The 72,089-nt window shown below is 43.6% G+C and overlaps 1 long non-coding RNA gene across 1 annotated transcript; it reads right to left on the bottom strand.

Moving 5' to 3' along the window:
* Positions 1-19,306: 19,306 nt before the first annotated feature.
* LOC133374472 (uncharacterized) lies at positions 19,307-24,567 on the bottom strand. The gene is made up of 2 exons (XR_009759900.1): positions 24,484-24,567; positions 19,307-19,727 (listed from the first exon to the last, which is right to left on the bottom strand). It is a non-coding gene; the product is annotated as an uncharacterized LOC133374472 (long non-coding RNA).
* Positions 24,568-72,089: the final 47,522 nt, after the last annotated feature.

Below are 72,089 nucleotides of genomic sequence, written 5' to 3' on the forward strand. Positions count from 1 at the left end.
CAATCAGGGCTAAGTGCATAAAGAGTCATAGATGATAATATCACTGCTTCAAATCATAGAACATCTGGAGCCACCAGGCTGCTGAACTATCAGTAGGGAAAGGGCCGCAGCTCAGTGGCAGAGCATCTGCCTTGCATGCAGAAAGTTGCATTAGAGAGACCCCTGCCTGAAACCCTGCTGGGGAGCTGCTGCCTGCCAGTCAATGTTGGCAGTACTGAGCCTGATGTTCCTAACTGAAGTTGAGAATATTTTCCTGGCAGTGAAATAATGTTGATTAGGAACTGGGAGGGGGGAGGAATGTTCAGTTCATTTTAATGTGAGTCTATCTGACTTGCATTTCCTAAATGAATACATCAGGGCAAGCCTGGTGTCAGTAGGTGGCCAGGTTGGGCATTGGCTGAGGGCCCCTATGGATGACAGGGACCCCTACGGCTGGAGCTGAGTGGGTGTAGCTCCTACTCTATGATCTGCATTAGAAGTGGGTTGTGCAGCATGCGTCTTGTGCCCTAATGCTGGTGCAGATTACAGAGCAGGAGTCACCGTCCCAGGCAACACCTCCTCTGCCAGCATGGGCTGGTTCCTATGTTGCCGCATCAGTATGCTGTGCACACACACCATCATCCAAGATGATGGCATGGGCATCAGCATACCCCCTCTGCCATCTTGGGTGATGGTAAGCATGTGTGCACTACAAGCTAATGCACTGGTGCCTCTTTAAGATGGCTGCAGTGGTGCTGCCATGCTGCTAGGGATGTGTGAGAACTTCAATTCAATTCACATTTCAAACAGAATTTATCAAATTTGTACTTTCCGAAACAATATGAGAACCAAAACACAGCCATCCTTCGAAATTCACATTTATTGAAATTTTGGGATGCAATTTGCCAACTAAACAACGTTTAAAAAAATGTATATATTAGAGGAAAGGGTGCATACAAATTATGAATGAAAATAGCATGCAAAAAGGCATTAAATGATTAGAAATGGCTTGCAAAAATATGCACCTTTGTCAAAATTGCCTACAAAGATGTGTTTATTTGGATAAATTTGCGTTAAAATGGTGGAGAATTTTCATGAGAATTTTTTTTAAAAAAAATGCATATTGGTGCAGAAATGTAGACAACTGAATTTAACATTAGAAAAGTGAGAGAACCAAAATTGACAGATCATTCCATCCCTACATTCTGCTGCCACCTTCGAAGGCTGACTGCAGTCTGGTGCCAGCCCTGCATCAGGAATGGGAAACCTCAGGAGTCAAACGTGGCCCTTGAGGCCTCTCTCTGGCCATTGGGCGTCTGTCTAGCCCACAGCCCCTCCTTAACCACACACCACTTGCTCTCTCTGTTTTGCACCTCCTCGAGTGCTTTTGGCTAGCTGGAATGTGACCTTGAATGCTGATTATGCTTTTTGCTCAGCTTGACTGAGGATACAGAGGGACGTGAGTGTGTGTGTAGAAACTAGCCTAGTGTACAAAAAGGTGAGGGGAGATTATATTTGTTGAACTGCCCACTTCTGCCTCTGGGTGGCTCAGGACTGGCATGGGGCCCTTTGAAGGCTGCCCAGAAGGGAATGTGGCCTTGAGACTGAAAATGGTTCCCATCCCCTGCAATATATAAACCAAAATGCAGCCATCCTTCCAAATGTGCACTTTCCCAAATTTTGTGATGCTGTTTTATCTTTTTGTTAAAAAAAAAAATGAAGCACACAAACATGTGTACGTTTTATTTGTTTTACTTTTAAACCATCCTTCATCAATTAGAGATCACAATGATTTGGGGATTAGTTTTCCCAACATTACAGGAAGTATGTGTAACAATGTGTACGTGAAAAGAACATTAAAATGTATGTGAAAAAATTACTTGCGGAAAAAAAATCCTTGCTAAAGCAAGAGACTTTTCTCAGTGTTGGGATTGTGGGAAGGCAATTCCAACTGAGTTGGGGTTTGCATATTTGAAGGGAGATAGGAGACATCCAGGTTACTAGGCTGTACCTGTCCCCTTCTGCTGATCTTTCCTGTAAACTGATACCATTTAGGGATGCTGACCTCACTTTCTGGCTCCTCCTTCCTCCTTTATCTTTTGAGGAAAGAAGACATATTTGTTTTGTCTTTCTCCTGCAAGCATGAGGTCTTTGCACCTCTGACATAGCTAGTTACTTAGAGCTAGAAGCACTGTACTATCAAGTATGTACTGTATGTCCTTAAATGAATGAGCTTTTCTTATTTTACCAGCCTCAGTGATTGTATGCAGAGTAAAAGTCTGCTTCTAGAGGTGATGTCACACAATTACTCACAATTCTGCTGTGCTGCCTGCTCTTAAGCTCACTCTGCTAACAGGTCATTGCTCCCAGCAACTAACAGGCTGTGGAAACCTAGCAACTAAACAGATTGTGGGTACTAACAGCCAGCTGGTGATCACCCAAAAGCTGTTACTTATGTAGGATCACCAAAGGCTTAGAAAGGAGAAATGAAGAAAAGCTAGAGATTAAGGAACTCTGAAGTTCCATTGGCCATATTTGCTGGAGCTGATGGGAGCTGTAGTTCAGCAACATCTGGAAGGCCAAAGGTTCCCCACTCTTGCTATATATGATCACAAAGGTCATATTTTCTGATTTCTTGTTGGATCTCTACTATAGTAGATCTTCCCCAAGCAGAAGCCTGGCAACATCTTCATGGTACCATTCCCTGTTATTACAGCTTTTGGGGTTTTATCCAGCTAAGTTTTACATTGAAAACATTGGACCGAACTTTGTTGTATCCATTCATTTCAATGGCTTTATTCTGAGTATGACCAACTTTGGATTCAACGCTGTGTGCTTATGACTGGGTTCATTTTTAAGACCTTTATTTTGCAACGAATCCAATGATGTTTTGACACTGGGATGCAGAAACCTCTTTCCATTATCCAAAGTGAACAAAAGTGATGGCAAAGCATCTGTAAATCCCTGTTGGAAGATTGTGCTATGGTTCGCTTTTGAAAATTCAGAAGATTTTGACATGATACTGACCCAGTGGAGGCCCCTCATTAAGGGCAGGTGGGACACTGTCCACCCTAAAGCCCTAACCCTATAGCCCAGTCCCTTCTCTGTTCCTTACATTCATATTCAATACAGTACCTCACATTTAGAGACACTCTGGAGTTGTTTCTGTCCATCTTTTGTTCTGGCCAATCATCTCTGGATAGCACAGCCAATCACAAATCACTGCTATAGTCCCACCCTGTCTGAGCCAATCAGATACATGCATTTGAAAATTAAGTTACTTCCCCCTCCTTTTGCAAGCACTACTTTAAAGCAGCAGCAACCACAGTCTTTTTTTTCTTTTCTGTGACTAGCCACCCTACCAGTCTTTGAAATCAGCAATGTTTAGCTGGCATGGGGGTGAGGGTAGAAGCTGATTTCTTCATCGGCCAGACTGGGCCCTATTTATTATAGAGGGGAGATGGGAAAAGAGATTCCTGGAGGCAAACAGCCTCTAAAAATGTTTGGCTGGCATTATAAAGGGCCAGACTGGACTTTTTTATTGTCAGGTTGGGGGAAAGGGAAGATCTTTTGTGGCAAACTGACCCCCAAATTGTTTGGCGTGTGTGTGTTGTGAAGAATCTGGTTTCTTCATAGCCCGAAATTATTATGAATTAAAAGTGCATTTGGATGAACTTGAACTAAACTATTTTGTCCCTTTTTAAAAATGAACTTTCCAAGCACTGATGATTAGTAACACAATCCTCTTCATCTTATTCAGAAGCAAGTAAACCTCCACTGTGTTCTGTGGGGCTTACTCCTTAGAGCAAGCATAGGACAAAAGTGCCTTCTGAATATGAGTTTCCAGAAACTCATTCACTTTGTGCCTGTGTATTTATAAACAGGATTGACAGAGCATTACTGAAAGAGCAGAGATCTAGCTTTCTGTTCACTGTTGATGTGGTATGACCTAACTGTGTGCACACTTACGAGAGCACGCATAGGACTACAGTTAAGCCGCCCGACTAGATCAGCCACACAGGGCCTTCTCTCAGTTCCACCAACGAAAACAGCTAGGTTGGTAGGGACTAGAGAGAGGGCATTCTCAGTGGCGGCCCCCACTCTCTGGAACTCCCTCCCATTCGATCTCCGCCATGCCCCTTCCCTGGATACATTTCGCCGAGCCTTAAAAACCTGGCTCTTTGGACAGGCCTTCGGGATCCCTGGGGTGGGCTAATTTTTCTATGATTGTTTTAAATTGTTTATTGATTGCCCTACATTGTTCTATACTGCTGCTATTTAAAATGGTTATGGTTGACTGCATTGTATTTTATTCTGTATTTATATTGTATTTTATAAATTTCAATGTGTACGTCGCCTAGAGTGGCTTCGGCCAGATAGGCGACACAAAAATTAAATTTTACTTTACTTTACTTTACTTACAGTTCTGTGATAAATATTACTAAAAGTGCAATGTTTAAGTGTCCACTATTTCTTTGCAAAGGAGGAGGATAGGGAAAGAACCAGAACTGGTGGAGGCCACACAACTTTTCTCCCATCTGAGAAGCTATATCACAGCAGCGACTCCTTCTGTTCCAAAGTAAGACACTTTGTTTAATTGGATGCTATTTGTAAAACTGGAGTGCTTAATTGTCCACAGTATGTTCGCAAGAAAGGAGGATGGGGGAAAAACAGAATTTGGCCATGGCCTCATTGCCCATGCCCCCAAAGCAGCCCCCTTAGTCTAGTGGGCACCAGCTGCCACTGTATTGACCTTTTCATCCCAATGATAAAAAAGCAGGGTGTACATCTTAGCACTTGTGTGCATTCAGATCATTTTTTAAAAAAGCAAAAATGTTGATATATCTTACAGAGAACATCTTGAAGATTAGACCTTTAAGATTCTGCTATGAAAATTCTGACATAGCCATCCTTACTTGGAACCAATGACCTAGAGAGGGGGTGGGCTCTCCAACACTGGAGTCATTGGAGAGACAGCTAGACAGCCACTGTCAGGGATGCTTCAAGTCAGATTCCTGAAATGAGCAGGAGGTTGGACTCAATGGCCTTGTGGGACCCTCCCAACTCTACTGTGATTTAGTTGCAATTTCTTTCTTATTGTAAGAACTTAAGTCTTATGGGTTGTATCCAACTAAGTTTTCCTCAGAGTGAGCAGATCCATTGAAATGAATAACTTATATCTATTATTTTCAATGGGTTTACTTTGAGTAAAACTAGAACTGAGGAGAACTATTAACCCTTAAGCATGGGTATGGTAGCTCTGGCCCTCCAGATGATGTTGGACTCCCACCTCCCATTAGCCCCAGCCAGCATTTTGAAGGATGGCCGTGTTTTGGTTCTCATATTGTTTCAGAAAGTGCGAATTTGATAAATTCTGCTTGAAATGCAAACTGAATCAAAGTTCTCACTCATCCCTACCAATGGTCAGGAGTTATGAGAGTTCTAGTTCAACCATAGCTAGAAGGCCACAACTTCTCCATCCCCACTCTACTAATTGCCATCTTAGATCCAGCTATGCTTGTTTTAGCAACCTTCCACAGGAATAGTGAGGAACTCTGATTTTAGCTAAGAATGTCCAACTTCAAGTGGGAGATATGAGACAGAGAGGGAGAAAATGTGATTGTGCATGTGCACACGTGGAACTAAAAGGAATTTGCTTCCCTCACTGTGCTTTTGTGGGGAAGTATTTTATTATGAAAATGGTATACACTGTAAAGATGTCTCTGGGAAAAAAACACGACAACGTTTCAGAAGGATGAGGGTAGGAGCGAAGGAATTATGAAAAAACAGCTTCATGCTTGTGTTCCTCCACCCACACCAAAAGAAACAGAAACTAAGTCCAACCTGATCTAACAGGAGTGGATAAAAGTTTCTACATTTCTTTTCAAAGGACAAATGGAGAAATTAGGAGGTCACAAGGACCTTTTTTTGTTGTATTCCAACTAAGTTCTACAGAGTAAACCCACTGAAATTAATGAACCTAAGTTAGTTGTGTCTTTTAACTTTGGTAGGTCTACTCTAAGTAGGGCCGGCCTTGGCATCACAGCAAAGGATCCACAAGAGTGATCAGTAAAAGCATTTTTCATTTAGTAACCCAGTAACCCAAGGCTGCCAGGACTTGACTTGGGGTGAGGTTAGCGAGAAATGCCCACAGCAGAAGACAGGGAAAAGAAATGGTGGTATAGCCAACCAATGAAGATGGCAAAATGATAACAGATGACAATGAAAAGGCAGAAGTGCTCAATTCCTACTTTGGCTCAGTCTTCTCCCAAAAAAGGGTCTATGACCCTCCTGGGAAATGTGAAGTTGAAGGGGCAGGATTGCAGCTTGAGATTGATAGACAAATGGTCAAGGAATACCTAATCATAGAATCATAGAATCATAGAGTTGGAAGGGGCCTTGTAGGCCATCGAGTCCAACTCCCTGCTCACAGCAGGAAATCCACAGCTAGAGCATCTCCCGCAGATAGCTGTCCAGCCTCTGCTTGAAGACATCCAGCGAAGGGGATCCCACCACCTCCCTAGACAGTCGGTTCCATTGCCGAACTGCCCTTACTGTCAAGAAGTTCCTTCTAATGTCCAATTTGAATTTACGCTCCTGCAACTTAAAACCATTAGACCTAGTCCTACCCTCTGGGGCAGCAGAGAACAAATCTGTACCCTCCTCTATGTGACAGCCCTTCAGGTACTTAAAGAGTGCAATCATGTTGTGAGCAATAAACAATCAATGCTTTTCTGCTGGTATTTACCTTGCTGCTTGTGTAAACCAACTTTGCCTGTTAAACTGGTTTTGCAGGTCATAAAATGGTGCTGGGCAAGGAGACAGCGCCCGAAGGGGAAAAGGGTGGAAAAGTACAAAACAAGCTTTATATGGAAAAATTTGTGAATGAGGAAGTGGGCTGGCTAAATAGATAATGTATGCATGATGTATGTGGTGCCAAGGGTATAAAGCCTGGCTGCGTCCAGGGAGTGGCAGACTCGGCCTAGTTCGTTTCTCCACTTGCAAGTGTTTCAATAAAACTTGGTTTTGCTTTTAAGTCGTTTTGTCGTTCCTTGAGTAATATTGGAACACGGTACTTGGGAGCGAACTCTCGCCTATCAATAAAAGTAATATTGTGGGCATTTATTACAATTGGCGACCACGAAGGAACAGGTCTTTGTGTGCCGCGGCATTCCGGGGCAGCCCCCGAATGGAAAGAGCACTCCGGACCCTGTTGAGGTCCGTTCCAGGAGGGAAGTGGTTGTGCCGGGGCGCCGGGGCTGGCGCCGAGCCTCTCCATAGAAATCAAAACGAGCAAAACCAGGTTTTCGGGAAGGGTAAGTCACCTGCAAGGGCTGAAGATACTGTGTGAAAGAGTGTGAGTGGATGTGCGCATGAGACGGGACGTATCCTAACGGTTATCCCGAAGCGAGTGTGGACCGGCCAGTAGTGCGGTTCCCACGTCCTCGCGAGAGGCTGGGCCACGACAGCAGGGAAGCGAAAGTCGTCTGTTACATTGTCTGTCTTGTGTGAGGTCGGGAGGAGAAGGGATTGAGAATATCACCTGTACACCGACCAGTGAAAAGGGAAGTAAAAACACAGACAGGCGGGGTGGTCACCTGTAGGGTCGGATTTTGTCTCAGACACCAGTACCTACATAATGGGTCAGGGTGCATCAAAGGCGACTGGCAAAGGGACGCCCCTTAGAACCAAACGCAAAGGGCGACAGCAACTGGCAGTTGGATCCAAAACGCCGTTAGAATGTGTCTTGGGGAATTTTTTACGGTTTAAAATTTCTGTCATTTCCTCCGGAGGTCCGGTACCAACCCCGGAGAAATTGGAACAGTTCTGTATGGTTGATTGGGTGGGGTTGGGAATTTCTTGGCCACCGGGTGGAACATGGAATCAAAGGAAAGTTAATCGCCTTGTCTCCACTCTGTACGATGCCTTACCGGAAATGGCCGATTCCTGGCATTATGCAGAGGGCTGGCAGGCAATCAGTCATCAACTCCCCGAAGAATGTGCGCTGGAAACGGCCGGGGCTCAATGTAAAGGGGAGGCTACAAGAAAGCCAGTCATAAATGACACAGAGGATTTTCAGATCCAGGGAATGGTCGGTAGGCTTCCACCTCCTCAGAATGGGGGTGGTGCAGTGGGTCACCCAGTGGTTCCGGTGGACCCTCCTCCGACTATTCCCCCCCTTAATCCACCCCCTTATTTGGTCCCGCCAAACCCGACGGCACCCCCTAGTCCATATGATGATTTACATCGTACTTTAGAAGAGATTGCAACATGTCAGCGGAATCGGGATCGGGAGACTGAAAAGATGCTAAATTTATATAGAATATTGGCAGAGCAAAAGAAAAATTCCTTGCCAGAAGAAACGGCGGAAAAGCGCTGTGAGTTGTTTGAATCATTGAGGCAGCCCGATGGCCCTATGCAACTAAGGTGTGGCAAACAACTTCCAGAACACCCATTTGCCCCAGTGGAAAGTGACCGGGTGGGTCCCCGAAGGTACAGGTCCGGCTCTGTGTCAGATCTGCCGACTTTCCTGGTGCCCATGCGAGAAGTATTGGACGCAAATGCTCAGATTGCTTTTGTGCATGCCCCCTTTTGAAGTCTGATTTGTTTAATTGGAAAAATCAGATGCCAGGGTTAAGAGAAGATCCGGACAAGCATTACCAAATGTGGGATTCCATTTTTGCAAACCATCATCCCACATGGCGGGATATCCAAACTCTGTTGAATATGTTATTAACCCAGGAGGAGAAAAGTTTAGTGTTGTCCCAGGCAAGAACGGACGCGTTACAGACCCAGCGGGCCGGGGCAAACGCTGCCAATTTGGCCCCGGACGTAGTACTCCCTACGGGGGATCCGGATTGGCTTCCAATACCGGGAGTGCCACACCCACAGTTGAATAATTATAAATGACTGATTTTACATGGAATCAAGAATGCGATTCCAAAACCCATGAATATGTCTAAATTGTACCAAGTACAACAGGAGGCCAAAGAAACCCCCTCAGTGTTTTTGGAAAGGTTAACCGCCACCATGCGAAAGTACACCACCCTTGACCCTGATGCCCCTGAGAACCAGCGTTTACTCGTCACCTTGTTTATTGGACAGAGTTGTGCTGATATTAGACGGAAGTTACAGAAGGTGGAAGGTGTGATGAGTATGGGCATGGGGCAGATTGTGGAGATACAATACAAAGTTTATGTGAACAGAGATGAGCAAGCGAAAAAGGAAGAAGGAAAAGCGATGAAAAAGCAGTATGGGATGATGGCAGCCGCCATAGCGGAGGGAGTGAACCAGGCCACGCAGGGAGGCACTCGAAATTGTTTTTCTTCAGACAAGCCCATGGGAGCTAGACCTCACCTGGCCTAGGATCAATGTGCCCGTTGTTTAAAACGGGGACACTGGGCAAAAGACTGTAGGGGAGATAAGGTCCGAAAGCCTGTGGAATTCCGGAACGCAGGCCATCAGTTATGGCAAGAAGGGAAGGCAAGAGAACAGCCCTCCGGAAAACTTAAAGAAACTTCAAAGAAGGAGATGGCCCAATGGATAGAAGGAGAGGAAGATTCAGAATGAAGGTGGACGGGATATAAGGGGGGGCCCGAGAGAAGAACCCATGCTGAAGTTAATGGTCAATGGAAGCCCTTTAAGTGGACTAATCGATACGGGAGCTTCATTCTCAATGATACCCCGGGCCTGTTCCCGTCACAAGATACCCCTTACCTCTCAGGTCACGACTGTAATGGGAATAGAAGGAAATAAGCAGATGGTGCCTGTCTCGCGACCCCTGAAAGTCAGTTTTCACGATAAAGGAGCAGAATTCAGCCATCAATTTCTAATATCGCCTGAGTGCCCACTCCCCATTTTTGGCCGCGGTATTCTAAGTAAGCTGCAAGTCCGCATTGCGTTCCAAGGCAATGAATTACATGTACAAGTCCCTAAAAGGAATGAGTGCGCCTTCCAAATGGCGCTTGCAGGAATAAAAGAAAAAAATACACAACAAGAGTTCCTGATGATCCCTGGCATACACCCGGATGTATGGGCAAGGAAAGACAACCCGGCAAGGGCAAAGAATGCTATCCCAGTACGGGTAAAGTTAAAGCCCGGGGCTGCTCCGATGCCTGTGAAACAATTTCCCCTGAGGGCGGAAGTTCGACAAAGTTTACACAAAATGATAACATTGTTCCTTGAATATGGATGGGTGTACCAGACTACCAGCCCTCATAACACCCCAGTATTTGGAGTCCCGAAGGAAGGACGGCCAAGGCAGTATAGGCTGGTCCAAGACTTAAGAATAATCAATGAAAAGGTCCTTGAACCACCATACCCTCTTGTCACATGTGCCATTCACGTCAATTACATTCACTGTTCTGGACCTGAAAGACACCTTCTTCTCCATCCCGCTACATGAGGAGAGTCAGAACTTGTTTGCCTTCCAGTGGGAAGACCCAATGGGCCACGAACCAGCCAGCTCACGTGGGCCGTGCTCCCTTAAGGGTTCATAAGTTCTCCAAGTGAATTCACAAAAGCACTGCAGAAGGACTTGTCAAAATGGTACGCAAAAGGAAGACCATCCACCTTGTTGGTTTACGTGGATGACTTATTATTGTGCAGTCCGACGGAAGAAGCCTGTGTGGAAGATGGGAAACATCTGTTAAATCACCTGCACAAGTGCGGATACCGGGTGTCGAAGGAAAAGGTCCGGTGGAATCTGAAAGAAGTAACATATTTGGGATATCAGGTTTCAGCCCAGGGGCGCCGGTTATCCACTGAAAGGAAGCTGGCCATTTGTGCTGTCCCACCACCACAAGACGTTAAGACGTTGAGGTCTTTCTTGGGATTGACAGGATTTTGTCGGCAATGGATCCCAGGATACAGCAAGTATGTTGGACCGCTGTACGAATTACTCAAGAAGGACTCTAAGTGGCACTGGACGAAGGAGTGCGAGAAGTCGTTCCAGAAAATAAAGAGTGTCCTGCAACAAGCCCCTGCTCTTGCCCTGCCCAATGGGAACAAGCCTTATAGACTATATATTGCAGAACGGAAAGGCATGGCAATGGGAGTGTTGACACAGAAAATGGGACCTGACCAGCTCCCAGTCGGCTATTATTCCTCTAAACTGGATCCAGTGGCTCAAGGATGGCCTGCCTGCTTAAGAATAGTGGCCGCCGCGTCCGCGATACTAATAAAGGCTGAAAAGATCATGATGGGTGCACCAGTAACAGTTTCTGGTCCTCATGACCTTCGTAGGATCCTGGGAGAAACGGCCTCAAAAGTCCTAAGTCCGAGTCGTCAGACACAATATGAACAACAATTGTTGGGCCGGCCAGACCTGACGTTAAAGACTTGTAACGTCCTGAATCCAGCAACGCTCTTGCCAGAACCTGGGGAGCTTGAACATGACTGTATCGAAGCCTTGGAAATTACACTGTGCCCAAGAGTTGACTTGACAGATCAACCTATAGAAGGAAGACACTTGTTTATTGATGGAAGCTCCCGCGTAGTTGAGGGCAAACGAAGAACCAGATATGCAGTATGTGAGGACATGAAAATTCTGAAGAGTGCCCCGTTACCCCCGACATATTCGGCTCAAATGGCGGAATTGGTGGCGGCAATAGTTGCTTTGAGAACAATGAAAGGACAAAAAGTAACTATATATATGGACTCCAAGTATGTATTCCAAACGGCTCATGCATTCGCAATGATATGGAAGGAACGGGGGTATGTAAAAAGCAGAGGACAGCCAGTAGAACATCGAGAACAGATCATCCAATTTTTGGAGGCCATCCAAGAACCTAAGAAGGTGGCGATCGTACATATGTTGGCTCATGGAAAAGACAAAAACCCAGTATGGAGACAGGGAAACCAGTATGCTGATCAAAAGGCAAAGGAGGCAGTTCTTGGGGAAATTCCTGACCAAGGAGTGCTAGGCGCAATCCAACTACAGCTTCCCCCACAAGCGCCCGAATACTCCCAGAAAGAGGTGCATAGAGCACAGGAGCAAAAGGCTGTCCAGCTGGATAGCGGATGGTGGCAAATGCCAACAGGGCAAGTTATTATCCCAAGGCAACTCCTTTGTCAGTTGGTACAGGACCTGCATGCACAGACTCATCTAGGGGGAAATGCCCTGGGGGATCTGCTGATTCGTCAAGTTGTGGCTCCAGGGCTATACGAGGAGATGAAAAGAGCAGTGTTGAGTTGTACCACGTGTGCCGCCGTGAACCCTGCTCCAAAACCCCCCGCTCCCATGGGAGGAAGGCCATGGGCCTATTACCCTTTCCAAAGATTACAGATTGACTTTGCAGAATTGCCCCATAACCAAGGATACAGATACTTGCTAGTGATTATTGATCAACTGACAGGGTGGCCAGAAGCGTTCCCGACACATAATATGACTGCAAGCACAGTGGCAAAGATTTTGCTGAAGGAGATCTTTCCAAGGTACTCCTTGCCAGAAACTTTCGAATCTGATCAAGGGCCTCATTTCGTAAATCAGATAATTAAGAACGTGAGCTCTGCTTTAGGATTCGAATGGAGGTTACACACCCCGTGGAGGCCTCAGTCATCCGGTCAGGTGGAACGCGCTAACAAAACTATAAAGACATTGTTAACAAAAATCTGTCACGAGACCTCACTGAAATGGGTGCAAGCATTACCTTTGACTCTAACCATTATGCGAAACACGCCAAGGGGAAAGACAAAATTGACCTCGTTTGAGTCCCTTTTCGGATGACCCTCCATTGAGCCTTGACCCCAGACAGAGAGGGCATTAAGGACAGGGGATATAGGAATAAAACAATTGAGAAAATATGTGATTGCCCTGCAGGATGTTCTTTGTTCTATCCACAGGCATGTTCGAGAATTCCAGAGGCTCCCATTGGGTCTGGCTATCCATGACTACCAGCCTGGAGATTGGATCCGGATAAAACAGTGGGAAAAGGAGCCACTTTTACCGACCTGGGGACCAGAGAAACAGATTGCCCTCGTGATGGAGGCGGCAGTAAAAGTATTCGGAAGTGATAAGTGGACCCACATTTCCCGGATAAAAAGAGCAGTTCAACCTCTTAGTACTCAGGAACCAGAGAAGAGGGTAGCGAAGGACCCTCCAACTGGTGGGGTGAATAATCAAGAACCTGAAGAAAAGTGGTCTTTGAGGGCGGTGCCGGGCTCTGACCTGAAACTCACGCTATCCAGAAGACGGGACAGTTTATAGTCATGACTCCTGTATCAACAATTAAGTTAGCAGTGTTATCGTGCTTTCTAAGTTTTATGATATTGTTATGCATGTATGACCTTCCCTACCAGTTCAAGGATGGACGAAAAAGGACTATAAGGTCCACGCCCATGGCAAAAGAAAGAAATATATTTGTTGAGCTTGCCAATCAGGTGTCCAAGGTATTCTACCTCAAGAATTGCTGGATTTGCGGGAGTCCAAAAGGTTTTCCAGAATGGCCGTGGATTGCATTCCCGGTAGCACCCCGATGGCTCTTAAGTAATGCAAGTGAGGTGCATGTTAATTTAAGCACCTGGACAGAACCCCATATCTGGAAATTACATGAAGCGAGGGTAGGCAAGTATTGCATCCAACAGAACATCAAAGGAGGAGAACAAGTGGGGCATAGCAGATGTAATTGGACAATGGGATGGTATGAGAAATGTGTTATAGGTGGTTGTCCTGTTACAAATTGTAGTAAATATGCTGGACGAGGAAATCGTACCCATGTAAAATTTACAAATGGCACGTGGTGTCCGTGTTCAGTTGACCAGAAGTCTAACAATTGTGTCTACAAATGTCCATCTATAGAATTTGAAGTAATATTGTGTTTAAGGTGGAAGGCTACACAGCCCAAAATCCTTAAGAGTCCCGCTTGGCTATGGAAACATTTAAATGGCACCACAGTTTTAGGGTTCATGCATTATTGGGCTACATGGGATCAGAGTGGGGAGGATAGGGAGTGTAAGTATAGAAAGGAAATAGGAATATGGAAATGCAGCCTAACACCAGGAGAGACTGTACCATATCTTACAGGCCCCTTTGGTTCCAGAGATACATATTACCTCCCCTATGATAAAAAAATCCTGATCTTGCATAATGGCACCAGACCTGCGCTAAAAGGACATTATTGGATTTGTGGCCAAAAAGCGTATGCCATTCTTCCCCTGAACTGGACTGGCACTTGTTACGTCAGAATTATACAACCACTGTATACCATAAAAGGTGGGAATGTACACCCTTTAATTCCGGTGTTCGATGAGGACCGATCAAATCAAGTGAAACGATCAATAGATATCAGTTTAGCCAAAGGACAAGATAATGGATGGGGTGATACGTGGCCACCTGAAAGGATCATTGCAACCTATGACCCTGCCTCCTGGGCACAGGATGGCACTTATGGATATAGAACTCCAATCTATATGTTAAATAGATTGATTCGGTTGCAAGCTGTAGTAGAGATAATTACTAATCAGACGGCAAATGCCCTAACGTTGCTTGCTGATCAGTCAACCCAAATGAGAGAGGGAATACTCCAGAATCGATTAGCCTTGGACTATTTACTGGCGAAAGAAGGTGGAGTTTGCGGACTCCTGAACTTAACCGAGTGTTGCCTGAAAGTAGACAATAATGGAGAAATTGTAATGGATATAGCTAACAAAATAAAGAGGCTTGCACATGTACCGGTACAAACATGGAAGGGAATTGATTTAGGCAACTGGAGTTTTTGGTTTGACTGGTTTGGTGGGATGAAAACACTGATTGTATTAGTTGTTTTGATTTTATTAGGATGTATGCTCTTGCCTTGCTTATTACCAATAGTCATGAATGGTATTCGTAGTATAGCTGACAATGCTGCAGCTAGAAGTAGTATACAAATGTATGGGAAAATCATGTATCAGCGGGTATATGGTGATGAACCATTTCAGGATTCTGAAGTTAAAGAACCCATATAATTCAAAAATTCCATGGGTTCTTAAGAGGGGAGTTGTGAGCAATAAACAATCAATGCTTTTCTGCTGGTATTTACCTTGCTGCTTGTGTAAACCGACTTTGCCTGTTAAACTGGTTTTGCAGGTCATAAAATGGCGCTGGGCAAGGAGACAACGCCCAAAGGGAAAAAGGGTGGAAAAGTGCAAAACAAGCCTTATATGGAAAAGTTTGAGAATGAGGAAGTGAGCTGGCTAAATAGATAATGTATGCATGATGTATGTGGTGCCAAGGGTATAAAGCCTGGCTGCGTCCAGGGAGTGGCAGACTCGGCCTGGTTCGTTTCTCCACTTGCAAGTGTTTCAATAAAACTTGGTTTTGCTTTTAAGTCGTTTCGTCGTTCCTTGAGTAATATTGGAACACAGTACTTGGGAGCGAACTCTCGCCTATCAATAAAAGTAATATTGTGGGCGTTTATTACAATGTCACCACTCAGCCTTCTCTTCACCAGACTGAACATGCCAAGTTCCTTCAACCTTTCCTCATAAGACTTGTTCTCCATACCGGCTATCATCCTCGTCGCCCTCTTCTGGACCCGCTCCAACTTGTCTATATCTTTCTTTAAATGAGGCACCCAGAACTGAACGCAGTATTCCAGATGAGGCCTGACCAATGCAGAATATAGTGGGACTATTACTTCCCTCGACCTGGAAACTATAGCTCTGTTTATGCAGCCCAAAACCGCGTTTGCCTTTTTTGCCGCGGCATCACACTGCTGGGTCATGTTCAACTTGCGATCCACTACAATTCCAAGGTCCTTCTCACACGCGCTACTGCTAAGCCGGGTATTTCCCATCCTGTACCCGTGCATTTTGTTTTTGTGGCCTAAATGCAGAATCCTGCATTTGTCTTTATTGAATTTCATTTTATTAATTTCAGCCCAATTTTCTAGTCTATCCAGGTCCCTTTGGATTTTATTCCTGTCTTCCATTGTGTTAGCTATCCCTCCCAGTTTCGTATCATCCGCAAACTTCATAAGGCTTCCCTCCACCCCATCGTCTAAGTCATTGATAGATGTTGAATAGCATGGGGGAGAGGATAGAACCCTGTGGCACTCCACAATTGAGAGGCCAAGGGTCTGAAACCTCATCCCCCAATGCTACCCGTTGATGCCTGTCTGAGAGATAGGAACGGAACCACCGTAAAACAGTGCCCCCTATTCCTAATCCCTCAAGGTGATTTAAAAGGATACCGTGGTCAACGGTATGAAAGGCTGCTGAGAGATCCAGGAGGACGAGGAATGTGTATTCTCCCCTATCCAGCGCCCTCCTCATATCATCCACCAGAGCGACCAAGGCTGTTTCAGTTCCATGTCCAGTCCTGAAGCCCGATTGGAAAGGATCTAAGTAATCTGCTTCATCCAAGTGTGTCTGTAACTGTTTGGCCACCACTCGCTCAATCACCTTGCCCAAGAATGGTAAATTAGAGACCGGGCAAAAGTTATTCAACTCTTGGGGATCCAAGGAGGGCTTTTTCAAGATGGGCTTTATCACTGCCTCCTTGAGGGCTGATGGCATTGCACCCTCTTCCAAGGATGCATTTACCATTGCCTTGATCCCTTCTCCCAGTCTCTCTTTGCAGCTCATGATGAGCCACGAAGGGCAAGGATCAAGCAAACAAGTGGTTGGCTTCACAGTAGAGAGCACCTTGTCCACTTCCTCAGAGGGAAGAGGCTGAAACCGATCCCACCAGACCGGAATGCAACTGGCCAACTCTGGCCCACTGCCTGTATCCATGGCGTACGGAATCATGCTCTTCAGGCGCTCGATTTTATCGGCAAAGTGTTTAGCAAATGTATCACAGGAGGCTTTAGAATGCTCCATGGGTTCCTGAGCAACTGGACCGACCAGGCTTCAGACCACTTGGAACAACCTCCTGGGACAGCACTCTGCCGACGCAATAGAGGCAGCAAAGAATTGCCTCTTTGCTGCCTTTGTTGCCAGCTGGTAGGCCGCTATTGCTGCTCTAACCAGTGTCCGATCGTCTTCAGCGTGAAATTTCCGCCACCAGCATTCTAGTCGTCTCACCTCCTGTCTCAGACCCCACAAAGTGGCTCCTGATTCATCTCATGTCTGACACTGATAAACATATCACTGAATCAGTTGCTCAGTTTTTAATCATAGCCCAGAGTTTACGTAAAAAGGTAATTTTATCTTAGACCGACTATATTAGGACAATGTTTTATAATTGCTGATGCCGTATTGTCTTGTCTTAGTTATCTTAACTTTTTTTGAATAATCAATTGTATATCGGGTCAATGACCACATAATAAAATTTGATTTGATTTTACTAGAAGCCAACATAGATTTATCAAGAACAAATCCTGCCAGGCTGATCTTATCTCATATTTTGATTGAGTAACCTCCAGCTAAAGATCACCCCACAGTGAGATGCTCTAGGGTTATGTGCCCAGCTGTGGGCAAGCTGCATAGCCCCAAGGAACCCAGTTGCCAGCAGGAGGGCTGGCAGTTGCAGACAAGGAAGGGGCTGGCTTGTGCAGCTGTGGCAAGCTGAGCAGGCCCTAGCCAGCTGGGGAGAATAGGTCTCAGAGGGAGGCAATGGCAAACCCCCTCTGAATACCGCTTACCATGAAAGGCCTATTCACAGGGTCACCATAAGTCGGGATCGACTTGAAGGCAGTCCATTTCCAACCTCCCTCATAGACTATGGGAATGCTGTGGAAATATATTTTGAATTTAGGAGGCCTGGTGCCAGTGGTCAGGAAGGCTGAGGGTCCCTTCATCTTTAAGGTGGGAGGGTAACATTCCTGCTCCGTGATCCACAGCAGCATTACGTCATGCAACCCGATGCCGCTGTGGATTGCAGAGTGGGAGCCTAAGGAGTTGATGCCCTTACCGCCATGCAAGAGGTAGGTGGGGCAGGCAGACCTATTTAAAACCCATGTCACTTGTATCAGGAGGGCTGTTGTTTGTATGGCACTGTGGGCCTTGGGCAAGCTGATGCCCAAGGGCCCAGTCATGCTTGTTGCTGACCCTGGACTTTAGCAAAGCTTTTGACAAAGTGCCCCATGATATTCTGATAATCAAGAGAGCTAAATGTGGACTGGATGGAACAACTATCAGGTGGATCCACAGTTGGCTACAGAATCTTACTCAAAGAGTGCTTATACATCTGGGGGGAGGTAACAATTGGGCTACTGCAGGACCCAGTCCTGGGTCCAGTGCTCTTCAACATTTTCATTAATGACTTGGATGAGGAGGTGCAGGGAATGCTTATCCAATTTGCAGATGATACAAAATCAGCAGGAATAGCTAATATCCTGGAAGACAGAAACAAATTCAAAGGGATCTTGATAGGCTGGAGCACTGACAGGCTGAAACAACAGGATGAAATTTAACAGGGATAAGTGCGAAGTTCTACACCTAGGAAAAAGAAACAGTTATAAGATGGGGATACTTGGCTCAACAATACTACATGCGAGAAGGAACAAGCTGAATATGAGCCAACAGTGTGATGTGGCTGCAAAAGAGCCAAATGCTATTTTAGGCTGCATTAACAGAAGTATAGTTTCCAAATCACGTTAAGTATTGGTTACCTCTGTTTGGCACCGGTTAGGCCTCATCTTGCATACTGTGTCCAGTTCCGGATACTGCGCTTTAAGAATGATGCAGACAAACTGAAATGGGTTCAGAGGAGGCCAACAATGATGTTCAGGGGACTGGAAACAAAGCCCTATGAGGAGAGACTAAAAGAACTGGCCATGTTTAGCCTTGAGAAGTGTGAGGCAACTAGGCATGCTTAGACCTGAAAAGAGAAGACTGAGGGGAGATAGGATAGCACTCTTCAAGTACTTGAAAGGTTGCCAGACAGAAGAGGGCCAGAATCTCTTCTCGATTGTCCCAGAGTGCAGGACATGAAATAATGGGCTCAAGTTGCAGGAAGCCAGATTCTGCCTGAACATCAGGGAAAATGTCCTAACGATTAGAATGGTACAACAATGGAAATAATTTCCTAAGGGCGTGATGGGCTCTTCAACGCTGGAGGCCTTCAAGAGGCAGCTGGACAGCCCCCTGTCAGGGATGCTTTAATTTGGATTCCTGCATTGAGCTGGTGATTGCACTCAATGGCCTTATAGGCCCCTTCCTACTCGACAATTCTATGATTCTATGACTTGTCCCAAGTGTGGATCCCCCTGAATTGGCCCAAAGTGGTTCAGGATTCAGGTTTTGTATGAATCTGGTGCACGGCCCTAATAAATACACACTTTTCAATGCATGTAACAGTAAAATGCACATCACGTATTCATCTCTAATGTAAAATACCATTTTTCATAAATAAAGTTTGCTACGGCTGTTTCTTAAACTAACACACCTTACAAGCAGAGGGCTCTAGTTAAAACGCAATTTTATTATGCATCCAGGGTGTTACATTTGTCATCTTTGATGCTCTCACCTAATTATCATCAGTGGAATCCATGAAATGCTTTAGGATATCTGAACTGATGGGTGGTCAAGTGGCCCTACAGATGTTCACTATGGACCACATTGCTGTGTCACTCTCCACTGCAGTGACGGTCATTCAATCGATGTTCCTGCCAATCAAAGCACCACTTTAGGGAGAGAGAAGATCCTGAAAAATGAAAGCTCCAAATTCACAACAGGCAGATTGTGTGTTGTGTGTATGGGGAGGGGGAGACCTTTGCTGTGTCCTGCAGCATTTCTCTGTATGCTAGAATGATTGTGAGATTCATCTACTCAAATATTCTGTGAGATTTAACAGATAAGGGGCTGAAGTTCAGAAGTTTTGAAACCTAGGAGAAAAAGAAAAAAAATCTGGAATTATACTGCTGTCGGAGGTCCCCCCCCCCCCGCCCATGGTTGTGATTTACCATTGTGATGCCACCAACATCACAATTTTAAAATGTGAGTTTAGTAGGTATGAAAGTGAAATGGACAGCCTTCAAGTTGATCCCAACTTATGACGACCCTATGAACAGGGTTTTCATGGTAAGCGGCATTCAGAGGTGGTTTCCAATTGCCTTCTTCTGAGGCCAAGAGGCCCAAGGTCACCCACTGAGCTTCATGGCTATGTAGGGATTCGAACCCTGGTCTGGGCTGCATTTAATGTTAGACCAACTCAGAGTAGACACATTGAGCTTAATAGACATGACTAACTTAGGTCCATTATTTACAGTGAGTCTACTCTGCATAGAATTTAGCCGGATACAACCCAATGTTTGCTTTTATTGCTCTTTTTAATGAATTTTTAGTGAGCCAGTGTGACGTAGTAGTTAGGGTGTTGGACTACCACTTGGGAGACCAGGGTTCGAATCCCCACACAGACATGAAGCTCACTGGGTGACCTTGGGCCAGTCACTTCCTCTCAGCCTCAGGAGAAGGCTATGGTAAACCATGCCTGTCTAATATTTATGGGGAGGGAGTTCCACAAGAGTTTTTTGTCTAATAGTGAATTTCTTGGCATTTAATCCAGGAAGTCAGAAATGGGATCCTGTGCAGGTTTGCTGAGAATGGATTATTTGCATGCTTATTAAATTCAGTGGGATTTACTCCCCTGCAAATATGTTACCCAATCCTTCTAAGATACACAGGAAATAGATTGGATTGTGAAAGACCAACACAAATTGTATTTGCATTTTTACAAATTTGTAGGGCAGTACAATATCTCAGAGAGGAGGCCAGGTCTCCTGCTCCCCTGGTGCATTCACTATAGCTGCCCAATTTCAATGCTTTTTAAAGCTTGATAAAATATCTGTTGGCTATAGGTGCATTCTTAAACCACAAGGTTTTTTGCCTATTAGTGAAATTCTCTGCTTTTTAATCCAGGAGGTAAGAAATGGGATGCTGTGCAAGTTTTGCTGATAATGGATTGATCATTTGCATACTTATTGAGTTCATTTACTCCCCTGCATGTTATTATATGCCTTCAAGTCAATTTTGACTTATGGCAACCCTATGAATCAGTGACCTCCAATAGCATCTCCTATAAACCACCCTGTTCAGATCTTGCAAGTTCAGATCTGTGGCTTCCTTTATAGAATCAATCCATCTCTTCTTTTTCTACACCCTTCCGTTTTCCCCAGCGTCATGGTCTTTTCTAATCAGACCATTATGGTCTCTTCTATGTGTCCAAAGTATGATAACCTCAGTTTCATCATTTCTGCTTCTAGTTATAGTTATAGTTTAATTTGTTCTGACACCCAATTATTTGTCTTTTTTGCAGCCCATGGTATGTGGAAAGCTCTCCTCCAACACCACATTTCAAATGAGTTGATTTTTCTCTTATCTGCTTTTTTCACTGTCCATCTTTCACATCCATACACAGAGATTGGGAATACCATGGTCTGAATGATCCTGACTTTAGTGTTCAGTGATACATCTTTGCATTTGAGGACCTTTTCTAGTTCTCTCATAGCTGCCCTCCCCAGTCCTAGCCTTCTTCTATTGTCTCTATTTTGGTTAATGACTGTGCTGAGGTATTGATAATCCTTGCCAAGTTCAAAGTCTGAAGGAGGAGATTGAAAGGAGGGAGGAGGGCTGAAGGAAGGGGAAGGGAAGGGGAGGAACAAAAGGGAGGAGATGAGGGAGGAGGAGGGGAGGGTAGGTTTGATCATTTGCATGCTTATTGAGCTCAATGGGATTTACTCCTGTGCAATCATGGTCAGTATATAGGGTTGCCAGGTCAGAAGCATCCCAAAACCTGAGATTTGAGGGGTGGGCCCTAGTGATGTCACAGGGTGGGCCCGAATGATGTCATGGGGTGGGCCCAAGTGATGTCACGGGGTGGGCCCGAGTGATATCATTAAGCATCAATCACAGTTGCTTGGAGCATACAATTAAAAAAAATCTGGTTGGAAATCAAGATAGAAATCTTAGCTAAAAGATGGAGCCTGGGTAGGGAACATTTAATCTAGCCTACTTGCTTTCAGCAAGAAGGGTTAAGTGCCTTCAGGCCAGGGCAGTCACCAGAAGGCCCACTGCAGGGACAAAGGAGCCTAGTGTTGTGGAGATGTTAGATGGGAGCTTTGTGGAGTAAAGATGGATGCTCCTGAAGGCTGCAATTCTAAACACACTTACTAAGGGATTAAGCCCCATAGAACTCAACAGGACTGACTTCTAAGTAGATATAGTTTGGATTGTGCTGTTAGTAAACCTTGACTAGGGTTCTTCTGCGAATACATCCATATCCAAGCAGGGTTGGCAACCCCCTGCCTGGAATACCCTGCCCTTATCTTTTAACGTGGCTGCTCCAAATGTTTTTACAGATTTGACCCTTTACTTCAGAAAGAGGTCTGAGAAATGAGTAAGAGTAAGAAGTATCTTTTAAAATGGTTCTTTTCAATTCACTCTTGAATGAACATCATACCTAGGGCAGATCCACACCATTCCTTTAAAGCACATTCAACACCCATTTGAAGCACATGAATCCCACCACAGAATCATGGGAACTGCAGTTTGTTAAGAGTGGTGAGAACTATAACTGTGAGGGGGAAATGACACTTCCCAGAATTCTTTAGGGAAAGTCATGCGCTTTAAATGCGAGTTGGATGTGCTTTAAACGTATTGTGTGAATCCACTTAATAAATTTTGCCTGCATGTAAATTGTTTTAATTAATTTTTCAAAATGGAAATGAGCTATAAACTGTAGTGGGTAACCATGGGCTACTCACCATCTCTAAGCCTATCTGCCCCTCAGGATGAAAACAATGAAGAACCATGACTACCCCAAGGCATACTTAAAATGTAAAGGAAGTGTTGTACAACCATAGTATGAAATCGGATACTTATAGGGACACAGCATGACAAAACTGGGTGGAAGTAACGAGTGGGGTACCACAGGGCTCAGTCCTGGGCCCAGTGCTCTTCAACATTTTTATTAACTACTTGGATGAGCATGCTTATCAAATTCGCAGATGATACAAAATTGGAGGGCATACCTAATACCGTGGAAGACAGAAATAAAATTCAAAGGGTCCTTGATAGGCAGGAGCATTGGGCTGAAAACAACAGAATGAAATTCAACAGGGATAAATGCAAAGTTCTACACTTAGGAAAAAGAAACCAAATGCACAGTTATAAGATGGGGGATACTGGGCTCAGCAGTACGACATGTGAGAAGGATCTTGGAATTGTCGTTGATCACAAGCTGAATATGAGCCAACAGTGTGATGTGGCTGCAAAAAAGGCAAATGCTATATTAGGCTGCATTAACAGAAGTATAGTTTCCAAATCATGTGAAGTATTAGTTCCCCTCTATTCAGTACTGGTTATGCCTCATCATGAGTGCTGCGTCCAGTTCTGGTCTCTGCACTTCAAGAAGGATGCAGACAAACTGGAACAGGTTCAGAGGAGGGCAACAAGGATGATTTGGGGACTGGAAACAAAACCCTATGAGGAGAGACTGAAAGAACTGGGCATGTTTAGCCTGGAGAAGAGAAGACTGAGGGGAGATATGATAGCACTGTTCAAGTACTTGAAAGGTTGCCACACAGAGGAGGGCCAGGATCTCTTCTCTATTGTCCCAGAGTGCAGGACACAGAATAATGGGCTCAAGTTGCAAGAAGCCAGATTTGGACTGGACATCAGGAAAAGCTTCCTAACTGTTAGAGCCATATGACAATGGAACCAATTACTAGAGAGGTAGTGGGCTCTCCAACACTGGAGGCATTCAAGAGGCAGCTGGACAGCCATCTGTCCGGAATTCTTTGATTTGGATTCCTGCATTGAGCAGGGGGTTGGACCTGATGGCCTTATAGGCCCCTTCCAACTCTACTAGTCTATGATTCTATGAAAATATTTATATAAGCATGACTATCAAATATGTTTATAATTTATACAACCTGCAAAGATATTTATAGTGTAATCCTATGTTTGTTTACTCAGAAGCAAGTCCCAATGTATTCAATGGGGCTTACTCAACCAGGGAAAACTGTACCCTGAAGTGATAAGGAACTTCTTCTTTTAACAAGTCTTTTAAGTTGAGACCTTATCCCAGCCTGCGTCTGTGTTGGAATTGCTTTTTAATATGTTTTTAAACCTTTTCTTAAAAAAATGTTTTTAAAGCTTTTAAAAATGTTTTTAAAGATGTTTTGTTTTAATATATTTTAAAGTCTTTTTTATGATTTTTAAAGTGTTTTTAGTGCTGTTGTTTGCTGCCCTGGGCTCCTACTGGGAGGAAGGGTGGGATATAAATCAAATAATAAATAAATAAAAATAAATAAATAAACTTCATTTTTTTAAAAAATCACAATAAAAACTATGATAAACCCTGCCTAATTTCTTTAAAAATAGGGTTGGAGGGGGAGAGAAAGATTTACAACACAAACACAAGTCTGCGCTATGTTTACTAAAAAGTCCCATTAATTTACAGCACAATCCTAACCATGTCTACTCAAAAGTAAGTCCTAATGGAGTTCAATGGGGTTTACTCCAGGTACATGCTTTACTCCCAGAAAAGCAAATATTGGATTAAATACTTTCATATTTCATAGCCCAGGGTCTGACTCTTGGACAGAAGAGGGAAAAAAAACGTTAAGCCATATTACTTACGCAAACTGCAAAAATCTTAAAGCCACCATTTTCTGACATTGAAATCAAGCCTAGGCATGCCTGGATCAACATGTCACAACCCTGACTTCATTGGCTGCAATCCTGAAAGGGCGGGGTTACAGCCAGAGCTTGGAAAAGTTACTTTTTAAAACTACAACTCCCATCAGCCCCAGCCAGCATGGCCACTGGATTGAGCCGATGAGAGTTGTAGCTCGAGCAAGGAATTGTTCTAAAGATTGTAAAAAGCAGTCGTGCAGGGGGGCAGTTGACATTTTGGTGTATATCTTGGGAACCAGACCACCTAGAAACTTACTTTTTTTTTAAATTGAAGCTGATAGTCCGGAGATTAAGGGGTGCTAGCCAGAGAACTGGAGCCCACCCAAAAAACTGGAGACTCCAGCCGACAACTGGAGATTAAACAACATGGGGGCAATTCTGGCCGGAGGTGAGAAAAGCAAGGGTGGGGCCGGAGTCTCCAGCCGTTTTCCGTAGACCTGGCATTGCTATCAGTATAGGTAAAACTGACCATGGGGGAGGGGGAGGGAGGAGGCTAGGGGGAGGAGGAGGAGGGGGAAGGAAGGGATTGGAAAGAGATGGTGGAGGGGAAGGGAGGGGTAAAGGAAGGGGCAAGAGGAGGGGATAAGAGGGAGGAGGAGGAGGAGGGGAGGGCAAGTTTGATAATTTGCAGTTCAGTAGGATATACTCCTGTGCAGTCATACTTAGGACAAGTGAAACTACCAAATTATGGAACGATCTCTCTGATGAGATGCACCTGGCACCAACACTGTTATTTTTTCGGTGCCAGGTCAAGAGTTTCCTCTTCTCCCAGGCATTTTAGCATGTGTTTTTAAATTGCTTTTTTAAAAATGTGTTTTTAAATTTGTATATTTGTTTTTAATATTTTTAATTGTTGTAAACCGCCCAGAGAGCTTCGGCTATGGGGCGATATACAAATGAAATAAATAAATAAAATAAATAAACTGACCTGGGGGAGGGGGAGGGAGGGGAGGAGGAGGGCAGGAAGGGGGAGGGAGGAAGGGGGAGGGAGGGAGGGGGAGGGCAGGTGAGGAGATTGGACAGATGGGCACTGGGCAGAAGGGAAGCCCCTTCCCTTTCCAAAAGGAAAACATTATGAACATAATGCCCACCTTTTTAGTCTACAGCAAACACATGTAGCCTCCCACCCAAATTTAAGCCAAAGCTGTCATGGCTTCTCCCAAAGAATCCTGGGAAATGTAGTTAGTGAAGGGTACTGAAAGTTGTCAGGAGAAGCCCTGTTCCCTCACAGAGCTTCAATCAGATCTGCTGACTGTTAATTCCCTCTGACCACTGGAGCTCTCTCAGGGGAATAGGAGTCTCCTGTCAGCCCCCTTCACAAACTACACTTCCCAGGATTCTCTGGGGGAAGCCATGACTGTCTCAAGTGAAATCAAAGTCTGGTGAGGGTGTGGCCCACTGATTAGACAAGCCAAGCAGCTGGGAGTCTGGCTTTTTGAACACTGACAGTTGGTTCTTACTGAGCATGCACAGCTGAATGCAAAATTTCTTAAATTAATTAAAAATCAGCCAGGTATTTTAAACTTTTAAACTGCAGAAGATGAAGGTCAAAGTATGGGGGCAAGGTCAGCAATAGGATTGCAGGTAGTCTGTGAACTTAGGGTTGCCAGGTTCATGGCCTGAGACTGATCCTGTATCTTTAGGAGAAGAGAAAGTCAGCCAAGTGCAGGTGTTCTTGCAACCCTGTAATGAGAAAAACCACAAGGTGGAATTCTCCCTTCCCCCTGCCCAACTTTTAAAGATACAGAAGACCTCTTGGTTGCCAGCCGCAGCCTCCAAGAGGTCTTCTGTATCTTTAAAAGTTGTGGAGGAGGAAGGGAGAATTCCACCTAGTGGTTTTTCTCATTACAGAGTTGCAAGAACACCTGCACTTGGCTGACCTCTTCTCCTAAAGATACAGGATCAGGATCAGGCCATGGATCTGGCAACCCTAGTAAACATGGCTGATTTTTAATTAATTTCGACAGATTATAAGAACTCTTGACAGAAAAATGTCCAAAAGGGGTCTGGTTTTTCTCTCTTTACACTTTGAACTCTTGATTCTCTCTGTTTTGTGTATCACCATGAAAATTTAGAGGGTTGTTAAGCAAGCGTTTCTGAATTCAGGACTATAAGTTTTGTAAGGGTTTGTTTTGAAATTAGCTTATGGGGAGCATCAGAATGGCATGCGGGTATTTAATGTTAACAATTTAACATTGTGGAATGTGAAAAATCCATGCTGACTATAGTATACAGCCACTCTTGTGGCTGTATAATGCACATTTCTGCAAGCAGTTGTTCATAATGTAAGGCATTTTCCTACAGATTTGTGAGAGAACTGCAAGTTTCATAGGATAATTGTTTCAGTTTTGAACCATCTGTTTGATTTGAGTGTTGTTAGGACCCCCCTTCCTCTCACAGTGACACAATTTTCAGAGTGCTTTAACAGTCAGTCCCTCATCCCAGAGAACTCGGGATTGCAGTTCTGTGAGGGTAAAAGGGGTCTCCTAGCAACTCAACACCCTTCACAAACTACATTTCCCAGGATTCTGTTTAAAGTGGAATAATAGTGAAATAAATGTATGGTGTGAATGTGGCCAGGTACTGAAGTGTGAAAGGAACATAACACAGTAGGACAGAAGTGCTAGCGTTATAATCAGGAAAAATAACACAATAAACCCCACCTCTGAATGCAGCCTGGATGCGGCACAGCAGTGCAACACTCTAGATAGCTCACATTACAGCCGAAGCAGCAGGCTGAGTTGTGAGCCGATAATTTTTCTACTTCCAATGCTATTAGTAGAGATTTGTCAATCAGTTTTTGACAGGCTGACATGCTAGATGAAATGAGATACACTGATACAGGTTGTTATCTGCCAATAGCCAGGTTTTAAAATATGGATAAAGCTGTCAGGTCACATCAGACATCCCTCCTGAATAGGGGAACTTAAATAATAATAAAAAACTAACCACACATGCTAATAGCAAGCATTGATCTGAAAAATGAGTGCTTGTCAAAGAAAGTTAGCGAGAACGTGGCCTACAAACAGGCAGTGATCAGAATAATCAGTTTAATTGCTTGTACGAGGAGTCAAGTTATTCTTGTATTTCATTGGCAACAAAATGCCTTTCCTTTCTTTTTTAAAGGGAGTATGGAATATTAAGTCCAATTATCCTGATGGGCCTGTGTCATGAGGTGTAAAACTCACCCACCCTGAATAATTGGCATAAGATGAAGTCGGCTTCTGAGTCTGCTGAGAAGCAGCTTCAGGGGTGGCTCAAAAATGGTGTCCATTGCAGAACTATTGGGTCTCATTTCTTTCTTCCTTTCCCATAGACTAATCTTCATAATATTTTTCTTATTGAGTTTCTAAATGGGATACAAAGGTAAAATTCCACCTGCAGCCTTCCCAGGTAGGTAGGGCTGGAACAGACCCCTGCCTGAAATCTTGGAGAGCCACTTCCAGCCAGCCTAGACAATATAGTGAGCTAAATGGTCCAGTGGTCTTGACTCAGTATAAGGCATCTCCCTATATTCCTAACTTAAATTAACAAAAAGGTCCTATCAGAGATCATAAAACAAAGTATGAATGATCAAGGAAGATGAACTGTAAGGAATTTCTTTCCAAATATGTTTCCATATTTCCAAACTAAAAATCCATGGGCTAAGTGGAAGGGAGAGGGTGCTTAGGAAGAGATGGTTCACGTTTTTAACGTACAATGTAAACATGGATATCAAGTGTTCTTGTTCATTTGAACAGAAATTAATTCCACATCATTTTGGAAAACTCTGAAATGAAATGGACTGCCTTCAAGTCAATTCCAACTCATGGCGACCCTATGAAGAGGGTTTTCAAGGGAAGTGGTACTCAGAGGTGGTTTACCATTGCCTCCCTCTGAGGCTGTGACTGGCCCAAGGTCACCCAGTGAGCTTCATGGCTGTGTGGGGATTCGAACCCTGGTCTCTCAGGTCATAGTCCAGCACTCTAACCACTATGCCACAGATACTCACAAAATAAATTCATAATTAAGAATGCATCAGCTCTAAAAACAATACTGTGATTAGGGATGGAAAGATCTGTCAATTGGTCCTCTCAGTTTCCCGCTTTTCTAATGTTAAATTCAGTTCTCTACATTTCTGCAGCAATCTTAAAAAGAAATCCTCATGAAAATTATCCACCATTTTAGTGTGAATTTCTCCAAATAAACACATTTTTGTTGGCAGTTTTGACAAAAGTACACATTCATGCAAGCCATTTCTCATCACATCATGCCTTTTTGCATTTTATTTTCACTCATATATTCATTTTTATGCACCCTTTCCCCTAATACATGCATTTTTATAAATATTATTTAGTTGGTGAACTGCATCCCATAATTCTAATACTTGTGAATTTTGAAGGATGGCCGTGTTTTGGTTCTCACATTGTTTCAGAAAGTGTGAATTCAATAAATTCTGCTTGAAATGCGAACTGAATTGAAATTCTCACCCATCCCTAACTGTGATATATATACATATCTGTGCAAAGACTTGGAAAATCTAGGCAGTTTAAAAGCACATTCCAACCAATGGAATGTCTTCAAAGTGCCCCATTTGGGCAACCATCTTTTTAACAGTATAATGTTCCCAGTATAATGTTATTTGTATGTATTAGTTGGTTTTTTTATGAAGTAACTTACAAAAATGTACATCATGTTACATGTTACACTGTGTTACAATACATCATCATATTCTGTCACTCCCAGGAACATTTATGGTCTCATTTTGAACATGTCCACGCCAGTCACAGTGGCAGATAGCCCATTATACTACCTACAAAAGAAAAAAAGACAGGACTTTATTTTTAAGGCAGTCTTTGGATCACCTCACAACAATGTCATGTATTTAAATATGAATTCTCATGAATAATTTTTTTAAAAGAAAAGTGAAAATAAAAATTGCAGATTAGTCTGGTGGCCCTAGCAGCGAGCGAGGATCCAGACACAAATTCTGTTGTGAAGAAATCACGCTGGAGATCCAGGTGGAGATGTTTCCTGGGGGGGGGAGTGTAATTTTAGACTTACTCCAATTACTGGGAAAGATGTTCAAGAACATAACAAGAGCCCTGCTGCATCAGACCAAAGGCCCTTCCTAGACCAGCATCCTATTCTCACAGCAGCCAACCAATGGGAAGCCTGCCAGCAGGACATGGGTGCATCAGCACTTGCCCCACCTATCAGTTCTCAGCAGTTGGCCTTCACCAGTATAAGGACATCTTGAACTCTTTAATAAAATAAGAAATTATATGTGGAGAAGAAAGTAACTCTTCCCACCCCAACCCTTTTGTGTGGCTCTTAGAAGTGCAAACCTTTCTGCTGACCTGCACACCATTATTTCTAAGGCAGCTCTTTAAATTTTAAAGCAGTCTTTCCAAAGAGGGAAATGTATATGAACAGCAGGTTCCTGTTTACTGAATTAAAAGCAGAGGGAAAGCAGACTTGCCATCTAGCTTGCCAAGAAATAATGATTAAGTGTTGCAAAGTTTAATGCACATCTTTATGTTTTTTAAAGAATCCCTTTTGAGCTCAACTCTATCCCTTTATTTTTTTCAAAAAGGAAGATTCAAAACATACACCATATTATTATAATAAAACATCTGAGGGAGATGAGCTGCAGGGGAATTTCCTCTAAGTTGTATTGAGGTATTGTAAGGGTGCTTCCAGAATAGGCTTATCTACATGGGAGCATAGCTTCGTACTAAAGATGCTTTTTTAACTTCCTTTTTCTGTTTGCCCCATCCATAGTAAGGGCTCAATGCCAGCTGCAAATGCAGTGGTTTCCATTCACACTGAGGGGAAGGATCAATCATAGAATCATAGAATAGTAGAGTTGGAAGGGGCCTATAAGGCCATCAAGTCCAACCCCCTGCTCAATACAGGAATCCAAATCAAAGCATTTCCAACAGATGGCTGTTTCCTAGTGACCATGCCCTCTAATTTAACATTTCCACTCCCTCTGGTTGCTTGGCATCCAAGCATGCTGCAGTGGGTTCCTTTAAAAAAAAAAAACCAGAAGAGCAAATATCTGTGTTTTGCCTGGTAGGATGCAGCTGAAATACAAATCTTTGTTTGAGCAGTGTTATGCCTTTGCACACGAGTTAGGAGGAGAAAGAAAATAAAGACACAATTTACAGCAACATAAAAAAGGCTAGCAGAATGGGGAGAGCAGCTGGAAGTTGCTTTTCAGCCTACAGAAAATAAAATTAACAAAGAGAGGAGGATGGCATGGGCATGGAGAGGGGAACGATTGACACACCCTCTTAAAAGCATCAGAGCAAAGAGTTTGCAAGCACTAGAGATACAGAGTGAAGACATTTTTTCCTTCCCTTTTCGTATTATCGGAGGATTGGGTTAGTATGGATTTACAGGGGGAAAACTGTGTGATAGCTTCTGTTTGCCAGTAACGTTATGTGAACCATATGAGTTAAAAGGACATGTGAGTAGCACTAAACACACCATGTACATGAGCCCACGGTCACTATTTTGCAGGAGTGATACAATCAATCTCTAGGTTAGCACATTTAAGTGGATTTAAAGGGCTCTCTCATTAGAGATGTTGGAGAAGGAAATGGGGATGAAAATCACCAGAGTTCACATTAGTCCTAGGCCAGGAATGGAAATAGTGCAAATGAATACAAGTGATATTCAAAGAACCATAGGTCAATGGAGAGGCAGTGACTGGCCCACGGTCACCCAGTGAGCTTCGTGGCTGTGTGGGATTCGAACCCTGGTCTCCCAGGTCATAGTCCAGCACCTTAACCACTACACCACACTGGCTTTCGCCATAGTGGATAGAGATATAAATAACATAGGTTTCGGGAAGATGTGTGATCACTCCACAAGCAAATCAGGATGCATGCAAGGCAAATTCTTATTGATGTACAATGGCCTGCTAAACAAATCAGAACAAATGCTCTGTAAGGACTGGTTATAATCTAACATCTGTGTAAGCTTTGGGAAGGCAAAGCGGGCAATGCTGAATACACAGGTCCTCTGGAGAGGCCCTAAATCCTCTGCATGATGAGGGGAAGCATGGGTTGAACACACTATGTCCACTCCCCTGTTGCATCCCAATTGCCCTCCACTAAATAGAAGAATATCTTCTGAAGTGGGGAGCTTGGGCGTCATTGCTATAATCCCCTATCCCTTACTGTAATTAAGCCAAACTTGATGTGCCTGGAATAATCAGTTTTTTAATTCATTTAGGGAATTCACACCCCATTCTTAACTAAATTTCTCAAAGCACCTTACAAAAACTAAAATAGGCCTAGGGATGGGGGCTACATCCGCTAAATTGGACTTTATTTTGACTGAATCTGACAGTCCACTGTCATTTTGGACTGGCACTGATTTATTGTGATGTGCCATGGCCGTTATCGGCACAGCTTCCCCCCCCCAAATTTCCCCCCGATTTTAGGTAATTATCTTCATAATTACAAATGCTGTGATCCTTTAACTTCCATGGATTTACATAAGCATTTTTTTAAAAAATTACATAATTTTTTTCCACCAAAAAACAAACCAGTGGATGAATCGGCAAGTGCAAAAGCAAGTGGGAACAAAAAAAAGGTGGATCGGGATTGAACGACGGACTACAAGCAGATCCGAACTAGGCAGCAAACCCCATCCCTAAATAGACCATACAATATTCCTGTGTGAGGCGGCACCTGTCATCGACTCATGCTGTTATGAGTATTTGCAGGATGTTTTCCCAGCAACCAAGGTCAGGCTGGAAGGCACACCATACATTGATAAAACAGAAACACTGAGGAAGGTTGGGCTTCAGGGGGAGAGAACAGCTGAAGATGTAGCTTCAGGAAAAGCCCCACAGTCTTTGGTGCTTCTAACAGGAACACAAACACACAGAAGGAGGGTGGCTCCTTCTGTCTCAATGCTGTAGGCAACCCAGTGCTGAGCTTGGCAACCTTGACTCCTAGGGAGCCAAAGGGAAGGTTACTGAAGTCAGGAAAGAAGCCATAGCGTGGCATGTGCTTACTGTGTGTGGAGAAGAAAGGTGAAGGAACCTGAGCACAAGAGAGTAGGAGAAGCCCATAGGAGGGTCATGTGATGAACTGGGCTCATGAGTTCTGATAACAAGGGCTCACCAGGTCTACTCTGAAGCAAGTGTGACCTGGCATTCTGAGGAACCTCAAGGAGGGTGGATTAGAGAGGAGACCATCCTACTGTGAAGTGTAATAGCATATTTTCAAACCTAGATTTAAACATCAGAAAATAGAAGCATTAGAACAATGGCCACGGTGCAAAGATCTCCTGAAATAAAACTGTTTGAACGTGTTTTTGAAACATAGGAGATATAGTGCCTGCCTGATTTCTAATGGTTAGGAGTTCCATGGAACAGGGCTTACTGTCCTGTGCTCCTCGTTGATATGAGTCATGCTTCTGGTGCATGGAGGACCTCTGCCTACCCTGCCTATGTTTCCCTGTGTTTGTATTAGATTGTTAGTCTCTTGGGCTATGGACTTATGCCTTTTCTTTGTTAAACACCATGAACATTGATAGCACTATGCAGCAGTAATAATAGTAATATGTGGGAGCCTACACAGTTCCCATCAATGGTGCATGGCTCTAAAATGCATGGGCTTTATGCTACATGAGAATAAAAGATGCTGTGCTGCAGAAGTTATCCCTCCAACCCCTGGAGGGGGGCTGAGTTAGCATGCTTGCCCTGCTGTTCCTCACTGTGTCACAGAATTGAAGAATTTGAATTAGAGATGGAGGTGAATTTCAGCATTTTTGGATTTGTTACCGAATTCTGTCAGAATCCATAAACTCTGTATATCTTTGAATCGGGTTTAACTAATGCCTGCGACTGTCAGCGACACCAGCTTTTAAAAAAAAATTAATCTGTGGCTAATTTGACATCGTTATCAACATAAACAGGTTTGCTCTGAAGTGCTGCAATGTGTATTCCTTTGAAGTTCTGTCTCAATGAGGTGATAACAATTGCCATGAACATCTTTGGTCAGTACTGCGGTAACCTGAGGCAAGAGGCAGAATTGACAGGCAATGATTTGCCTAATTTAAATTTAAATAGAAAATCCAAGAGACCATCGGTAGAAAGATCGCCAACAGCATTAGCAGTTTTGTTCACTATTACAAGCGGATAGGAAATAGCAAAAAAAAAAACCAATACCAGGGAAGAGGAAATGTTGTGGATCTGCACAACAAGCCAGTTGTGAAAACCAAAACATGGACCAGAACCAAAGAGCAAACCCCATCCTTAGTCTGGATAGAGCTTTAATTCAAAGCAATGGAATGTAAGGCAGACCTGAGCAGAGAAAAATGGAATGTCAAGGAGGAGATCTGTTCATCCCCAGGTTTAGATCAAGCTTCACAATCTAGCAAAAGCTGTAGGCTACTGGTGTTATTTATTTATTTAGTTAAAATATTTCTATCCCGCCCTTCTACCCTATAATAGGGCACTCTGGGCAGCTTACCAAAATAAAATCAAACATGTACATAATAAAATTGTAAACAGTAAAATCACAAAAACATTAAAATACATAAAATACAATTAAAATACATAAAATTATACACACACTCAAACATACATATATACGTATGTACAGGGTGTGGTACTAAAGGGACTACAAAGGTAAAATTTAATGTAGAAGGCATAAAATCAGTGTCAGGCTCTACCATCCAGTCCTTCCCAAAGGCTCTCCAGAACAAGATCATTTTCAGAAGTCTCCAGAAAACCAACAGGGAGGGAGCAGAGTGGACTTCTTGGGGTACGGTATTCCAAAGCTTGGGGGCCACAGCTGAAAAAGCTCTCTCCTGCGTGCCTGTCAGTCTAACATCATTTATTCCAGGCATGCAGATCCCGGGCAGGTACATATGGGCATAAGAGGTCCCTCAGGTATATTGGTCTAAGGCCGTTTAGGGCTTTAAAGGTCAGAACCAGCACTTTGAATTGGGCTCAGAAACAAATTGGGAGCCAGTGGAGTCAATAAAGCACAGTTAACATTCCGGCTGCTGCATTTTGAACCAACTGCAATTTCCAAACTGTTTTCAAAGGCAGCCCCACATAGAGTGAGTTACAGTAATCAAGCCTCGATGTCACCAATGCATGTGTCACTGTGGACAAGTCAACTGCCTCCAGGAATGGACATAGCTGGTAGACTAGTTTGAGTTGGCCAAAAGCACTCCTGGCTACCACAGCCACCTGATATTCAAGCAGCAGGGCAGGATCCAGGAGGACTCCCAAACTGTGGACCTGCTCCTTCAAGGGGAGTGCAACCCCATCCAGAACAGGTTGCAACCGCATCCCTGGTGCAGTTTTTCCCTTGACCAGCAGTACTTCTGTCTTGTCTGGATTAAGTTTCAGTTTGTTAGCCAACATCCAGCCCTTCACAGCCTCCAGGCACCGGTTTAGGATGAGCACTCCCTCCCTGCAATCAGGTGGTAGGGAGAGATAGAGCTGAGTGTCATCAGCATATTGATGACATTGTAAATCTCCTGATGACCTCTGTGATGTTCCTATATTAATGTATATATGGTAAGTGTTGGTTGTTTAGAAGATACATGGTAAGTGGAGTGAAAGAGGGGGAGTGAATGGGCAGTAGAATGCGAGATGATTGGCTGAGTGTTTAAAATGGCTGAATGTATAAAGGGAGGAGTGAGAGTGGAATCTGGGGGGAGAAGAGAACTGAGTGGGTTGCTTGGTGGGGTTTAGAGAGTTGTTTACCAGGAGGGAGGTGGAGTTCGGATTAGTATTGAGTAAAACCATATGCTTATGTGCCTTAAGAAGAAATCTTGTTAATCTTGTTAGCTTGTTATCTGTGTTATTTAATAAATACTTAATTTGGTTTACCAAAGGCCTGATCCTTGGCTGGGGTTTCACAGACCAGAAGGGAGGGTGAGGTAAATACCAAGGCTGAAGGATAATATGGTGGCAGCAGGGAAGGGAAGTATAACACCACAAGTATTCAGAGCAAACCAGAATTATAAGCAGTCTGAGTAAATCAAAGGGATTGGAGACAGCTTTAGCACTCAGTCACAGAGGTAACCAGATTGAGGGAGACTCAGGCAGAGTCTCTGGGAATACTGGTTATATACTGGTGGTGCTGCCTAGCAGGGGGATCTGTTGAGATCTGTGCTAGAGCGGGAAGAGAAACCATAAGAGAGAGCGGTCCGGACTGGTGGAGTCCCTGGTGGTGCCTAGTGACAGGCAGTAACCACGAGCAGGTAGGAACCTGACAGGGAGAGCCAGGGAAGGATGCCTCACATGTGGTGGTAGCGGTGGAATACGAACAACAGAGAATCCAGATACGAACCAAAGAGAGTCCCAAAGACACGTGGTGACAAAGGAGACTACGTCACAGGTGTTGGCTGTAGCAGTGAGATACGAATACTAGACAATCCCTAATAGTTGTGTGGCAAACAGAAATAACAAAACAAGATTACTTGTGAGAGTGACTGGCAAAGAGTGTGTGGCAAAGAGTGAGTGAACTCAAACACCATGGCTGAATACATAAAAATCAAAAGAGAGGAGCTGGTGGAGAAGTGCATAACATTCAATTTACCTCACGAGGGTAAAGGGGTAGATGAATTGAGGGTAGCACTTATAGGATTTGCAACTGCCCAGCAAAAACAACCTGTCAGAGAAGAGATCCCAGAAGGATACTTAAGCAATCCCGCTTATATAGAGTATTTGAGAGAGAAGTTGAGGATGGAAACTGAGAGAATGAGGATGGAAGCTGATGGGAAAGACAAGCAGAGGGAGTTGGAAGCTGAGAGATTGAGGATGGAGGCTGAGGAAAAAGACAAGCAGAGGGAGTTGGAAACTGAGAGATTGAGGATGGAAACTGAGAGAATGAGAGTGGATGCGGAGATACAAGGGGAAAGATTAAAATTGGAAAGAGAGAAGTTTCATTCTGATGAAACAAGAAAGGACAGAGATGGAGCAAAAATAAAAATTACTCCAAAGGACTTTGCTGTCTATGAGCCTGGTCAAGATCCTCAAATTTACCTCAGCACCTTTGAAAAAGCAGCTCAGTTGTGGGGGCTACCTGAAGATAAATACATGCAGTATTCATCAAACCTGATTAAAGGGGAATTGGCTGAGGTATACCAATATTTCCCCTCAGACAGGCCCGTCACCTATGCTGAATTCAAAGAAGCAGTGTTTAAAAGATTCAGACTGGGGCCTGATCATTTTAGAAAGCTTTTCAGAAACTGCCAGATACAGACAGGGAGGTCTTTCGTGGAGCTGGGGGCAAAACTGATGGACATATTTGGGAAATGGCTGACAAGTGCAAAAGCTCAGTCTGTGGAGGAGGTGAAAAACCTCATGATATTGGATTAATTATACCATCAGTTACCACCAGAAATAAGGCTCCTGGTCAAAGACCGTTCCCCTACATCTGTGCAGGAGGCCGCAGAGATGGCGGATCACTTCGCCTCCAATAGAACTGGCTGGGTGGGGAAAACATCAAGAGAGTTTAAACCCAGACCATATAGTGCTGGCAGAAGGGATGTGGTACCACAGCGAGTGAGTCCTCCATTAAAATCTGAAGGGCACAGGACACCCCAGAGTGGATCTGTGTACCCTAAAAGTGAGGAGAAATTATGCTACAAATGTGGTAGACCAGGGCACCTACATTTTCAATGTGAGGTTGCCAACCCCATTAGTAATCCTGCTCAGACAAGGGCAGTGAAAACAGAGCCCAAGGCTTTAGAAACAGCGAAAAAGGTTCAGTTTTGCCAGATAAACTGGACAGAAGTAACAGACCTTGATTCAAGTCTGAGAGAGGAAGTGAGAGTACAAGGGGCAAATTATTGGGCATTGCTTGATACTGGTGCCGCTCAGACATTACTGAGGCCAGATTTAATAAAATCTGAGGAAATATTACCTCAGGAAACTGTGACTATCCAAGGAGTGAGGGGTCAACCAGAAAGTTTGCCTGTGGCCCTGGTGGAAATGACTTGGAGAGGCCGAGAGGGCCGATATAAAGTAGGCATTAATGCCCAGCAACAAGAACCAATAATACTGGGAAGGGATGTAATGGGCACCCAAGGAAAGATCTATGTAGTGACCAGACAGCAAATTGGCAGAGAAAAAGAAGCCATATTAAGGGGGGCTGAAACAAACAGGGTGGAATCTGTTAACCAGCCTCAGGTCACCATAGCAACCACTAGCAGGCCTGCTGAAGGAGACAAACTGTATCAAGTGGTCTCTGATAATGATGAGGCAGATCAATTCAGGGAAAAGCTGCAAAAAGATATAAGTTTGAAGCAGATAAAGGAACAAGCTCTGACCCAACAGATTCCTTTCACTGACAAACTGAGGAATCAAGTTGTGTGTGAGAATGGGATTTTATATAGACTGTGGATGCCTGCTGAGAGAAAGGGTGAATGTGAACCAGTGAAACAAAAGATGGAGGTGGTGGAAAAGAATTTGAGTCAAGCACAGGAGAAGCAACGTTACTGGTATGACAAAACTGCCAGGGAACGTGTGTATGATGTGGGAGATATGGTTATGGCGTTCATACCCAGGAAACATGACAAATTACAGGCTAACTGGGAAGGACCATATACTATCTGAGAAAGGCTTGACACAGTGACGTATGTAAATACCACAGCCCAATTAAACAAAAGCAAAGTGGTTTATGTAAATATGTTGAAGCCTTACCATACCAGGGATGCACAGGTGTTGCAAGTTACCTTATTCCCTGAGGGAAGTGGGCCTGAACTTCCAGATTTGGTACAGGAAAGCAAAGACAAAGGAGGGGTAGAACAAGTGGAATGGTCAGAGGAGGTGAAGGAGGAAGTAAAAGAGGAGATTCTGAGAGTTTTGAAAACCTATAGGAATCTCTTTAGCAACAAACCTGGCCGAACCAGTATAGTTATACATTCCATTGATACTGGAGATCATGCCCCAATCAGATCTGTTCCGTACCGTGTGAATGGGAAAGTTTTGAATGAGATCAAAAAGGAGGTGGAAGATATGCTGGAATTAGGAGTGATCAGGGAATCCATCAGTCCCTGGGCCTCAAGTATTGTCCTGGTTCCAAAAAAAGATGGAACGACAAGGTTTTGCATTGATTATCGGCTAATCAATAAAATTACTGTCCCAGATGCGTATCCTATGCCTAGGGTAGACGCAATGTTAGAGTTATTGGGGGCAGCAACCATTATCTCTACACTAGATCTCTGTAAAGGATTTTGGCAAATGGAACTAGATGAGCAATCCAGAGCCAAAACTGCCTTCAATACACCAGATGGGTTATATAAGTTTGTGACCTTACCCATGGGACTAAGGAACTCACCAAGTTCATTTCAGAGGCTAATCAATACTGTGTTGCGAGGCATGTCAGATTTTGCAGTGGCCTATATTGATGACGTGGCCATTTTTAGCAAGTCGGTGCCTGAGCATGTCCAACACCTGACAACAGTATTGGAGGCCTTAAGAAAAGCAGGCCTCACAATAAAAGCTAAGAAATGCCAGTTTGGACTAAGGGAAGTAATCTATTTAGGACATAAGGTGGGGAGTGGGAAAATCACCCCCTTATGGAGCAAGGTGGAGGCAATACAAGCGTGGCCGATCCCCTTAACCAAAAAACAAGTAAGGGCATTTCTAGGTGTGGCTGGATTTTATAGGAAGTTTGTGAGAAATTTTGGGGAAATAGCAACCCCCTTGTATGAATTAACAAAGAAGAAGTGTTCTGAGCGTGTGGTATGGACGGATGAATGTCAGAAGGCTTTTGATCTACTGAAGCAAGCCTTGTGCCAAGGACCCATATTAATAGCACCAGACTATGAGAAACCATTCATCGTGGCTACAGATGCATCAGACCTGGCGCTGGGAGTCGTCTTGCTACAGGAGAGAGAAGGCACCAGACATCCAGTGGCGTACCTGAGTCGCAAGCTGACGCCGAGGGAGAAAAACTATTCGTCGGTCCAGAAGGAGTGCCTAGCGGTCGTGTGGGGACTGAACAAGTTGCGCCCATACGTGTGGAGACGACGATTCACAGTGACTACGGATCATCGGGCCTTGTTATGGTTGCAGACTATGAAAAACCATAACACTATGCTGCAGAGGTGGTCCTGGGCCCTACAGGACTATCAAGTGGACTTCCAGTTCATAAAAGGCAAGGACAATGTACTGGCCGATGGACTTTCCAGGCAAGTGGCTGGGACTGCAGTGACATGACCAGACAGAGGAACAAAGAAAGACATTTTCCCCATAGAGACTTTTATTTGTTAACACGACGTATAAATCCTGGAACAGGAATAATACTCTGCTGTTGTTTAAGGGGGGGGGATTGTGATGTTCCTATATTAATGTATATATGGTAAGTGTTGGTTGTTTAGAAGATACATGGTAAGTGGAGTGAAAGAGGGGGAGTGAATGGGCAGTAGAATGCGAGATGATTGGCTGAGTGTTTAAAATGGCTGAATGTATAAAGGGAGGAGTGAGAGTGGAATCTGGGGGGAGAAGAGAACTGAGTGGGTTGCTTGGTGGGGTTTAGAGAGTTGTTTACCAGGAGGGAGGTGGAGTTCGGATTAGTATTGAGTAAAACCATATGCTTATGTGCCTTAAGAAGAAATCTTGTTAATCTTGTTAGCTTGTTATCTGTGTTATTTAATAAATACTTAATTTGGTTTACCAAAGGCCTGATCCTTGGCTGGGGTTTCACAGACCAGAAGGGAGGGTGAGGTAAATACCAAGGCTGAAGGATAATATGGTGGCAGCGGGGAAGGGAAGTATAACACCACAAGTATTCAGAGCAAACCAGAATTATAAGCAGTCTGAGTAAATCAAAGGGATTGGAGACAGCTTTAGCACTCAGTCACAGAGGTAACCAGATTGAGGGAGACTCAGGCAGAGTCTCTGGGAATACTGGTTATAAGACGTGACTGGTGGTGCTGCCTAGCAGGGGGATCTGTTGAGATCTGTGCTAGAGCGGGGAGAGAAACCATAAGAGAGAGCGGTCCGGACTGGTGGAGTCCCTGGTGGTGCCTAGTGACAGGCAGTAACCACGAGCAGGTAGGAACCTGACAGGGAGAGCCAGGGAAGGACGCCTCACAACCTCTCCCAGCAGTTTCATATAAATGTTAAAGAGCATGGGAGACAGAATGGAACCTTGCGGCACCCCACAAGCTAACAGCCAGGGGGTCGAGCAATAGTCTCCTAGCAGCACTTTCTGGGTCCTGTCTGTCAGGTAGGACCAGAGCCACTGTAAAACAGTGCCTCCCAATCCCATCCCAGCTGGATGGCCCAGAAGGATACCATGGTCGATTGTATGGAAGGCCTCTGAGAGGTCCAGCAGCATCAACAGGGATGCACTCCCCCTGTCTGATGCTTAGCGTAAGCCATCAAGCAGGGAAACCAAGGCAGTCTCTGTCCCATGACCAGGCCTGAAGCCTGATTGAAAAGGGTCTAGATAGTCCAATTCATCCAGGAAAACGTGGAGCTTAGCAGCCACTACCCTCTCAATCACCCTGCCCAGAAAGGGGAGATTAGAGACTGGGCGGAAGTTGTTAAGATCCGCAGGGTCTAACAAAGGCTTTTTTAACAAAAGTCTTATCACAGCCTCCTTCAACAATGTTGGCATAGAACCTTCCCTTAGGGAGGTGTTAATTAAATATGCTAACCAGTCAGCCACTCCCCCTCTGGCAGATTTGATTAACCAGGATGGGCAAGGGTCAAGGGAACAAGTAGTGGCCCTTGATTCTCTCAGAATCCAGTCCACATCCTCAGGCTTTACAAGCTGAAAAGTATCCATAGAAAAATGACCAGAGGAAGCTTCAGAGACATCTGGCACAACTGTAGTTAATGAGGAGTCCTAGTCAGTCCGAATCCGAGCAATTTTATCTGCAAAGTGCCTCTCAAACATGTCACAGTGAGCAACTGAGGGCTCAGAGTCTAATGTAGGGCCAGAGCCCAAAAGACCCCGTACCACCCGGAAAGGCATCACCAGATGACACTGAGCAGATGCAATGGTGGCAGAGAAGTGCACTTTCTTTGCTGCCATCACCACCACATGATAGGCTTGAAAATGAACTCTAGCCTGTGTTCGATCGAAGCTGACTAAGTTTTTCTCCATCGTCCCTCTAGCCATCATCCCTGCCGTTTCATCAGGCCCAAGGTTTGAGTAAACCAAGGTGTATTATGGGCCTTCCCTGGTGGGAGAGGGCACTTTGGAGCAATAGTGTCTACCTCCAGGGTCACCTCCGTATTCCAGAGATTGACCAGGGCTTCGGCAGTATCCCCAGCCATGCTGGGAATATCCCCCAGAGCATTCAGGAAACCATCTGGATCCATGAGTATTGGGGGTGGACCATCTTAATTGGCTCTTCACCCCTGTGAAGGTACAAAGTCTAAACCTTGTCAGGTGGTGATCTGTCCATGACAACGGAGTCACTAAGAACCCCTCCACCCTCACATCACCTTCTTCCTGTCCCGAACAGTACACAAGGTCAAGTGTGTGTCCTGCCACATGCATTGGTCCAGATAATATTAGAGACAGCCCCATGGTTGTCATGGCATCCATGAAGTCCTGAGCTGGACCTGTGAGTCTAATCTCAGCATGTATGTTGAAGTCACCCAGGACCATCAACCTGGGGAATTGCAACACCAACGCTGAGACCAGCTCCACCAGCTCAGGGAGGGAGACTGTTGGGCAGCGGAGTGGACGGTACACCAACAGAATCTCCACTCTGTCTCCCTGACCCAACGCCAGACACACACACTCAAAGCTGGAGGTGTTAGGGACAGAGTACCTGACAGGGGAGATAGATTCCCTGCAGACAGTTGCGACCCCACCTCCCCATCCCCTGGATTTAGGCTGCTGGAGTGCCACAAAACCTGGTGGGCAGAGCTGGGAGAGTCCTACTCCGCCTTGGTCACTTAGCCAGGTTTGGTAATACAATCAAGGTCAGCGCATTCATCCAGGATTAAGTCCTGAATTAAAGTGGTTTTATTAGTCACTGGCCTTGCATTCATCAGCAGGACAGTAAGATCCAGGGAGTTCCCAGCATAGCTACCAGTGTCCCAAGGGTTGGAAGGAGGACCAGAAGGGATGCAAGCATGGAGATGTCTTATATCCCTTCCCCTGTAATGGCCAGTCTGCCTCCCACTGCTATTACGTCCCCTGCCCAGTATTACCTCAATGGCAGGCCCCCGACTACTCCTACTCCGGCACATATTAAAAGAAGCCTGACACTGGGGGTGGGGGGAAGCCTTGGCTAGAGGTGGCTCTTATGAAGGGGAGCTCTCTTCCCCACCCTCTGGCAGTTGTCTTCTCCTTTGTTAGCTCCAACTGGCTTCAGCTGACACCCAGGCCTTGCAGGCAGTAGCAGTTGACACCTGAGGAAGCCTGCAGATGGAGGAGGCCACAGCAGCAAGGTGTAGCTTCTGCTGGGTTTCTCTCACCTTCCTCAGGTGCATGATGGTGGGTTATACTTGTAGGAATACAAGTACATCAAGCAGAGAGAGGGGCTGGGCAGACTTGTAGGGTCTGCTTGCTAAACATTTTGTGCCATAGATCTTTACTTTGTTACAGAAGAGCAGAATCGCCTCTTTAAAGAGTCATCTTTGTGAACTATGAAAACAACATAAGAAGAAAATAGATTGCTGGAATGAAGGCTGGTGGCAGCAATCTTTCATATTTAGATGCCACTTTTGTGAAGATTACACGAAAAGAATAGCATTACATCTAAAGGAGTGTCTGCTGTTCTCCTCATACTGAAAGACGGACTGCTTCAATGTGTGTTTATGGAGCCATAAGTTATTTATAATGTTGCTGCCTCTTTTTATGCATGCTTGAGTTTGCTCATTGCAAAACTACGTTATCTCCTTTAGAAATGCTCTGGCATTTTTGGAGAGAGACAATTCACTGATGGTTGATCATCTAATGAGCAGCTCTTCATGAATGATTCATATGAAGAAGCAAGTGGGGAGAGAGATGAGTGAAGGGAACACAACTCAAGGGTGGAGACCAGATGGGAACACCAGGCTAGCAGTGAAAGACAGGTTCAGACTATTAAAGGCCACCTGCAGTAGACAAGAGCAAGAGCTCCTCTCAACAGATGGAATTTTTGGCACAGTTAAAATGACCGCCTTGCAGTCCTGATTATTTTGTAGCCCCGTGTCATAAGAACATAAGAAGGACCTGCTGGGTCAGGCTAGTGGCCCATCTGGTCCAGCTTCCTGTTCTCACTGTGGCCAACCAGATGCCTCTTCTGAGAAGCCCACAACTAGGACCTGAGAGCAAGAGCATTCTCCCCTCCTATAGTTTCCAGAAACTGATATTCAAACGTATCCTGCCATCAACAGTGGTGACAAAGCATAACCATTGTGGCTGGTAGCCACTGATAGCCGTATCGTCCATGAATCTGTCTAATCCTCTTTTAAAGCCATCCAAGTTGGTGGCCATCACTGCCTCTTCGGGGAGCAAATTCTGGAGTTTAGCTATGCCCTGTTTGAAGGACTTTCTTTTGCCTAGTCCTCCTCCTCCTCCTCCTCTTGAAGAGGTCTCTCCTGCCTTAGGCAAGGGCTCATTCTAACAAAGGGATGTTGTTGGCTAGGGCTGACAGGAACTGGAATCCTAAAAAATCTTGGCTACAAGATCTCCATCCCTGTACTAACGGGGGAACGGGGGTGTACAAGTAGTCAGGGCATACCACTGTCAGGCAGTTGGGAATCATGGCATCTGAATGGGCCACTGCTATCCTGAAATATGACAAACAAGGACCTCAGGATTCTCAAGAGTGCCTAAACTAGGGATGGGGGAGAACATGGTACTGGATTCTGACTGAATTTGCCAGTTTGCTATCATTTCAGATTGGCACCAATTTCTTGTGGTGGGTGGAAGCTATAATTGGCACTGATTTTGCAGCTGTGGCTGCAATCAGCAATATTTTTTCCTGAACCCCCCCCCCCCATTTAATTATTTTTGTAATCAAAACTGCTGGTCTGTGATCATTCACATAAGCTACCTAAAAATTACACAATGTTTTTCCTGCTGCCAAAAAACCAAGTGAAACACTGTGATCATTTACATACATATCTACATTAATAATTATGATTTTTTTTGCCACCCCCGCAAAAGCCCAAGGATCGAATCACCCAAAAACACACACAGCAGATTAAATCAGAAAGGACCAGAGCAAGCGGAAACAAGAAAAGGATGGATCCAGATCTATCAACAGACTATTAGAATGCAAGTGGATTGGAACCATGCAGTGAACCCCATCTGTAGCCTAAACTAAGATATACTATTTCCCCCTTAGACATGCTTTTTCTTTAATACCCTGTTTAGGAAACTGTCCATAGCAGGTAGATTTTAAGCCTATTCCAATGCACTATGATGCGTGACCAATAATCTTACACATCAGCTTGTCAAGAAGACTTCCTTTAAACAGGATTAAAACTTGTTCATTCAAAATGTCAGTGCACATTTTCTTCCTCAGGGCTTATCAGCATCCACCAAAACATGTTGTTATTAACTATCATAACGGAGAGAGCATCACAAGGAGAAGAAACAGAGGAGCCATATTCCTCAGAGTGTTGTGCGTAAGTACTACAAGGCAGTTCTGTAAAACTCTGCTTCTGGGGCTGAGAGTGCCAGATGTGGGGTTACTCAGTGGGTTTCTTCCATTGAGGAGGAAAACATCCCCCCATCATTAAACTATAGAATTTAATCCCACAAGATGAAGTAACTTCCACCAAATTGGATGGCTTTAAAAGAGGATCAGACAAATTGATAGGGGATAAGCAAGTGCTCTGCCACCACCATTGAGAACATTCAGTAATAGGCAAAAAAAAATCCCTTGCTGTTTAAGAATGTACTTATAGCCAACAGATATTTCTATCAAACTTTAAAAAGTAGGGCAATTGGGCAGCTATAGTGAATGCACCAGGGGAGCAGGAGACCTGACCTCCTCTTTGAGATATTGTACTGCCCTACAAATTTGTAAAAATGTAAACACAATTTGGGTTGGTCTTTCACTGTCCAATCCTGTGTAGCTTGGAAGAATTTGGTAACGTGTTTTGTTTTTAAATGTGCTTATGGGAAGCAGCAGAATGGCATGGTTTTTTGTTTTTTTTTAACATTGCGGAATGGGAAAAATCCATGCTGGCTACAGTATACAGCCACTCTCGACAATAAGAAGAGCCTGCTGGATCAGGCCAATGGCCCCTCTGTTCTCACATCTTGTTCCCACAGTGGCCAACCAAATACCTATGGGAAGCCTGCAAGCAGGATGTGAAGAGCACTCTCCCCTCCTGTGGTATCCAGAAACTGGTATTCAGAAGCATGCACCCTCTGATCATGGAGACATAGCATAGACTTCATGGCTAATAGCCATTGATAGCCTTATCCTCCATGAGATTGTCTAATCCTCTTTTAAAGCCATTGAAGTTGGTGGTCATCACTGCCTCCTGTGGGAACAAATTCCAATTATGTGCTGTATGAAGAACTGCTTTCTTTTGTCTGTCTTGATTCTTCCAACATTCAGCTTCATTGGATGTCCATGAGTCCTGTTATGAGAGAGGGAGAAAAACTTTTCTCCATGCCATGCCTAATTTTATAAACTCCTTTCATTTCATCTCTTATTTGCCTTTTCTCTTAACTAAAGAGCCCCAGATGCTGCAAACTTTCTTCATAGGGGAGTCATTCTATCCCCTTGATCATTTTGGTTGCTCTTTTTGGAAACATTTCCAACTCTGTAATATCTTTTTTGAACAGAGGTGACCAGAACTGTACACAGTATTCCAAATGTGGTCACACCATAGATTTGTAGAATGACATTATGATATTTTTCAATTCCTTTCCTAATGATCTCTAGCATAGAGTTTGCCTTTTTCACAACTGCCGCATATTTGGTTGACATTTTCCTCAAGCTATCCATAATGACCCTGACCCAAGGTCTTGTTCCTGCTCAGTCACTGCCACTTCAGATCACATGTGTGTATATGTGAAATTAAGATTTTTTGCTCCAACATGCATCATTAAATTGTTTACATTGAATTGCATTTGCTATTTTACCACCCACTCATTCAGTTTAGAGAGATCCTTTTGGAGGCCTTTGCAATCCCTTTTTGTTTTAACCACAACTGGGTATTATCAGCAAATGTGGCCACCTCACTGCTCACACCCAACTCTAGATCATTTATGAACAAGTTAAAAAGCACAGGTCCCAATATCAATCCTTGGGGGACTGTATTTCTACATCCCTCCATTGGGAGAATTGTCCATTTAGTCTTACTCTCTTCTTCCTGTTTCCTAGCCAATTTCTGATCCATTAAAAGTGGCATCGCCTCTTATTCCATGACTGCTAAGCTTGCTCAGAAGTCTTTGGTGAGGTACCTCCTTAAAAGCTTTCTGAAATTCCAATTACACTATGACTACATTCACACTAATACATTTATTCCACTATCATTCCACTTTAAACAGTCATGGCTTCCCCCAAAGAATCCTGGGAAATTTAGTTTGTGAAGAATGCTGAGAGGAGATTCCTCTTCCCCCTCACAGAGCTACAATTCCTTGAGTTGTTTTAACCGTCTTCCCTGGAAACTCAGAAATTATAGCTGTGTGAGGGGAACAGGGGTTTCTTAACGGCTCTCAGCACCCTTCACAAACAACAGTTCCCAGGATTCTTTGAGGGAAGTCATGACTGTTTAAAGTGAAATAATAGTGGAATAAATGTGTGATGTAAATGTGACTTTTGTCAACTGGGTTTTCTCTATCTATATGTGTGCTGATACTCTCAAAGAATAGGCTAGTAATACAGGATTTACCCTTGCAGAAGCCATGCTGGCTCTGCTTCAGCACTGCTTGTTCTTCTATATGCTTGAAAAAGTTATCTTTAACAGTACTTTCCACCAGTTTTCCCAGCACAGACGTTAAGCTAATGTCCCCAGGATCTCTTTTTAATTCTCATGAAGACCCGGCCAAAAGAAACCCCACACTGGCTGACTTTGAGGTATATTTGGACACCAATAAGATTTCCAGTGGAAGGATGCAGTCACTTTGTACCCAGAGATCTCCTCTTTTTTTGTCACCACAAGTCTACTTGACACTACCAAATCACCTTGAGAGAAAAAATACTTATGCAGATGAGGTAGAATTTTTCTGAGCAGTAAATGTTGGTCCCTTCCCAGTGCAAATTGAGTAAACTGGAATATTTTTAGACTTCAGTGGCTTTTGTTTGTTTGTTTCCAGAAGGAAGACAGTAAGTGGTAACTGGCTGAAATTTGGGGACATTGTATGGGTGACAGTTTATGACAATGTCCTAGAAGGACATCTCTGTAGGTCTACTTATAAGTAAATTACATGATGCAAAGTGCACCTGGGGTTGAAAAGTACCCCACAAGTCTGTATGAAGGTTAAAGACTTTTAGTGTTACATTCCAGTCTTCAGGAATACAGGTGGATCTGAGGGACAAGTTATATATTTTTGTTAGATCAGCAATTTCCCATTTGAGTTCTTTGAGAACTCTGAGATGGATGCCATCCAGACTCAGCCTTTTGTCAGTTTTTTTTATTTTATCTAATAGGCCTAGAACTTTGTGTCTTGTCACCACTGGCTCAGTTCCTCATACTCCCCTCTGGAAGGGGAGGCAGATGCAAATAATTAATTCAGCTTCTCGGTAATCTCCTTATCTTCCTTTAACAAACCTTTGACTCACCTTGTCATCCAAGAGTCAAACTGCCTCCTTAGACAGTCACCTGCTACTAATATATTTAAAGATTTTTTTGTTTTTGGCCTTTATGTTTTTAGCAATATGCTCCTCAAATTCTTTTTTAGCATTCCTGATTATCTGTGTTTTGCCAAAATTTATGTTCCTTTTTATTCTTTTCATTCAGACAAGGCTTCCATTTTTTGAAGGAAGCCTTCTTGCCTCTGATAGCTTCTTTGACTCTTTCTGTAAACCACACTGGCATCCTTTTGGCCCTGGTGGTACCTTTCCTGATCTGCGATATACACACCAGTTGAACTAATATTGTGTTTTTAAACAACTCCCAAGCATTTTGGAGTGAATTGACTCTCTTGGCTTTACCTTTCAATTTCCTTTTTATCAATCCCTACATTTGGGGGAAGTTCCTTTTTTGAAGTCAAATGTGACTGTGTTGGGTTTTCTTGGCAATTTGGAAATTTATGTGCATGTTTAATTTAATTGGACTACGGTCACTGATTCGAACTGGTTCTACAGCACTTACATCTCACATCAGGTCCTGGGCAGCACTTCAAATTAAGTCCAGGGTCACCACCCCTCTGGTCAGTTCCATGACCAACTGTCACTGGCACAGTCATTTAAGGTACCTAGAAATTTTACTTCATAGAATAGTAGCATAGTAAAGTTGGAAGGGGCCTATAAGGCCATCAAGTCCAACCCCCTGCTCAATGCAGGAATCCAAATCAAAGCATTCCCGACAGGTGGCTGTCCAGCTGCCTCTTGAATGCCTCCAGTGTTGGAGAGCCCACTACCTCTCTAGTAATTGGTTCCATTGTTGTATGGCTCTGCCATTGTCATGACTGCAACTCATGCGTAGGCAGTCTATGTGGGGGTAGCTGAAGTAACCCGTTATTGTAACATTTCCATTTTTGGATGCTTCCTTGATTCCATTGCAGCCAGTTTGCCTCTGAATGCCAGCTTCTGGAAATCACTAGTGAAGGAAGTGCTGTTGTGCTCAGGTCCTGCTTGTGGGCTTCCCATGGGCATCTAACAGGCCACTGGGAGAACAGGATGTTGGGCTGAATTAGCCTCTGGTCTGATCCAGAAGGCTCTTCTTACGTTCTTGCAACAACAACAGCAGAACAAGAATTAGCCACCTTCAAGAGAAGACATAGGGATGAAGCATTGTACTGAGACCATTGCTCTATCTCTAACTCCATCGAGGGTACAATTGTCTACCCTGACTGGCAGCAGTTCTCTAGGGTCTTGGATGGGAGCAGTAGTGTAGTGGCAAATTCAGAACTGCAGGGTCCCATCATGATAGTCACAGCCATCACCATCCTTTTTTTTGCTGCTGGGCTGAGATCCTTGTTAATGCCTTCTCCTGCAACAAGAGACATCCCTAGCAGTCAATAAGCTTCCAAGGGGAGAGTGTTAGCTATTGAGAAGAGTCTTGTCAGTGGCTGACAGCTCCTTTCACTCTGATTAGCTCCAACCAGCAGGAAAGGACAAGGAATCATGTTAGAAGATTCTTCTTAGTGACTAACACACTCCCCTTTCACACTGATTGGCTCATATGATACTGGGGTCATAGGGACCCTTCTGGGACCCTGCTCCACAAAAGTAAGGGGTCTAAGATCCCCCGAGACCCTGGAGAACTACATCCCTGGATGGGAGTCTTTCCCAGCCCTACCTGGAGATATTGGAGATCAACCTGGGGCATTTTTCATTCCAAGGAACTGCTCCCCCTTGAATGCTATAATAATCCCTTTGAGAAAGCAACAGCCCCTGGGACCATGTGATGAGAGAGAGAGAGAGATGGTCTGAAGTTGGTTTTGAGGGCAGAGGGAGAGGTAATTTTATTTGACTTTCCTAAACTGGCTTTATTTCCTGCCAAGTTGTATATTTGCATTCTTTCTGCAAGACGTCTGCCGCATCCTATGCATATCCAACCACCTTACAAACTGAACTGATTGTGTGATGCTGTGGAGTGGAAAGTTAAAACCTTTGGAGGTAGAATGTGACACAAAAGTAGGAACCAAATACAGATAGTTTTTTTCCCCATGGTTCTTGTGTTGGTGCTTGTCAAGGTAATTCTGCACTGAAGGACTCTCCCTCTCTCTCTCTCTGTCTCCCCACCCCCACCCCCATGCTCACTTTCTAGAGAGAACAATCTGGAAAGCAAGAATGTTGTCAGGGAAGCTGTCAAAGGCCAATACCTCCTATCTGGATGATAAATCTCACCTTCTGGGTAAAAGCAAAGCAGTTTCCAGATATCTAGGACCAAAAGCTACCAGCACATACATGGGCTAGCTTTATACCGAGTTTTGCCCAAGCAATTAAGCACAGGAACCATTCTGCTTATTTCAACATTTTATTGCAAAATGTTTCTCTCATACTGTGACGGCCACACCCAACCCCTCTGAGTCCCTGGGCACCTGGAGATGAGCAATCCAAACGCTATGGAGTGTACCCTTCTGCTCAGCCCGCCCTCTTCCCATTTGAGGTTCTTGCCACCACTAGATAAGGAATTAAATAGTTGTACAAAGGCTGCTCCACATTTCCTTGGGGTCTTTCTGAAGTCTCTCAACTGCATACATTTTTGTATGCAGTTATGTTTAATGTGCACATTTTTGCACGTGATTTCTCCCAATAGGATGCACTTTGGGCATTTTTTTCACTAATATGTTAATTTTCATACACTTTCCCCCCTGTTATATGCATTTTTGTGAATATGGTTTGGTTCAAGAACTGCATCACATAGTTTGAATAAGTGCACATTTTGAAGGACGGCTGTGTTTCGATTCTCATATTGTTTGGAGAGTGTGAATTTGACAGATTCACTTTTAAATGCAAACTGAATTGAATGTCTCCTCCATCCTTAGTTGATGTGCACAGCTTGAGTTCTAATAACTTCCAAAGTCACTTGTATGCATTACTATATGAAAACCAAACAGGATTATGCCCAAACCTCCGGCAAGCTGTCTACAAGATATAATGTTCTGTGCATGAAATGTGAGTGTAATCAACATACAGTGATGGATACCATCACAAAAATCCCTCAGAGTTAAACCATATTCACCAGCTAAAGTCTTACCAGATTTGTGTGTGTGTGTGTGTGTGTGTGTGTGTGTGTGTGTGTGTGTGTGTGTGTGTGTGTGTGTGTGTGTGTGTGTGTGTGAGAGAGAGAGAGAGAGAGAGAGAGAGAGAGAGAGAGAGAGAGAGAGAGAGAGAGAGAGAGAGAGAGAGAGAGAGAGAGAGAGAGGCCACTTTTTTCCTCTTGGTGCATCATTTATCATTATTACGATGCCTGTCTCCTAAGTGTTAATTGAGACTTGCTTCTGAATGTATAGTCAAGTGTTTTGTACGTATATCGGGTTCTTATTTTTGAGCTTTCAGCTCTTATTGATGAGATGATCCAGTCCTTGCAGAGATGAACAAAGGAATAAATCATCAGAACACTTGCTTTTTTCTTTATGGGTTACTGTGTTCCTCTCCTCCTTCCCATCTTGCAAAGTTTTCACTGTCACTGTGGATAAAAGGACAGACCAGCAAGATGCTTGCACTCTCTTTGTCTTGGAATCTGGGCCACTTGTTTAGTGCCTTCTCTTCCCACAGGTCCTGTTTCTCAATGTAGGCCTGTCAGACAATTTGGTTTGGCTGCCCCATTTCTAGTTAGTTAAAGTTAAATGAATACATTGACTCAGTTGCAGTTAGGGATGGGTGAGAATTTCAATACAGTTCACATTTTAAGCAGAATTTATTGAATTCGCACTTTCCGAATCAATATGAGAACCAAAACATGGCTATCCTTTGAAATTCGCATTTATTAGAATTTTGTGATGCAGTTTGCTAACTAGACAATATTTATAAAAATGCATACATGAGGGGAAAGTATGCATAAAAATGTCTATACGACTGAAAATAACATGCAAAAATGCATAGATAACAAGAAATGGCTTGCAAAAAATGTTTACCTTTGTAAAAGCTGCTTACAAAAATGTGTTTATTAGGAGAAATTCGCACTAAAATGTTGGAGAATTTTCATGAAGTTTTTTTTAAAAAATGCAGATTGCTGCAGAAATAGGGAGAACTGAATTTAAGATTGGAAAAATGAGAAACTGAACAGAAATGGATAGATCTTTCCATCCTTAGTTGCAGTGCAAACCTACCACACAGATGTTAATGTTGGCTTTGCTGGGTGATTATGTGATGCTCCTACTCTCTTAGGGAGCAATCTCCTACCCTTACAATTTGGGGAAATACCATTTCTCCCCCAATGCCTGGAAATGACAAGTTATCTCTGAAGAAGCCTTAGTGCAGGTTTTGAAGCTAAATCAGTTCTTTGTTTTCTGCTCTAAGCTTTTTCATCTGTTAATGCAAATGTTTCCTTGTGTATTCTGGGAGAATCCTCATTTAGAAAGCACCCTTCTTGCTTATCAGTAAATCTTATTTCCTTATCAGCTGAGAAGCAGGATAATTTATCCTGTGTAGTGCTGGTCACTGCTCATTCACGGGTGGCTCATGAAGGAGCAGCTACCAGCAATGACGTTCCTTTTAAGGGGCGTATTTGCCCTCACCATAATTACAGGGAAGGCTTGTGAACATTCTAGAATCAAGAGTTAGGAGCCACGTGAGATCAATCAACCAATAGATGAAGACGCGGAGCAGCAGATATAAGGCTGGTCCATCCTTCCCGCGCTTGCCTTTTTCGCCTTGCGGCAGCTGCATTTGTTCTCCTTACACATTGCTCTGTTTGCGGTTTGGGCGTTCCTGCCAAGTATTTTCATCGCTAGAGCTTTGTTTGCCAATTGTTTCCTTGTTTAAGCCTCTTCAGTTGCTTTATCTGATCTCCGACGATCAGCTGGGCGGTGGGCTCTGCCCATGCGTCCCGCGGCGCGGGCCAACACATAGGCTTTATTATCTCCTTGTCGTGCTACCGTTACAGTTATTGCCTTTTAAGTTTCAGTAAGAAGGGTTGGAGTTGGTTGATTGTTACAGTATGCGTGCATTTAAGTAGTCGTGCCCTATCTATCATTAACGTTATAATATTGACCCCCCCATACGTTCTCGTTGAGTTCCTTTAGTTTGCTTGGTGATCCTGTGGTTTAGTTGGCAGTTGCCTCATCTTACTTTGAGTAAACTTTTAAATATATTCATAATTATTGCTTAAGTTAATTTTATTATTAAGGTATTGCATTAGTTTTAAATTACATTTCATAGTGGTTTATTGTTCAGTTTATTAGAGTGTAATACATTACCCCACCCCCGCCTCCCACTTCCCTTTACCTTAAAAATTCCGCCCCCATATCATAGTCATATATACATAAATAAATAAAGAATAAGTTAATATATTAGAAATAATAATAATAATAATAATAAAAAGTCAAATTTATTGTTATAGTGTAATTAGCACTTATGTGTGCCATTTATTAATAAATTTGTCAACTTTATAATCTAGTAGAGATTGCATTTTGGTACGTTGCATAATTGTGTGGATTGGTTTTTACAAATATGCCACCCAGGAAGGCTTAACAGAAAAAAGGGGTGCAGGTTGTGAAGCAAGTGACAAAGCGTCCTCCACCCCAGCAGAACTTGTCTTCTGACAAAGAGGAAGATTTGGAGACCATCCGTGCCTTGGTGGCTAGGGTGGAGGCGCTGGAAAAGGAATGCAAGCAGCCGCTTGACGCTGAAGCTGGCACAAGTTCCGCTCCTGCAGGTAAGAAATCTGCAAGGTTGGCTTCCAGAATGCCTACAAATCGTCTTCTTGCTGATTTAGTTTCTAGGATCGGAGTTCTGGAAGCGGCAGCGCACTGTGAGGAGCCACCTACCCAGACGCCTTCCGCTTGTTTGCCAACTGTTCCTGCCTCCGTTTCTTCTGTCACGCCTTCTTTTCAGCCAGCTGTTGGGACTATGCAAGATCAGCTGCCGGTCCCGCATGATGCTGCCGCGTTTACTCCTAGGGCTTCCGGGTTGGCAGCACAGCCCGAAGTTGCCTCTCATGCTGCGGATACAGGTGAGCAACTTTTGCACTCACGAGCTCACAATACACATGTACAAGATTCCAATGCCCTTAACATGGAGGTACAAACGACTGGCTCTCCTTTGTTGGGAGATGCTATGCACCCAGTAGTTTTTATGGGAGGTGTTTTGGTCCCCCAGCACCCACAGCTTCCGTGGCCGGCGGCTGCCGTGAGTCCTTGGCAGCTGCCTTCGACTACCTCTTCTCCATCACCTGCTTATTTGCCCCTTCCACATGGGGTTTATCCGCGGGCCTATATTTCCCTTCCGTTAGGTGATCATTTATTGTTAGCAACGAAAGAAAAAATATGGAGGGGAGAGTATATCGATCTGTTTACTCTCCTGTTTCGTGAAAATGAGGCTAAGATTAAGGATGGTCAGGAAGTTAAAGAGCGTGAGGCAGCGATAAAACGAAAGATTGATCGTGTATGGCCTAATTGGTTGAATGCCTATACGATTTATATGGGTGTTATGACACAGGCTTATCCGTCTAGGGCTTTGTCCATGATAAAATATCAGGATATTGTGCATAGGGCCTTCCGAGAATTCTCTGGAACCACTTGGTTGACATATGATACGAATTTCAGGCAAAGAGCAGCATTGGATCCCACCCGTCGTTGGGATATTGAACATGCTGGTCTGTGGCTGAGATCTATGACTTCCGCCATGCCCACTACAGGAGAGAGAGCCGATAGTGGGCATTTATTGGCACGTGCACAGACTTCCGCCTATGGCTCCAGCCAAGGCGGGCATTGGGTTCAATCCCAGCAAGTCTGCTGGACATTTAATAGCAATGGACGATGCTCTAGGCGTCCCTGTAGATTCAGACATGTCTGTGCATTGTGTGGAGGAAACCACTCTCGTTCCTCTTGCCAGAGGGCATGTACTGCTCGACAAGGTACAGGGGAGCATCAACAGCCAAAACGTGGGTCTGGCAATAGCCGCAGTACGTCGCAAGGCCAGTAGCCCGATCAAGCTGGCTCCTGTAGCAAAGCTGTTAGAGCTCTATCCCAATAGGCAGGCTGCTACTTTTCTACTTCAGGGTTTTACGGATGGTTTTCGTATCCCTTTTGAGGGCCCTAGGATTGCTACATCATTAGTGCATCAGCCCACTCTCAGTAATTTAGCGTCTGTAGTGCTGACCAAGCTTAATAAGGAGATACTTGCCGATCGTATATCAGGCCCCTTCAGTTTTCCTCCTTTGGAAAATTTGAGGATTTCCCCTTTAGGTATTATCCCTAAGAAGCAGGCTGGGGAATATTGCCTTATTCATAATTTGTCTTTCCCGAAGGGAGCCTCAGTCAACGATGGTATTTCCCCATTATATGCCTCTGTCAGATATACTTCTTTTGATGAGGCAGTGAGAGTAGTTAGGAAGGCTGGAAAGGGTGCTTTACTGGCAAAGTGTGATATAAAATCCGCTTTTCGCCTTTTGCCAGTACACCCTGCAGATGTGATTTGCTTGGTCTTAAAGTTCAGGACCAGTTTTATGTAGACAGAGCTATGCCAATGGGTTGTTCGGTGTCTTGTGCTGCTTTTGAAGCATTTAGCACATTTCTTGAATGGGCATTGAGGAGGAAAGCATTATCCTCCTTCTCTGCTCATTATCTTGATGATTTTTTTAATTATTATTATTTGTGGGGCCTGCTGGGTCTTCTCATTGCTTACATCTAATGCAAGCCTTTGATAATTTAACTGAGGAATTGGGAGTCCTGCTAGCACCTGAAAAGTCGGAGGGCCCTACTACTTCCCTTATTTTCTTAGGGATCCAGTTAGATACTGTAGCTCAGTCTTCCCGTTTGCCGCTAGAGAAGTTGGTGGTACTGCATCAACTGCTTCATTCAGTCATAGGGCTGAAGAAGATACCATTGGCCCAGTTACAGGAACTTGTGGGCCATTTAGTTTTTGCTTCCAAAATTATTTCACCAGGTCATGTGTTCCTCAGGCGTTTATGTGACGCCATGAAGGGAGCTCGCTCTCGCTTCCATTTCATAAGGATGACATCAGGGATGGGGGAGGATTTGCATATGTGGCTGGAATTCCTGATGGATTTCAACGGCCTTTCCTTTTGGCGGGAGGAATTGCTCTTAGAAGCCGAATTACAGGTGCATTACGATGCTGCCGGAAGCATTGGCTTTGGAGTAATATTTAGATCCCAGTGGGGCGCTGAGCGATGGCCTGAAAGTTGGCAGGCTACCGGAATTACTTCAGATTTGACATTTCTGGAATTTTTTCCAATAGTGGTAGCGGTTCCTATCTGGCCACTGGCATTTCAAAATCGCACAGTGCGTTTCTGGTGCGATAATTTTGCCACAGTTAGCGTTATTAATGCCCAAACTTCTAAGTCTCCTCATGTGATGCTCTTGGTGCGTGCTTTTGTATTGCAATGCTTGCGATTTAATGTTTTATTCCTGGCCAGACATGTTCCAGCTTTGCAGAATACAGTTGCTGATGCACTTTCCCGATTACATATGGTGCGCTTTCGGGAGCTTACACCTGGCACGGCTCCGGATCCAGTACCAATCCCTCCTTTCCTGTGGTATCTTGGCAACTAGAAGTTGGGGTTGCTATCGCAGCTGCTTTTGCTCCCAGTACTCAAAATGCATATAAGCGATCTTTTGCGAAGTTCCAGGCTTTCCTCATCGGCTTGAAGCTGCCATTTGACTGGCCTATTCCTGTGGCTCATTTATTGCAGTTTATGATATATTTAAAAGGGCACAATAATTCTGTTTCCACTATCACCGGCCACCTCTCGGCGCTAGCCTTTAATTCCAAGGCAAGGGGGCTGCCGGATCATTCTGTAGATTTTAGGGTCAGAAAGGTCCTTGTGGGTTGGTCGCGTTCCACTCCCAGGTCCGCTGGCCGGAGGAGGCCAATCACGCCCGATGTCCTCCTCCAGATCCTGGCACTATTTAATTCTTTATGCTCATCTCAGTATGAGTCGCACCTGTTCACCGCAGTGACTCTGACGATGTTTTATGGTGCTTTTCGCCCTAGTGAAATACTTGCCCCTTCTAAGCGTGATGTGACTAATCGAGCCTTATGCTTTGGTGATTGCACATTAGGTGTGGTTATAGTGAGGTTCTCCCTGCGTGTCTCTAAGACCGATCAAAAGGGCCATGGCAGTATTGTGGTTACAACGATGCCAGGTCCCAGTATTGTGCCCTGTGTCTGCAATGCTGCAAAAGGGCCGTGGCAGTATCATGGTTACAACTATGCCAGGTCCCAGTATTGTGCCCTGTGTCTGCAATGCGGCAATTCTTATCCATTCGGCCAGCGGGCCAGCGTTATTTGTTTCTACATGCAGATGGAACTGCCCTGACTCAGTTTCAATTTTGGGCCGTTGTTCGGCTGGCCTTGTTGGCCAGTGGTTGCGCTATTGGCTGCATTCATTCCGGATTGGTGCGGCTATGGCCGCGGCCCTCGTGGGCACGAGTATAAGCGATATACAGGCGATTGGCAGGTGGCGTTCCGATGCATTCAAGTCTTATGTCAGGTTTTAACAGAGGAATTTGTTTTTGTTTCCCATAGGTTTGACAAACATCCCAATTCCTGTGAGGATCGTCTTGTGTGGCCACTCAATTTTGTTTTGGGCTCACCGGAGGGCATCCTCCTCTGTTCCGGGCACACAGCTGCAGCTGTCGGCCTCAGCTATGGTTCAGTGGGATGCACGGAGGGGCATGTTATGGGATGCGTTGTTGCCTGCCATGTGCCGAATCATGTCCTCTGCTAATAGGCCACACATCGTGTTGATTCATGTGGGAGAAAATGATTTGGTGCAGCGTCCTGCGTTGGATTTGCTGCTGAAAGTTACACGTGATCTCACGTGGCTTATCCGCGTATATCCCAATCTTATAATTGTATGGTCCGAAATGCTTGTTAGAAGGATCTGGAGGGGTGCATTGCACCCCAATAAGATAGATAGATCTAGGAAATGGGTTAATAGGAAGGTAAGGGAGCTAGTTTTGTCCTTGGGTGGGGCAGTTATTCCTCATGAAAGGATTAAGTTCCATGCCCCACATATGTTTCGTGATGACGGTGGTCATCTTTCTGAGCAAGTGTGTGACATTTTTTTGGAGGATCTTATGGGGGGATTAAGGGGTTTGTTATCTTCATTGGGTGGAGGGGACCAAGCTTAAGCTGATCCCCTCTTGTGGCATAGAATTCGGGCAGGTGAGGTATATGGGGGTTAAAATTAGGCGGTTAAGGCATCCTGAAAAAGGGGCACTCCACAGGGAACCATCAGGGCTTGGTGTCTGGTGGCGATCTGGGTTGTGTCCTTGTGGGACCTGCTTGCGCATCAGGGTGAACGCCTGTACGGCGGGGCCATGGTGTGGAGGTGGGAACCACACAGCTGGCTCCAAGAGCAAGGAGGGAGGAATTCACACACTTCCTTGATTCTTGGGTTACGTAATGACGTGAATGGATGCCTTTAGAAGGTGAGGGTGTAATCCCTCGTTGTTAGGTTTAGCCTCACCTGCCCGAAGAGTTGGATATTTGAATAATTGGCTGTATTGCATTTGATTTACGATGCTATATTTTAATAAATATAACATTATACCAGTCTGGTGTCACGAGTCTTCCTTGTGTGGGGGCAATGTGTATTTGGTAAGCAGAACAATTCCATCCTGCACTGGTTGCACTGACCTGCTTTTCAGTGGAGGCGATGAGGAGAAGGAGGCATAGCGTTTCATCTCACCCCCAACCCAATTTTTAATTTTACAAAGCCATTAGCCTCGACCCCAAATAGCTTTGGGGATGGATCTGGGGTGGGGTGAGTGGCCCCCCTTGGGGGCCACGGATAGGGCCACGGGGCAGATAGGGAGGGCTTTGCACAGATCTACTATAGAATAAGGAAGCATAGGAAAAGTCAGTTCTCATGCAACCTGTAAGTACATAGATGGGTTGTTCAAGCCAATATGATGAAGCACATACAGCAAGCAATATGAGTCCATGTTTAGATGGGTACGTGTGTGATGGATTTTTTGGTTTTGAGTGCTCTCAAAAGATTCTACTAATTGATGACTCAGTTCTGAATTAAGAGGAGGGAAATTTGTCCATGTGATAAAGTGGGAGGGTTCCTTACTGGCCATCCTTTTTCTGTAAGGGGTTCCCAAAAAAAGAATTATGGTACTCTGACACCAGATAGGATTATCCTCCTGCCACACCCTAGGCTGTGTGTGTGTTAGGGATGGCTGAAAATTTCAATTCAGCTTGCATTTCAAGCCAAATCTATCAAATTCACACTTTCTGAAACAAGAGGAAAACTGAAACACAGCCATCCTTCAAAATCCTCACTTATTCAAATTTTGTGATGCAGTTCGCTAACCAAACCATGTTTACAAAAATGCATGTGTTAGCAGAAAGTGTGCATAAAAATGAACACATGAGTGAAAATAGCAGGCAAAACTGGCTTGCCAAAATGTGTACATTAGTCAAAACTGCTTATAAAAATGTGTTCATTAGAAGAAATTCATACTCAAATGCTGGAAAATTTTCATGGGGATCTTTTTTTAAAAAAAATGCAAATTGCTGCAGAAATGTGGAGAACTGCAATAAAGATTGGGAAAATAAGAAACTGAGAAAACCAAAACTGACAGGTGCTTTCCATCCTGTGTGTGTGTGTGTGTTGTGTGTTGTGTGTTGTGTGTTGTGTGTTGTGTGTGTGTGGTGTGTGTGGTGTGTGTGGTGTGTGTGGTGTGTGTGGTGTGTGTGGTGTGTGTGGTGTGTGTGGTGTGTGTGGTGTGTGTGGTGTGTGTGTGTGTGTAGAGTAGACCCATTAAAATCAATGTACCTAAGTCATCATGTTCATTAATTTCAGTGGGTCTACTCTGGGTAGGACTAATAGTTGATACAAGCTTTGTGTCTCAGAAGCACAAAATAAGAGATCTTATGGAACCTTGTGAACTATCATTAGGACAGCAACATATAGCTTAGTACAAGGAGGACAGTGTTATTGAAAAATTCTAGATAATTGCCTTTAAAGCCCAGTGAAACAAGAAGTCAAAATAGAAAAGAATTTTATTAGTGTGTGGAGGGAGATAACAGAAAGAGAGAGAGACACCACTGCCTTGTAAATAATCAATAAAACTAACTACTATTTACATGAGCAGAGCCTTGGGTTTCAGAGCATTTACAGAGTTCCTTGCAGAACAAAGGTTTTGAGAGAGCCCATCTTTGGACTCCTGATCATATGTTTCCAGGAATATACAAGCAGAGGGTAAAGTCTTGCATTTTTATGGGAATCTGAGAATAGGAAAAGCCACCCTCTTTTCTGAGATGGATTGTTTGTCCCAGTCACAGATCCACTCCATTTCTAATGTCAGTGATCTCTGGGGCTAGTCACAAAGGTACTGAGAGATTAGTTCCACCATCCTGATGACTCTGAACTTACATTTCAAAGGCCTGACCAGTTGAGACACTGTTTAGAAGGGCTAAATTTGAAGAATGCGTACCCAGAGATACTGCAGTAGATAGTTGTGCATTCAGGGTAGTTGGAAGGGTTAATAACCCTATAGATACTCAGCCCATCACTATGAAAAATGCACACACAGTAGTTGTAAAAAATGTCTGTTGAGTACACTGCAGAGAAAGCCATGGAATTAATGCCAGTGAGAATAGGCATTTGTAATATATTTTGATCTAAACATTTGCCTAGTTCTCTGAAGAACCTTTCTGTTGTCTTCTGTTACCATAATGTGCCAACAGAAGTGTTTCATTAAAAAGAGTGTTGCTAGAGGAACATGGAGGAAATTATTAGTGCATCATTTGGAGTGTTCTGCTCTACTAATTTCTGCAATGTCTTCTATTTTGGTCTCTTGCCCTACATTTTTCAAAAAAATCATTCATTCATTCAAAAAAAGCATTGCAATGTCCTGCATTTTGATCCTTTGGACTGAAACCAATGAGCGCCTGTTGCTCAGAAACACTTAATTGCAGCATGTTCTTGTCTCTCAACATCTATAATAGAGGCAAACAATTTGAATGTAAGCTACTGAGCTCCAAACACATAAAGAGTTTCACAAGGCAGAAAGTGTGTGTTTGTGTGGGAGAAAACTCTAGCCAAACCACCAGAAAGGCATCAGACAGTCCTGATTAGGGATGTTGGAGAACCCTGGTGGAAATGGGAGCGTAAAGTACCAATGTTCACTTACTGGTCCCATGTCTGGAATGGAATTCGATCCAGCCAATATGATCAGTGTTTGCCGTTGGGTTTTTTAGTCTGCAAATTATACATAATGATATGTAATTGATGGCTCCCCCTCCCTTTACATTGCATTTTCTTTGCATTGAAATGAATGGTGTGGAATAACATAATGATAATGTAACTAATTATGTACAATTGCACCATAGTGGACAGTGAGATGAATAGTTTCCGTAGTGCCTCTGTTCTACGCTTTTGATATAGCTCTTCCTTTCTGCTGTCCAGAAAGACAGGACTTAATAGTCTTATGCAGGGAGGAGGTACCGTTTTAAGATGGCAATGAGCATGATTTCACTTGCTTCAAGATGTGGCAAGCCAGCCAGTCAGCTGCTGTGGGGGCCCTCCTGCTTACTCTGTTGAGTATAGCCCTAGACCACTGCCCCAGAATGAGGCTCTTATGGTGTCATCTGCTTTCCAGAGTTATAAAGATCTAGGCAAGATGGGAATATTGGAAGCAAGGAGACATTTGTCAAACTGGGTAACAGAGTAAACCCATTCAAATAAATGGACATGACTAGCATAGATCCATTAATTTCAAGGGATCTACTCTGAGTAGAACTTAATTGGATATGACCCAATGATTTCTCACAGTTTGGGCTCATCCTCACAGTGATTTAGTGTATGTATGTGGTGCTACTTGCATCCCCTTGTAATTCGCATGGTTCACATGACATTGGAGGCAAGCAGAAGCTATCACGCAGAAATCCATATTAACCCAATCAGTGGATAATGTGAAAAAGAAAGGAAAAATCACCTCAGCTGCTCTGCACTCCTCCTTGTCGGTGTTTTGCTTCATTTTTTTTAAGTGGGCCCCATTTCCCCCTCCTGCAAAAGCTGCTGCAGCCACTGCCTACTTTGCCTTTTCACTCTTCACTCCCCCGTCCATCTAGGCTGGTACAATGGAGAAGAGGGAATTGTCAGTTTCATTTTTCTTGTCAATTTCACACCGATGCACTCTCCTGGCTTCAGCCTTGAACTGGAGGGAGTAAACATGTAAAATTAGAGGGTGGAGCCACAAGGAAACAGCAACATGATCCTTCACAGAGGAATGCCTACTAGCATGAATGGAAAACTACTGTGGACCTTGCAAATCTATCACGACAGCAAAAGTAGTGTCTTTGGTATGAAGGTATGCTCCCATGTGGATAAGCCCTTTCTCTGACATAGATAAGAAAAAAACACTTTATTTTGTCAGAATTCAGAATACTTTATTTGTTTCTAGTCCTTAGATAATTACAAAAAAAGTTTGAGCGCATCAGTGTTCTTCTCCCTCTCTCATAATACTAGAACTCGTGGACATTCAAAGAAGCTGAATGTTGGAAGATTCAGGACAGACAAAAGGAAGCAAACAAACATTTGCTCCTTCGAAGAGCCGGCTGTTGCTCTTTACGCCTCTGCATCCTGCGAGAGCGGGGGGGAGAGGGGCTGGACCTCAACTTCCCCCTGTGACTGAGGGGGACTGTCTGGGCAGGCATGGGAAACTGCTGGACATCCAGCTGGGAATCTGCCAACTGGTCAGGTGTCTCTGCCGCTGGAGCGGGGGGGGGCGTGCCCTCAACAATGTCCTCTGACAGCCCTCCCTGCATTCCCACAGGGGAAGGGGGAAGCTGGGGATGCTGCAAGACCTCCTTCCTCAAACCCTCACTCAAGTCCTCAAAGTCAGAGTCCTCCCCCTGCCAGCCCTTCCCCCTGACCTGGGTCACAACAACTGCTCAGAAAAATTGTACCTCCTCTTAATAAGTAGGGTTTTTTTGGCTCAAGGTGCTTTGGTGGTATGAAACACACTTGTGATGACCAAAGAAAAAGATCTCTGGGGTTCAAAGTAACTCCATCCTTCCATTGGAAATCTCTCTGGGGTCCAAATATACCCCCAAGTCAGCCAAGTGTGATTTTTTTGCCAGGTCTGCATGAGGGTCAGTTCTTGACATTTCTGCAGCGATTTGTCATTTCTCCAAGTAAATGCCTTTTGTATGTAGTTTTTACTAACATACGTATTTTTGCAAGCAGTTTTTGGTAAGGTAATGAATTTCCGTATGTTATGTTCACTAATATATCCATTTTGAGGCACACTTTCCCCTAATACACATTCCTTTTCTAGAGAACAGCATTGCAAAATGCAGAGAAGTACTAATATTGAAGGATGGCAGAGTTTTGGTTCTCGAATTATTTTTTGGAAAGTGTGCATTTGGTCAGTTCACCTTTAAATGTGAATTGAATCAAATTTCTCACCCATCCCTGGGTCCTGAGCTGTATGGGGCCTTATATGTTAGTACCACCCCTTGAACTTGGCCTGGGAGCAGATTAGCAGCCAGTGCAAAGCCTGCAAGCAAAGTGTTATTCAGAATTATTCTGGTGGTACTTTGCCCCTACAAGCAATCTAGTCACTATCTTCTGCACCAACCTCAAGGGTAGCCCCACATAGAGCACATTGCAGTAATCCATCCTTGAGGTTACCAATGCATGGGCAGTTGTAGTATTAGCTGCAAACAATCTTCCAACAATAGAGAGGGTTACATTTTGTTATGTGCATGGTGTTATAGACTGGCAGTAGTTTACCCCCACAAGCTGCCGCATTCCGCATGTGTATGAAAATTAAGTGAATAACTATAATGAGATATATCGGTTTCATCATTCACTTCCCCCTGCCCCACTATAATTCTGAATCTTCTAACTTGGTGTAGCGTCTTCCTTTTTGCGTCATTTATTTGCTTTTGTTTTCAAGAGGAGAGCGAGAAGTGAGTAGAGCAGGCAACAAAAATACTTAAACTCCCTGCCTGTGCATAGATAACATTAACTCAGACATCTGGATGACTACTGTGGCTCGGAGGAGTTTTCATACGATTGCTTTCAGAATCCCAGGAGCAAATAGCATCTCATTTAATTTATACTGTAATAACATCTCCTATTGATTTTAATAAAATTGAAGAGGATCATTTTGAATGAAATCCCTGAGGCACATATTCCATTACAAACACACACACACACAACCCTAAAACTCACTCTCTCTCTCTTTTCAGGGGTTGGGGAGATCCTTTTGATTCATGTCTTCTAATGAGTATCCAGGGCTATTGTTCCTTTTGTATTGCATAAAAAGAAGAAAAACAGTTTGGAATAAAATCAAGTGAACTTGAGAATGCTTTTGAAGAGAGAATAAGCCATGTAAGTACTGAGAATAATTTGCCCTCCTTCACATATTAATCTCTAGTCACATTTCGCCTTCTCTGAAAGGCAACAAAAGACAGGAGATGAGGAGAAAAGGGAAGGAAGGGTTGCGTGGTGGGATGTAAAAAGACCTAGGTTCAAATTCCCTCTCAGCGATAAAGGCAGCTTGATGACCTTGGGCCAGTTGCTATAGTTTATATCAAGGACAGCCAACATGGTGTCCTCCAGATGCTGTTGGACTCAACTCCCATCAGTCCCAGACAGTGAGGGATCCAGATGTTGGAGCTACAACTGCAGCCTCCAGATGTTGAGACTTCAACTACAACTTTCAGATGTTGTGATTACAACTCCCTTCATCCCTGGCTGTGATGGAACTGTGAGTCCAATGACATCTGAGAGGGCCACAAAATCCCTGTCCCCATTTTAGATTGTCTAAACTGGGCAGTACCAATGGAGCAGAGAGAGCAATGGTAGGTGAAGCCAATCACAAGCAGAGGTAACCAATTTTAGTTTTGTCTGGATCCTCCTCACTGAATTTAACAATGGTGACATTGAGACTAAGGAGGGGGAAGTTGACAGGCCATGCCACTCCTTAGAGTGGTTGAAAGTAAGAAGGCAGGAAGGTGCTGTCTAGGGGCAGACAGAGGTTAGCAGGTGGTGCCCCTCTTGCCTTCCAGTGTGATGATGGGTAATGGGTGGTAGTGGTGGTGGTTGGACCCACCCAGCTTCCAGCAGGGGTACACAAAAGGAGTGGCACAGGAGGAAAGCTTCCCTTTAACTTTGCATCCGGCAGGCAAAGCAGCAAAATTGGGGCGATTTGGCTCTGCCCCAATTTACAGAATTTGGCCTTTCTTAGTGGGGGATTTGAGTTACCTTAGAAGAATGTTGAGTGCCAAGCATTCAAAAATCTGGTGTATGGTTGTCTCTAATGATGTCCCTGAATTCCCAAACACAAAAGATGCTTTGTGTTCATTTTTTTCCTTGGTCCTCCGTAATTACAGCTTATATAGGCCACTCAGCAGCAGCTCATGCAGCTAGTCCATAAAACATCAGCTGGAAAGAATATTGTGTGGCGACTTTTGTTAAAGAATAGCTGAGAGTACTCTTTTGCAGAGGCACATATATCTATATCTGCACTGGGCAAGTTGTTTTTCTTCTTTATAGAATAATAGGAAGGATGTTCAGCATAAATTAAAAGATCAGAACAAATTTCAAATTGCCACTTAAAACCATGCTTCTTGTTCTTCAGGCCTTCATCACCAACAAAGCTACTTCTCGTCAGGGTTTGTGAAAATAGCTGAGATCAGATGTCAAGGTGTTTCATATTGCAAGTTGCAAAGATCCTGGACATTCTTCAGCACTTATTTGCTAGCACTAAATCCCAAACAATAGAGGGATTTAAGCAAAATGTAGCGATGAGCAGATTTCATTTGCATATTGGTTCCCTCTAAGAACAAAAATTGCAGCCATAAGAACATACAGTAAGTGCATAAGAAGAAACCTGCTAGATCAGGCCAGCACTGGCCAGATGCCCAGGGAAAGCCTGCAAGCAGGACCTGACTTCAACAGCAACTCTCCCCACCTCTGATTCCCAGCAAATGATATTCAGAAGCATATTTCCTCCAACAATGAAGGTAGAACATAGCCATTGTGGCTGGTAGGGATGGAAAGATCTGTCAATTTTGTTTCTCTCAGTTTCTCATTTTTCCAATCTTAAAGTCAGTTCTCTATACTTCTGCAGCAATCTACAAATTCTTTTTGGGGAAAAAATCTTCATGAAAATTCTTCACCATTTCAGTGCAAATTTCTCCAAATAAACACATTTTTGTAGGCAGTTTTGACAAAGGCACACATTTTTGCAAGCCATTTCTCATCATAACATGCTTTTTGCATGTTATTTTCACATATATATTCATTTTTATGCAGACTTTCCCCTATTATTTGCATTTTTGTAAATATTGTTTAGTTGATTAACTGCATCCCAAAATTCAAATAAGTGCAAATTTCGAAGGATGGCTGTGTTTCAGTTTTCATATTGTTTTGGAAAGTGCATATTTGATAAATTTTGCTTGAAATGTGAATTGAATCAAAATTCTCACCCATCCCTATAGGCTGGTAGCCATTGATAGCCTTCTGATCCTCCATGAACTTGCCTAATCCTCTTTTGAAGCCATCCAAGTTGGTGGCCATCACTACCTCTTGTGGGTAGTTTAACTATGCACTGTGTGAAGAAGAACTTTCTTTTGTCTGTTCTGACTCTTCCAACATTCAGCATCATTGGATAAGCCAAAAGGTTTCATGGTGGAAGAGGACTAAAGCCTTTTCTTTTAATAGAGCCAACGCCTTTCCTGAGCACTGATGAAGGCACACATTTGGGCACACCAAGAATTTTACAAAAAAAAAAAGTCCTTGATTAATAAACTTGAATGTCAGAGCTCACTGAACTAATGCACACATCCCAATAGAGTTTTCCTAGGCACATGCAGGGTCCCCACCGTGAAATTCTGCTTGAAAGAAGCATTCTGTTTTAGTGAACAGAATAGGTTGTGTGCTTGATTGTAGAGTGTGTGGTGCCCACGACTGTTTCTCCAGGTTGCAAATGTGTCCACAGACCCTACAAATATAGACATCCCCTGATTTACATGTAATGTGCAGATTGCTCTTTGGCTCAAGTGACTAAACAGATGTGTATACATTTGTGGATGTGGAATATGTATACAAGATATGGACTTTGTTTGGAAGGAAAGCACCAGTGCTTGTAACAAGTAATCTGAACAAATGGCAGGAGATAGACAGAAAGGCAAACTATTCTTCCCTTGCTGATTCCTTCTTTAGTAACAACTTGTTGGTTCTTGAGAGCCAGTGTGGCATAGTGGTTGCCATAACGTGTTGGACTACGACCTGGGAGACCAGGGTTCGAATCCCCACATAGCCATGAAGCTCACTGGGTGACCTTGGGCTAGTTACTGCCTCTCAGCCTCAGAGGAAGGCAATGGTAAACCACCTCTGAATTCCGCTTGCCATGAAAACCTTGCCATGAAAACCATAAGTCAGGATTGACTTGAAGGCTGTCCATTTCCATTTTGTTGGATCTTCTCAGATTTTACTTCCTTCCTTTTTCTAGCTAGTCTGATAGATAGATAGAATGCTTGAGTGCTAGCCACATATATGCCTGTACTCAGAATGACTTTATTTACTATTAGTAATAAACCTTAAGTTTATTCTTTCAACTGCTAATCTTACTAGACTACTCATTTCTGCACTCAGCTGCAATATATACCAAACTACAATAGACTTGATGTACCCATTTTATTTTACTGTGTGGGGTGGACATAGGTATGCCACCACACTCCACTCAAAAAGGCCTGTGTAAAGCAAGGCTGGGAGTTAATGATGTACTGAAAATAACTGCTGTTTTTCCATTATATTACTATCTCATAAGGAGCAATTTCCCCATTACATTTATGCAGCTAACATGACATGAGCTGAATAGAAAAAAGGCACCTTGGAGGAAATTGCCTTGTCACAGTATGTGAAAGCTTCCTGACAGTACTATCATTTAGGCTATACAAAAGCTCAAAATAGGGACAAGGAGAGATTTTGTTCCTTTTATTGTTTCCATGGCTGTTGTTTTGGGATGTAAATCAATGTACTTTGTTAGGTCTGCCTTGGTGAAATCTGGACAGAACTTACTTTGCATACCAGACCTATGCTTATTTACTCAGAGGTAGGGGAGAGAGTTGATTCAGTTCACATTTAAAGCTGAATCTATTAAATTCGCCCTTTCTGAAACAATATGAGGACAAAAACACAGCCATCCTTCAAAATTCTCACTTCTCCTAATTTTGCATTGCAGTTCTCCAGCCAATGTTTACAAAAATGCATGCAACAGAGGAAAGTGTGTATAAAAATACATGGTGAACATAGCATGCAAAACTGCATTATATTAGGAGAAAGTGCTTGCAAAACGTGTACATTAGTCAAGACTGCATACAAAAATGTGTTTATAAGAAGAAAGTTGCACCAAAATGTTAGAGAATATTCATGTGGGTTTTTTAAAAAGAAAAATCACAAATTGCTGCAGAAATGTGGATAACTGAATTTAAAATTGGAAAAATGTGAAACTAAGAAACCTAAAATTGACAGATCTTTCCATCCCTCCTCAGAAGTAAGGCTGTGTGTTTTGATCATTGGGTTTACTCTCAAATGTGTCTAGGATATTATATTTAACAGCCTGATTCTCCATCTTGCAAATCAGTTTCAGCCTGCCTATCTAGTCAAATCCATTCTTGTCCTGTCATTAATCCCCATAAAACAGGGATATAATTTTAAGTACATGAACCTATGCAAATATCAAAGATTTTGCCAATACAAAGTTAATACAGAGAACAACATCAGACCAAAAAAGAAAATAAACACTAGACATGTCTGCATCATTTCCAACATTGCACCTCCAGCATTTATCTGAATTTGAGCTTTGAGCTTTGCTATAGAGAGAGTCCAAGATAACCTGAAATATCAATTTTTGGTGAGTTAATCTGAATTTTAGATCTAAAGAACCATTTCGGGTGGATTCTAAAGCAAATTTCCATTGTTTAGATTGTATAGCGTATTCTAATTCCCTGTTCCATTTCCCCCCCTAAGCTCTTATATTTCCTTCTGTTTCTAAAGTTTGCTCTTTTGTTACTGAGCTCATTGCTCTTTTGTTGATTATTCTTTTTAAGATTTTGAGATCTGTAGAGATTTCACTTGATTTAGGATCAGCATCCTTAGTTGTTTTTTAAGTCCTTATTTCTGACTGTCTTACCCTTAATTCTGATTACACTTCTGAACCTCATTTTAAATAATAATAATAATAATAATAATAATAATAATATGATGCCAAGAACAGTATAGCTTAGAGATATGTTGAGGCAGAGGTGTAGTCATCCAGGGTCTTGGGAAGTCTCAGAACCCTTATTTTTTGGGACCAGGGTCCCAGCAAGGTCCCTATGTCTCCAGCATCCTATGAGCCAATCAGTATGAAAGCAGAGTGTGTTGGCCACTGAAAAGAGTCTTCTAAAATGCTTTCTTGTCCTTTCCTGCTGATTGGAACCAATCAGAATAAAAGGAGGTGAGTCAGCCACTGAGAAGACTCTTCTCAGTAGCTAACATTCTCCTCTTTCATGCTGATTGGCTCCTAGGGAGAAGACATTAAGGAGGATCTCATTATCAAAAGGATGGGCATGGCTAACATGAAGGGACCCTACACTTCTGAATTTGCTATTGCACTACTGTGTAGAGGTTACACACACACACACACACACACACACACACACACACACACACTTTTTCAAAAGCCTTGGCTGTTATATCATTAATTGGATTAGATAATAATTTAATTGCTTTATCCTCAGGAATACAGAACTAATTGGTCAAAATAGATTTATACAAGTTGGGATGTTTTTAGATTTAATCAATTCACTTGATGATAGGCATAATGAATGAAATGAATTATCCATGTTTTAACAAATTCATCAGCTATAGATGCCATACTATCTCATTAGGCTGTTTTGTTTAAATCACATAGAGCAAATAAATATAAGTTGTTTGCCCCAGGGGACTCCTCAGATAGAAAGTAAAAATTTCCAGACAATCGCAACAGATACACTCTTTAAAAAGCATTATTAACTAGTTTCCTTTGATCCTCTTTTCCCCTGTTATCAGCTACTATAATTAGAATGTTACTGTTCAATTAATAAAGCTTCAATAGGCAAATAGATTAAACAATATTGCAACAGGCACTTTTAAAAATCTTGTCTGATGTTTGGTTTTCTTAAAAGGAAAAAAGTGATAGACAAGAAGTAAACAAAGTCTGTATGACTTGCAATTAACTTTGTTCTCAGGCTTCTAACACTCACTTTTGATTGGCCAGCTCTAAGGAAGGTGTCCTTTGATGCTGTCATTCCCTGCTCACTTACAGCATACACCATCAGCACAGCCTCTGGATGCTCGGGTTTCTCTGTAGCAGGAGAGACAGGTGACATAGCCTTCTCAGAGGTGTGCTGAACCTTGTCTGCAGCTCCCTCTTGGCAATCTGGCCCCAGTGCCTGGTTATCTTGCAGCTACTTCCCAAGAACCTTGGTCCCAGTGCCTGGAGAGTGACTGTTGGGAAGGTGAGTCCATGCCAGAGGGGATCCTTCCCTTCTTTCTACTCAGTCCCTGAACCAATGACAACATAAATTTGTAACAAATTGGAGTCCCTTTATTGAAAATAGTAAGGAACTATGGCATCTATTGTTTTTACATTGTTCTGAAAGCTAGGTGTTACAGTTTACTTTCTCTTAAAGTGAAGTAAGTCAACTTTCAGCAGGCTAGGTTCCTTCAGAGACCCAAGTCTGCCTCCACATTTTAGAGGAGACCTGGTGAGACTGTTATCCCTGTAGGAAGTCCAAGGCTTTCTCATCATCAGGAACTTAAGTTTCAAATAATATTGGTTGGCCACCTCGTTTGGCCACCTTTTATACACACCCAAACATTACATTTTCTCATATTCTCTCCCCATCACCACCACTGAGCTGTGGAGTCCCATCACTCACAGTCTCTGCCTGACTTCTTTTCTAGGGCTGTGCAGTGTATTTGTGCAAATCACAAACCAAATCAGGATGATCTGGGCTGATTTGTATCCTGTCCAGATCAGGTTGAAGCAGCTACAAATCTCTGCAGAGTCTCAATTAGTCCCAAATTGATTTGTAGAGATTTGTACAGATCTGTACCTCAAAACACTCTCTAATGAATCGAGACAAGGTGTCTCTGAAATTGAGCAATTCAAACAACATAAGAGGAGAACACCAAGGTGGAGAGAGAGGGAGGGAAGCTAGAATGCTATCACCCCATCCAACACTCCAGTCACAGAGCTTGGAAGGGGTGAAGTCTTAAAATGCAGACATCTTTTGTAAGTTCAGTGTCTTAGAAATGTTTGGTGGGGGCTGGATAGCATTTGTTCAGCTTGTACATGTTTAATGTTCTTTCCTAGTCGATCCCAGTCCCACCCTTATTTACAATTTTTTTTAAAAAAATGTTAGGATGGGAGGGAGGATCCAGGACTCCTGCCTCACCATCAAAGTCAGCTGGGTTTGGGGGAAGGGAAGGACCCCCATCTGCCAGACTCTGCTGCAGTGTTCCAGGCTCTCCCTCCCATTCTTCCTCATCTCCCTCATTGTCTTTCTCCAGAGTCTGTCATCCCAGGTCTTGGCTGGGGTGACAGGACATTGGTGATGATGATGATGATGATGATGATCATGTCTTTTTCCCCCCAAAATGAAACTCAGTAACTTACAAAGGAATCTTAAAAACATATACAAAAGTGGAAGTCAAGGACAATCCAAAGATATCAAAACAATATACCAAACAGAACCCAACAAACAGATCAAAAAATAAATAAATCTCAAAACAGTATATAAAATAAAAATCAAGAATACTACAGCGTACCATTTGGAGTCATCTTGTGAGCCTAGTC

The sequence above is a fragment of the Rhineura floridana genome, chromosome 21, assembly GCF_030035675.1.
Source record: "Rhineura floridana isolate rRhiFlo1 chromosome 21, rRhiFlo1.hap2, whole genome shotgun sequence".
Classification (NCBI taxonomy): domain Eukaryota; kingdom Metazoa; phylum Chordata; class Lepidosauria; order Squamata; family Rhineuridae; genus Rhineura; species Rhineura floridana.